The sequence below is a fragment of the Lissotriton helveticus genome, chromosome 4_1 (genome assembly GCF_964261635.1).
Source record: "Lissotriton helveticus chromosome 4_1, aLisHel1.1, whole genome shotgun sequence".
In the NCBI taxonomy this organism is placed as follows: domain Eukaryota; kingdom Metazoa; phylum Chordata; class Amphibia; order Caudata; family Salamandridae; genus Lissotriton; species Lissotriton helveticus.
In genome coordinates, this window is record NC_136063.1 from 659,578,489 (window position 1) to 659,650,577 (window position 72,089).

Sequence of the window (72,089 nt, forward strand, 5' to 3'; positions counted from 1 at the left end):
TTAAAACCTGCAGTATTCCACGAGATGATCTTCAACTCTCTGTTAAAAATTTGAATGCGGTTTGGGGCAGCGAGCAGATTTACTCGCTAAAACTCCAGGTAACCAACTCCATTTAGACTGATCATCCTTCACAGTTTGTTTAAGGGGAGGATTTTTATATGACACTCGCCTTTCATTCCTGGACACACATATTTTTAAGTCCTCTGATCTAGACCTAGACCAATCCGACGACATCAAGCCCGTATTGGAGGGAGATGACAAATTGGAAGAAACACATTGATTTCGATTTTCTCCAAAGTACTGTATTTATTAAATTGGCTTTAGAGTGAGAAACCTTGGGTGGTTGCATGGGAATGCCCATGCACCACCCTTGGTGCATGGGCAAAGTAATTCGATGCAGCACTATGCACTGCTTTGCATTACTTTTACGTTATTTCCAGGGCTAAACAAGTTAATTGCTGAAAAGTAAATTAGGAAAAAAGATTTTGCTCCGATTTGCGTCACTTTTGAGATGCAAACACAGCGCAAAATATTATTAAATCTCCTCCGAAGAGTCCTAGGGGAGCACGCTAAAAACAACAACTATTTCTGGTGGTCTGTTCTAGAAACTGGCATATGTCCAGTTTTGACATGTTGAAAAAGCAAAAGTTACATTAGACGTTGCGTCTAATGGAGAGATTGATTAGTGATGCCTGGTGCCCGGCCCCAATATGCAATACATGCAAGACTACTGATCACATAGCATGGTTGCATACCATTCCCTGGGTCCCCTAGGCACAGCTGCACATTATGGCCAGTGGGTAACAGGATCAGGATACTGGGCAAAGGACATGGTCTGGGGACATTCACTGTGCTCGGTGCCCACTAGGTGTAACTATGTCATGCTATTAGTTTATGCTTAGGCAATGGTATTTTGATAACATGGCATTTTTAAATCGAAAACCCTCAAATTCTGCAGTGCCATGGTACCACGCTTACCATCATTTGTGAAATTAAAAGTTTCTTATTCTTTTAATCATAATTAGAAAGTCCTTTCAGCAATGGTTATGAAAATCCATGTTTCAAAGGAATGATGTCATACATGTGAGTTATTTATTTTTCACAATTCGCAGAAATTTCGTTATCTTTGTCAACATACCCACCAGCATGACGGCTAGGAAGCAGAAATCTATAAGAAAGAGTACAGCGGTATGATGTAGTAGCGTTTTCAATATGCATTTTTCTATTTAAAGAACATGTAATATGAAAGGTATACATTAGATAAAATGTCATGAACTTATGGGTTATATTTACAAACCACTCTGCCTCATGGTTGGTTATCATGTTCCCAGGCAACTCTCATGGTTTTTGACGCATTCCCATAGTGACAAGACCTTGTAAACCTTGGAATGCCCCGATAAGATGGGCCTCCCCAGGAGAGGCGTAACAAGGAGAAATATCTTTATTTCTTTAATTTTTCTTCATTTCTTTCTGCAGCACACACAGAAAGAAGAACAAGCCTCTCAGGTTTGCTTCTGTGCAGGGGCAAAAACAATCCTGCCTACAACACAGGCACCTTTGCACCATGGTGAAAGTGTGCCTACGTTGGTGCTAGGCTGCCAAAACGGCGCCAGCAGAAGGGAAAAGTACAGGAGTGCACCACAATGGATGAATACGGCACATTCCAGCTCTTTACCTGTGACGCAGGGCAACACAGCAAGGTGACTCTGCATTGCCTTGCATCACAAAAGTCATAAATATGCCCCTAGATGTGTGCAAATTATAATTGTTGCACACCTAGCTTTAAATCACTTCTGTCCTATTCCCTGAAACCATAAGTTTTGTGGGACATCTGGCAAAAAGGAATTGCATTCCCAGCTGTCGCTCGGCGCTGCAAATCCTGAGGGACAGAAGGGAAATACAATGGCCCCCGCCCAACAAGCTGGACAATTCTATCTCCCAGATGTCGTGCCCTGGGACGCTGGCATCAGGGAAAGAGAAGTAAGTGGCTACTTGGAGCTGGTAAAAATGGCTTGCGCACAAGTTCCTGTCTCCTGTGCAACAGCAGAAACATTTCTACTACTACACAGAACCCCCTTTTTTGATGCTTTTAGATTTCTATAAATAAAACTGGAAGCTCAACAACAAAGTTGGGGAAGTTTAAAAATACATTTTTAAAAAATAAATGAAAATGCTACGATTCTCAACGTTCCCATCCATTTATACAGCCATAATACAATACATTATTAATTCTCAATATTTACATATAGACACATAGATATTACAGAGGCTTAACAGTGCAGTCGTTTATACTTTCTTTGGGGAATTCAAAGACCATTTTTGCCCAAACTTTTCAAATTCAAAATTAAAGTTCACCACATTTCAAAAGGTTCCTGGTGTGCAGATGTGGTTACATGTGGAAACTCTAGGAAACACTGATCAAGTATTTTATAATTTAAAAGAAGATTTTTAAAGTCAGTTTTAAGAACCATTCTACTGACGTTTTCTTGTTCAGATCACCTTAAAGCACGCACCTTTCCTAAATGCTACACATTTTACAAGAATACATATAAACTACTTGGACCATGACTACTTCAATCAATGGAACAAAACGCAGCCTCCATTTACGAAAGAACGCTTTAAACGTGCTCAAGACTTATACTGTGAATGTGCAGAGACGGAAAAACATTCTCACTTAGTGAGTATATGAAAAACATGATGTGGGCAGTATTCCAATCAGCCATTACCAATGCAAGTCTGCACATTTGGTTACTGTAAAGTCAAAATGAAACCCATAAGTTATCAGAAGTAAATGTAAAGTGAGGGTCAAACTCTTAATGGTAATGTGGACATGTAGTCTCTACAGAGGTTCCAGTTCAAGATGCATATAGTCAATTCTGATATCAAGTTAAGCAAGCACTGACAAAACCAATAAGTCGGTGTAGTAAGGTAATCCAGACGTAGCAGGTTGTAGAAAAGGTATTTATTCAAGTAAATGTAACAAACAGGTGAGGGCCAAGGAAGCGATGTCTCCTCCTCAGCAGCTCAGCCTACAACAGTCAAGAACCCTAGAACACAAGTCCACTCTACACTCTACATTCTTAACTCGCGGTATAAAGAGAATGCATATTAAAGGAATATACAACATAACACATCCCCCCCCCCACACAATGAAAAGAAAAGAAGTAGAACATGGAAAAAAAAAGGAAAATAAAAGGAAAGGAAAAACAAGAAAGGAAAAGAAAACACAATGCCAAACAGTAAAATCCTTAAGCAGGAACAACATGTTATTTTGCCACATATAATTTCGCTCTTGTGGACCTGCCCTTAAATAGAAATGTAAGCCACCTAAAGCCAATCATTCCAATTCTGTTGCCTGTAAAGCTGATTGGGCAAACATCTGATGGGTACAATTGCTCACCAATCTTCTTTACAAATTTCTTCCTCCAAACCTCTTCATTTATAATTGTATATGGGGAACCAGAATCCGCATACACACTTATCACCACTCCACCAAGAGATATCTCACAAATTGGTTTTCCTTTAAGGGAATCCTCTGAAATATTAATCACATAGTTCCCACGAACACTCTTTATGCAACATTCGTCCTCATCATCTACTTCTTCCATACTCTCCCCTTCATCTTCATACACATATTTCACGTTACTGCGTCTGCGACACATCTTACTAAAGTGACCTAAAAGTCCACAAATACCACACTTTTTCTTTAACGCTGGACATAGTCTACTAAATGCTAGATGCTCTTTACTGTCACATCTATAGCATCTCCTATCTTCCGTGTTCTTGTTTTGAACTCTTGTAGGCTGACCAGTCCATCTCCCTTGTTGTTGCTGTTGACGAAAATTTCTATTGGGGGCCTGAATCTTACAAACAGTTCCCGACGTCTTGGACACATCTTTTTCGGTTTCTTTCACCACAGTGGCACACCTTCCCGACATTTCAGATTTTCTCATGATAGCTACCACATCGTCAAGAGGTGCATCTCCATTGACCCAAAGACGATCTTGCAAACCTGAGTTGTTGTTATGCATCACAAGTTGATCACGTATTAAGTCATCATGTAAATTATCAAATTTACAATCAATGGCAAGTTTTTTAAGATCATCCATCCACTCATCTACAGTTTCCTCCTTAGTTTGCCTCCTTTGAAAAAATTTGTGTCTTATGACCCCGATACATACTTTGGGAGCAAAGTATTTATCCATGTTTTTGATGGCATTCTCAAATTCATCGAGATCAGAGTCGTCAGTTTTACTCATTCTTGAAAATGTTTTTAAACCTATGGGTCCTAGGGAATGTAGAAGTAGTCTCTTTTTCTGTTCAGGTTTCATTTTTTTGGTTTCATCCACAGCTTCCAAATAGTTGATAAAATACTCTTTCCATTCTAACCATTTTATGCTTGGCTGGGTACCTTTGACCCAAAATGGTTCAGGAGGACTAATGGAAAAATGTTGTTGTGCCATATTCGTGTCCTTATTAACAGTAGTAACAACGGAATCACCTTCTTCCATGCACCAGAAGGTAAAATACAACCTTCACTCGACCTTCTCACCTGTATAATGTCACAATATCAAAACATATATATATATATATTTTTTTAAATATGTAAAATTCACCTTACTGTAATGTCCGGAATGTACCTCTGTAGATTCTGCCTTCTTTTTTTTTTTTTTTTAAAGAAAACGTGGCCTCTTTACGATGTGTCAAAACTTCTCCTCGAAATGCCGATCTATAATGCGAGTAGTAAACAAAGCTAGCTAAAATGGCCGCCACGTTGGGGTCACGCTGCGTGACCTGCGTCTGACGTCAGTTCCTGATAGAGGACGCGCTGATGAATGACGCGCGGGGTTCCTCCGAAATCAGCGCAAGCAGTGGAATGGCGAGCGCAGTTGAAAGATGCCGGTAGGATGATTACTAACGGCTGTTCGTAGAGGCCTTGATTAAACTAAGGTCGCATTATGTAAGTTGAAACGCAGTCGGCAAGCGGTGGTAATAATAAAAAAAATAACGTAACTCACAGAAGGCTTTTTGCTCCGGTCCGCTTTTCTTCCTCTCTCTTTCTCTTTTTTTTTTTTGTTTTTAAATGAGAATTTCCTTCGACATATTTTTCTTGAAAAAATAAGTCTTGTGAGAACGCTTTTAACGCCAGTTTCCCTCGTCGCCAATTTGTAGTAAGGTAATCCAGACGTAGCAGGTTGTAGAAAAGGTATTTATTCAAGTAAATGTAACAAACAGGTGAGGGCCAAGGAAGCGATGTCTCCTCCTCAGCAGCTCAGCCTACAACAGTCAAGAACCCTAGAACACAAGTCCACTCTACACTCTACATTCTTAACTCGCGGTATAAAGAGAATGCATATTAAAGGAATATACAACATAACAGTCGGCTTGGTATGGCCCATGCACAAACACAGCTTTTACACAGACACGTACATGCAAAAAGGTACACATAGCAACATACATAAAGACATCTATGCACACCCACCATGACACCTACAGCCACCCACACACAAACTAGATGAAAAATAGGCACCCATAAAAACAGACCAAAAAGCACCCATATCCATAGACTCTCTGACTTCCAGTTTCCACACAGAGACCAAGAGACGTATGTTATTGTATGTTGTATGTCCTTATGCTCAAGTACCACATGAAAATATTATGGGGCCAATTCACATCACCCGTCGCGGAAGGACTCATACTTGTGGTGGGGGTTCCACTTTGGGTACCAGCAGGACGGAGGCCCCACCATGACTGCATGACCTCCGCCACGACTGCGGAGGCCCTCTGTGAATCAGGACCTCCCTGTGGGAGGAAGAGAAAGGATCCTAATAAATTGAAGGATTTTGGTCAACATGGATTGGCAGTTGGTAGCAGCTTTTAAAAGTCCTTTTGAATTGGAGAAAGGAGGAGAAGGCGAAAAAGTGCAAAAGAGGAAAGATCGTACAGGGAGGGTGACAGGTATAACTCAAGGGAGGGCAAACCCCGTGGAGAATAATGGCTGACGGACAGGCATGACAGACTATTAGAAGGAGAGACCAAAGCAAGCCAGAAACCACTGGGCCAATATCCAAGGATTAGACGGGCATGCAGAACAAGTTGTATGTGGGTAACAACACCTCGTTTTTTACAATTTAGTTACAGTCATCGAAGATTTGAACTGTCCTAAAATTATTATTTTTCTCCATTCAGCAACAAGCAATATTACCATGAAATGGCATCTCCTGCCTTCCTTCACTCTGCTTGCTTGCCTGGCATGATGCAGCATGATTTTTGAAGAGGCTCGAAACATGACTGCAATTAAATAATTAACAAACCCAGGCCTTTTTCAGCCCCGGCGGGTTACAGCGCTTCCTTGAGGCGATGTACAACATGGTTTTAGAGATACCTGCTCTGCCTGCCACTGCCTAACCCTCGGTTTCCATTCAACATTCTGGCGGTGGGATATAGTCCCCTACACCGCCACTATAAAATCTGGGGGATAGATCTCCCCTGCGCCTCACCGTTCCTATGCCCATGCTCCCCATGTGTTAGCAGTGAGAGATCGCACGAGCGAAGATCAGAAAGATGCGTATGTTAGCAGATAAAGGTGTTAAGATACCTGGCGGATGGATACAGTGAGAGTCAAAACCACTTCTTACTGAGATGTGCAACGAGAGCCAAGAAGCAACTGATCTCGCAAGGGGAGGGACAAGTCATTGAACAAACACAACAGTAATTATTAAACACACTTTTAACACATTAAAGAGCTGCTCTTGTTTGCTTGGGCTCCTCTTTGATAAAAGAATCTATAGATGGCCCCTTTCTTCTTCGAATGATCTCTCCCACCAGATACTGTTAATGAACAGCCACTCCGGTTAGGCGTAGGTTCCCTGCAGCTCTTTCTCACGTCGCCCAAAATGTTTATTCATTTTATTCATATCAAATAAGCAAACTCTAGTTTTTTTTTTTTAGTCCTGTAAATGTTGGTATTATCCGTCAATGAATTTCTGAAAGTATTTCTCTTTTTCCCCAGAAAAACAGGGATAGGCTCAAAAGACAACTGGAATTGCTAATTTATATCTTGCATTATCATTTTCAACTTAATTTTGAATAAAGTTTTACTGGTCTTTAAACGCAAATGCAATGGAATGAAGGCCAGGTCAGGACTTATCAATTAAACCCAGCACTGGCAGAAATGTTTAATCCATCCCCACTCTGCAGAGTGCCATGACTAGAATGTGGCTAAGGGGGCAACCTAGGGTCGTGGCAGCCATTCTGCTCTGAAAGCCTCCCCATGGCCTAGCGCTCACTAGACATGCCAGAGTGGTGGATTGGGCAGTCCGGCTCTACTGGTAGTATGTTCCATCCCTATCAAGGCTCGCTCAGCCTATCATCCTATGTGGGATCATAAAACTATCCTCTGTGTTTCAAACACATTTATAGTTTACACAGTCACGGGGTATATTTACTAATGCTTTATTTGAAATTTACTTGCCAGCACAAAACTTGCTTAGTGCTGGAAAGTCTCCTGAAGGTAACGTAAAGCAGCACCTAGCACTGTTTTGCATTACTTTAAGGAAAGAGGGCGTTCCATGGGTGGGAAATAGGTGCTCCCTTGCAACCACCCATGGTTTTTGATGCAAAACTCCATCTACTAAAAGAAGTAGACAGGGTTTTTCATCACACAAATAAGGTTGTTTTAGAATTGACGTTATCAAGGAGAAAAGCTTTAAACTCTTCATTCTTTTTCGACTTTGCATGTGTGGTACACTACCACTTACAAAGTAGGAAAAGTTAAATGTCAGTCAAAGCATAGTATTTTAGACTGGGAGGGCACCCTTCCAGTACAAGCCTTTGTTAGAATGTATGCAGACACTCTTGCTCTCTGTGCATATCTTGCTTGCCTGCCCTCTCCGGCAACGCAGTGCAGCACTGCACATTTGATTACTGTGCAACATTGCAAAACATTTTAGTGAATATACTCCATAGATTTCTACGAATGAAGCATAGGATGACGACACATACACGCTTACCAAGTTTGAATGTCGAATGAATACATTTTCAGATCTTTTCATTGACACTGAGCAAATCTGAAGATATCTTAAAGTGCAAGATTAAACTTCTGCCTCTACTTTTCAACACATTTGTGCTTCATAAACAAAAACAAAAATGTCCTCAGTTCCTGAAAAAGAAGCTCAGTCACTTATTAACGAGTGAATGTAAAAGTGCCGGCTTCATTGGCCTTGTTGTGTCATTATACCTCAGGAGACTGCAACAGCTCTTGAATCGGCATGTGGAGGAACCCCTTCATGGAGAATGGCACAAGGTTCAAGCCTCATCCTTGCACAGTCGTGAGAGTCACTCATTCTTCAGCCTTGTGAGGTACAAGCACAGCTTATTTTATATCCTAACCAAGAATAGCTGACTTAACTGAAGCATAGGGTCATAGAAACATCGCCTGAGTATGATTGTGAGGATCTAGTATAAAAGCGGGGATCTAGAACCAGAAAGGGGCTATGTCAGTGATGCTAATAGTAGTGTGAGTTTTCCACCAGAATTAACCTTCCAGCAGCAAAGTGATAGTAAAAGGTAATATCCTGTCTCCCCATTGTTGCAATGGCACCATCTCAGCCGAATGAGCCATATTGCCAGGTGCTCTCCCCATGACACAAACTCATCGCCCAGCTCAATGCTCACTCCAGTTGATTTCCCTAAAAAGAAGTGTCACTGTCGGTGAAGACCATAGATTCCCACCTGTGGGTGGGGTGAGGGGGGTTGTGCCTACGAATCACTGCCATGGTAAATACCAATAGCAAAGAGGTCCCAATCAATCAATCAATCAATCAACAAAATTTGTAAAGCGCGCTACTTACCCGCTAGGGTATCAAGGCGCTGGGAGGCGGAGGAGACACTACTGCTCGAACAGCCAGGTCTTGAGTTGCTTCCTGAAGGAGAGATGGTCCTGGGTCAGCCGAAGGTGGGTGTGGAGGGAGTTCCATGTCTTGGCCGCCAGGTAGGAGAAGGATCTTCCTCCGGCGGTGGTTCTGTGGACCGATGCAAGGGCGAGCCTGGCGGATCGAAGCTGGCGGGTGGGTGTGTAGAATGTGAGGCGGCTGTTGAGGTATTTGGGGCCCGTGTCGTGGCGAGCCTTGTGTGCGTGGGTGAGGAGCCTGAACGTGATCCTCTTGCTGATGGGGAGCCAGTGCAGGTCTCTCAGATGGGCAGAGATGTGGTCGTGGCGGGGGATGTCCGGGATGAGTCGTGCAGAAGCGTTCTATATGCGCTGGAGTCTTTTCTGGAGTTTGGCTGTGGTTCCCGCGTAGAGGGTGTTCCCGTAGTCCAGTCGGCTGGTGACGAGGGCCTGGGTGACCGTCTTCCTGGTTTCGGTGGGATCCACCGGAAGATCTCACGGAGCATGCGCAGATTGTTGAAACAGGATGACGAGACGGCGTTGACTTGTTTGGTCATTGTGAGCGAGGAGTCCAGGATGAAGCCCAGGTTGCGTGCATGGTCCGTTGGCTTGGGGGCGGAGCCCAGGGCCGGGGGCCACCAGGAGTCGTCCCAGGCAGAGGGGGAAGGTCCCAGGATGAGGACTTCCATCTTGTCTGACTTCAGTTTCAGACGGCTGAGCTTCATCCATTCCGCGACGTCTTTCATTCCTTCCTGGAGGCTGGTTCTGGCGGTGGTGGGGTCGTTGGTGAGGGAGAGTATCAGCTGGGTGTCGTCAGCATAGGAGATGATGTTGAGGTTGTGTTGGCGTGCGATGGCTGCAAGGGGGCTCATGTTGAAGAGGGTGGGGCTGAGCGAGGATCCTTGCGGAACGCCGCAGATGACTTTGGTGGCCGCGGAACGGAACGGGGGGAGGGGGAATCTCTGGGTTCTTCTGGCGAGGAACAAGATGATCCACTCCAAGGCCGTTCCTTGGATTCCGGTGTTGCTGAGGCGCTGTACTAGGGTGCGATGGCATACGGTGTCGAAGGCTGCAGAGAGGTCTAGGAGGATGAGGACGGCTGTTTCCCCTTTGTCGAGCAGGGACCTGATGTCGTCGGTAGCTGCGATGAGGGTGGTCTCGGTGCTGTGCTTTGCTCAGAAGCCGGACTGCTAGGGGTCGAGGGATCCGTTTGTCTCGAGGAAGGCGGAGAGTTGTTTGTTGACTGTCTTCTCGATGACTTTGGCAGGAAAAGGGAGGAGCGAGATGGGGCGGAAGTTCTTGAGGTCCGTGGGGTCCGCGGTGGGTTTCTTCAGTAGGGCGCTGAGCTCGGCATGTTTCCAGCTCTCCGGGAAGGTGGCAGATGCGAAGGAGCAGTTAATGATGTCCCGGAGATGGGGTGCGATGATGGTGTCTGCTTTGTTGAAGATGTGGTGTGGACAGGGGTCAGTTGGGGAGCCGGAGTGGATGGTGTTCATCATGCGGGTGGTGTCTTCGGTGCTGACCGGGGTCCAGGTGCAGAGGGTGGTGGTGGGGGGCGCTGGTTCGGTGGTTGGGTGCGTGGACTGTGCGCCGAAGCTGTTGTGTATGTCGGCGATCTTGCGGTGAAAGAACGAGGCGAGTGAGTCGCAGAGATCTTGCGAGGGTGTGATGGAGTTAGTGAGCTGGTCGGTGGTGATATTGCTCCAGCTTCTGCGGGGAACCTGTTGCGGGTGGTGGTGAGTCGTGGTTCTTTCGAAGTTGAAGTGGACGCAGCTGTGGTCTGTCCAGTGTAGTCCGGTGGCGTGGCTGAAGGAGATGTGCTTGCTGGAGGAGAAGATGGGGTCTAACGTGTGGCCGGCGTAGTGGGTGGGGGTGTTCACCAGTTGCTTGAGTCCGAGGTTGGCGAGGTTGTCCAGTAGGGCTGCGGTGTTGTTGTCATTGTTGCTCTCCAGGTGGAAGTTGAGGTCCCCTAGGAGGATGTAGTCTGAGGAGGTTAGGGCGTGCTGGCTGATGAAGTCTGCGATGGCTTTGCTGAATTGGGTGCGTGGTCCCGGGGGTCTGTAGATGAGAGTACCCCTGAGGGTGGTCTTGGGGTCGATGTGTATCTGGAAGTGAAGGTGCTCGGCGGCGGTGAGGGTGTCGTCGGAGTTGGTCGTGATGCGGATGGTGTTTCTGTGGATGATGGCGATGCCTCCTCCGGTTTGGTTGATGCGGTCCCTCCGGGTGATCTTGTAGTCATCCGGGATGGCTATGGCGATGTCGGGGGCTGAGGAGGCGTTCATCCATGTTTCTGTGAGGAAGGCGACATCTGGTGAGGTTGTGTCGAGGAGGTTCCAGAGTTTGACAGCGTGTCTGTGGACGGAGCGGGTGTTGAGCAGGATGCACTTGAGATGATTGTTGCTGGTGTCTGGCTTGGCGGGTGCGGTGCAGGTTCGGAGGCAGGTGGATCTGCAGGTTTGACAGGTGAAGGGTCCGTGGGTGCGTTTTGGGATAGCTCGGTAGCAGGCGGGGTTCCGGCCGGCGTTGAGTGCGTGGATGGTGGCGGCGTCGTAGGTCCGTTGGGTGGGCTGGCATCGTCGAGGGCCAGGGGTCCTGGCGCTGGGCGTGGTCCAGGCGCGGATGGGTGCAGACAGGCTTGCCTTTGGCGCGTCCGCTGCGCGGTCGCTGCGGGGTCTCCATAAGAGGGAGGGGGAGGAGGGGTCAGCTGGGAGGTGGGAGGGCAGGCGAGCCAATGGGCACGGGGGCGGGGCCGCAGGGGGGTCAGTAGCAGGAAAAACGGGGGAGCAGCGGAGCGGGATGAGGGGTTACAGGGGCTACAGGCACACGGGGCGGTACAGAAAGAAAAGGCGGGGAGCAGGCACAGGCACACTGGCAAGGCGGGTGGATGAGGCAGCAGCAGGCGGCAGGCAGGAGGGTCGAGGTCGCAGGCAGGCAGAGGTCGGTGGCAGGCTGAGGAGGCGCTGCAGCGGTGGAGAAGCGACCTACCCGGAGGGTCAAGGGTCGCTGTCTCTGTCGCGCAGCGGCCCCCTTTAACTGGGGTCAGCTGGGAGGCGGGAGGGCAGGCGAGCCAATGGGCACGGGGGGGCGGGGCTGCAGGGGGGTCAGCAATGGGAAAAACGGGGGAGCAGCGGAGCGGGGTGAGGGGTTACAGGGGCTACAGGCAGACGGGGGCAAGGCGGGTGGATGAGGCAGCAGCAGGCGGCAGGCAGGAGGGTCAAGGTCGCAGGCAGAGGTCGTGGCAGGCTGAGGAGGCACTGCAGCAGTGGAGAAGCGACAGACAATAAGGATGGATGACTATCTGTAGTCTGTCTTCATCTAAAATGTCTTCTCAGCGGCAGAACACAACACCCTTTCTTGATGGAGTGTTATATTCTGCAAATGTGTCAGCAATTCATGACTCCAATCCCAATGTCTAATGATGGGACACTATGGATGTAGGTTTTTCAAGACGAAAATCTGATTTTAGGAAACTTGTGCTGGTGAAACGGTCCCAGGATGCTTGTTTCTGGTCCAGGGAAGATCTAGTTTGGCTGTTCGGGCTGGACTATTCCCATGAGAAACAGGGTCAAGACTGATTTGCAAATGGCTGGGTCTGAACTGGGGTGGGAAAATGAGCTAAAGAATGATGATGTATTCAACCCAGATCCGTGACAAGTTTCAGCACTCCGTCCATCATATCCTTGTGTTTGCTAGGTACTGGCGAAAATCACTATTCATATTGGCAGTAGCATTTGTTATAATTAAAGCTCTAATATGACTTGCCATACAAATGTATTTATGTAGCATTTTGGCACAGAATGGCATCGTTATTTGCAAACGTAGAAAACTGTTAAGTAATGACTCAAGCACTAGATGAAAGTTACTCATTTCTTCCTCATTAGGAGGAGCCTGTTAATTCTGAAGGACCAGAATATGCAATTCAGCTCATGAGAATTATAAGTTCAGCAGGAAAATCACTTTTAAGTGGTATTCCACTCGAAGATATCACCTGATAAAAGCAGGCCAAGTCTCCTAGTGGAATAACGGGGATAAACATGTGGGAATCAGAACCATATAATCCTCTTTACGTGGAATTATTGCTAACTCTAAAAATGGTAATTCTGGAGCAGGAAAATTGCAAGGATTATTCCGGGCGACGCCTAATAAGGGCCTTAATGAGCATAGTCAGAAAAGGTGGCCATCTTCAATCGGTTGGGTGAGATACTGCCAAGTATTGGCTGGAGAAGATTTAGTCAGGTAGAGGATGTCTACATGCTGGCAGCTGGCACTTCACGCCAGTGTTACCTGTTTTACCCACCTCCTTTTGAGTATGCATCAGGAAATGTCTACGTCTGCCTGACATGGTATGAGTATCTAGCTGGCTTTAAAAGCCATCACGTGCCCCAGCAGCTTTGAGACACCACTGGCATAGCTAATAGCCATCCCTCATCGTGAAAAACAATATGCCTTAACATAAAGAATAGATGAATTGATTATAATTTTTAAAAATTCAGTGTCAGGTAGGGTGGTCAATGTAGTTTTCAGCCTTCAAATGATACAGAACCACAACCTTGTCAGTAACACAGTGATACTGTCTGCCTGTGTTATCTGTCTCCGTGCATCATTCCTTGGTCTGAGGCGGAAGAGTCAATGATCAGCATTATTGGGATTTGTGTATGCGATTAGGCTCTTTACCAAAGCAGGTGTCTCCTGACTCAGTTCTACTCTGCAAGTCTGAGGCACAGTTGAGTGCAAGAGACTGTCTGTCATGCACGTCCTACATTTTGCAGCTCTAGAGCTCCTCAGCTTTGGCCTGGCAGTGTCCAATGTCTGGAGTATCAGCCTTGTGTCCACAGGGCTCAGGCTAAGAAACAGCCATCAAACTGCCAGTCCATTTCTTTTTCCACAACCAATGGGGCCAAGTCACAAACTGCATCTTGCTGTCCATTTACTAGTATTAAAATAATACTACTAATTTATACATGTACGGAGGTCTATATCTTCTCCTCTCCTGTCTTTTATGTCTGGAGATCTCTGCTACGTGTGCGTAAATCTCTGCACATGTAGGTATACGTGGTAGTAGTAAATCTGGAAGTGGGTCGAAAATAGGAAATATTTATGTTGAAAGGGGAGGGGTTTATGGAGGAACAAGCGCGTGTTAAAGGAGCGGTTTAGAGATGCACATGCACCCAACAACAAGAGGGAGAGACCATTCCTATTCACAAACTGCACCTTTTTCATTACTACAGCCAAAAAGGACCAAAAAACAGTTGTAAAAGTGCTCCAGCTCTAAGCTGGAGTAAGTTCAGCACCCCTGTTAATGTAACACCCTCCCATAGAAAATAATCGAGGCAGGGGATTAAAATAAACTCCCATAGAAACTAATGGTAGGTTAAACTAACTTATTGTAAATTAAAAAAATATGAATAGATTACATTTAATGTTAAAAATGGAAACATAACAGTATGTAGATATTGTTCCATTATAATACATGTTAATCTTTTTTCGCATTTAAACATTAATGTAACTTTAACTGACAAACAATATATTTAAAATACATGAATTCTATACATAACTACATAATAGAAATATGTAGATATTTTAAACTTTAGGTGGGATTTGTTTTATTTAAATTTTAAGAAAATGTATATTTAATATATAAAAAAGAAATTAAAAATGAACTTCATAATATTTGTTTTACATTTGAAATACCTATTTAAAATTAATTTACATTGTTAATATATATTAAAGTAGTTCAACAAATATTTTTAAATTGTAATAAACCTTTAAACTTTTACATATACTTTACCATAGGGAGATCTCTGCCCTGGTGAAGAAGACCTTCTCCTACGTGTAAAACGTTACAAGTGGTAACTTTAAATTCGTATATGTGGGTCTACCCCCTGAATTTAGAGGATGGGAACATGTAAGCTTAAAAATTTGAGTAACTTTACACTTGTAAATAGTGAATAGCAAAAAGTAGTAAAGCTACCCAGAAATGTAAGAGTAGACTTACACGTGTGGATTTCCTCATCTGTAAGTTTATCCCTGAGAATAGCCCTCAGTGCCTGACGCAGCCTTCTATCAGTGCAGTAACTGTTATATGCAACATTGCTGCTGATAGGAGCTCCAGACCATTGTACAGCTACTTCTTTTTTTGTAATGGTTCTGATATGTAAGGCTCTACATGTTCTTTGTGAAGAAGTTTGCATTTTTGCTGCCATTGAAGTAACTGTTTTGTTTGATGAAAGTTTACCCTGCTGCTGCCTGTCACCGTCTGTGAGAGAATATCGCACTGCAAAGGTCTTACCGGTACCCGTTTTCTATATGTTTGCTTGCATCCCTATATGTTGATAAAGTGAGTAGTCTGCACTCCTACCTCCTCCCTGCTTCCTCAATTTGCTCCCCATCACACAATGCATACTGCTTTATTTTCGTTAATATTTTTGTGTCAGTGATGATGTTGAGGGAACTAGTCTTACTTATGTTCATGTACTACCCATGTAATACCTGATCTGTATACCTGTGTAGTGAGAGAATGTACTGATTGTATCTGTGCTGTACCTGTTCTTTGTTTATAAGGGGGGGAGGTTGATTCAAGTTTTCCTTCTTTCACCATGTGCCCTGCTTACCTTCTGCACACCTTTTATCCCTGCATGCACTTTTCATATGCACTCATCCATACACTCCTCCTTATTCCATGTCCCCCTTACACTTTGCACTCCACTTTTCACCCTGAAAATTCCTTTGCCTTCTCTGCCCCCTTTTTTCCAGCTCTCTATTTTGCTCTGAACTTGCTCTTGTATGTTTGCTGTGTCATTTGGGCTCTCAGTTGCACAAGCTGCTCTCACACTTACCCTGTACTCTCTAGCGCTCCCTTACCTCCCAATTAAAGTGCTCTCTCCTCATTGCCCCAGAAATGCTCAGTGCCCTGCTTACTCCTTGCACTCCCCTGTACTCTCTCATCTTGCCTTTATTTTCCTTCTTCCACCGTGACCACCCTTGAGCCAGCTGTGCTTCTCCTTTTTTTACTTGTTCTGTTCCCCTATGCCTCCAGTGCTGCCCCATTGCCCCCTGTACCTTCTCCCTTTGTTGCTCCCCAACCTCGCACCATAACACTCTCCCTTTGATCCCTGCACTGACTGCATTGTTCTTCCCATCTCCTCCCCGCTACACATCTGGCCATCCACAGCGCGCCCCCTGTGTCACACCCACACCCTGCTTCTGTCATACATTAACCCCTGCCCTACTGCCTCTTTTAAACTGCTGTGTCCTTCCTGCACCCTGCACTGTTCTACCCCTTTATTCTTTGCTGCTCCATACCTGCTTATTGAACAGCTCTACCTTGATGTCTCCACTTCTGCCATTTTGGGCTGGCACTATTCCCCTTCCAGTCCCTATTGCCCACTGCCCAAGTCCCCACTTTCCTCTGCCCTGCCTCCTCCATACTCCCAACACTGCTCCTCCTTACACCGGGCCCTACTTTCCACCTTTATTTATAGGTTTTATATAGCACTAGCTTCTTAAAACTTGTAGTAAAGTTCCGTATTTCAATGAATTGATTATAAACATTTTAATGTATTTTTACTGGTTAAAATCAATCATTTTCGATTTGTATATGTGTATTATACTCATGACGTTTGTTTTCTAACTGCTTTTAACTTGTTTGCTTTTATGATTTGTATTTCTAAATCGAATAAAGCATGATTGAATTTGAATTTATAGCACTAGCTAGACCCGAAGGTATGTTGCCGTCATCACTTGCACTCTGTACTGCTCCTCATTTCACAATTATTGCCCTCCTTTGCAACCATCACAGTTCACCACTGCCTGCTGTGCTGTGCACTTGCTCATTGTACTGCACTCATTGCCTCTAGTGCTTGTCCTCGATTTCACTCTGTACTACTGCTCCACTTTGTACTGGTGCTAGCTCCTTACTCCTTGTACTGCTCCAATTTGCATCCTCTGCTGCTCCCCCTTTTTGCCTACACACACTCACTAGCTCTTGTAATGCTCCTCACCTCGTTCCTATGCCCCTCCCTCATTTCACACTTTCCAATTGTTCACTGCGCTGCTCCCTCTTGCCCTGTTCTGCATCCTCATATCCTTTGTGCTGCATCTCCTTCCCCCAGCAGCCAGTGCCCTTGTGTTTATACTCCTTGCTTTTTGTGTCTTCCCTGAATGACTCCAACTTTAATCCGTGCCCTGCACCCCTTGTCTCCTACTCTGTTTTCTTACCTGCACCATGCTCCTTTGTGCTGTCTGTACCAACGTTTCTCCATGTTAATTTACCCACTGTGCCCACTGACTTCCCCTTCCCTTAACCTCCCTGCTTCCTACCCTGCTCCCCCTTTCCTCCTGCTATATGCTCCTATACCCTATGTCCTGCACCATCTTGTCACTTGCCACACTTTCCCTTTACTTGAAAAACAGCTGCCTCTTGTCCTCTTCACTGTTCCTTCTATGCCACTGCCCTAGTCCCTCCCTGCCGTTTGCTATTCCCGCCTTAGTCATGCCCTACTCTCCAGTTACCCATGCCATACTCAAACCTTTCTCTCCCCCTCCTATTCCTTTGCTCATTGCCATACTCCCCTTTGCACCATTTGCCATTAATTTCTGATATGCTACACCACTGCCCTGCTCCTACATTCCAAACTTCCTTCTCAGCTTAAGCTCTGCCCTGCTCCCATTTTGCCACATCATAATCCCCTCTTGCTCTCTGCACTTCTCTTTCCCTTACCCATTTCACTTATCCCCATTACACGTGCACCACTCTCCCTTGCACCCTACATTGCTTCCCTTTTAACATTTTGAAGTCCTCACTGCCTCCCCCTAGTGTTCCTTGGTGCTTCCTTCTTTGTTGCACCTAGTGAAGAACCTCCTTCATACCAAAAATGCCCCCTTGCACACTGTGCATAAGTCTGATACCGCTACGCATGTGCTCCCTCTTCGGTGTATTACAGATGCTCATAAGTATATTCTCAAAATGATTGTCATTCCCAATGCTTGTTGTTCATTGTTGCCTCTCCAGAGCCCACCTAACCCTTGCCAGCTATATTTTCCACCCTTCATTTGCCTGTACCTGCTGCCTTGTGTCCCTTCATGTCAGAATTTCTGCACTTTTGTTTTTTGGGGTGTACCTTTTCAGGTAAAACCTTCTGCCTACTCGGGCCCCTATGTTTTCCCCCTCCTCTTCCTTCTCTTCTCTTTACTTCCCTTCCATATATGGGCTGATTTACTGAATTTTCAGTCAACACTGCTCAGCAAACAAAGTTTCTGTACTGCGTTGCATTAAAGGGAGAGAGCAGAATTTCATCATTGCCATTCATATATGGAGGTGTTTACAGGGGCTGTTCCTTCTCAAGAGCAGAGGAGCATCTCCCTGCCTGCTGCGAGTGCAGCAGGTAAACACACATTAGTAAAATGGTAATAAATACTATTTTATTATAAATTGTCCCGGGATCATGCTGATAGTGTGAGGGCAGGGGGCAGGGCTGAGTGATTCCTGCAATTTCACTATTAACGCAACCCTGCCACTGCGCATCTCAGATTGGCCAGCTATCTACAGCCGGCCAATCTGACATGCGCACTTCAGAGCCAGAAATCCCAACACTGTAAAACAGCCACAGGGAATTGCAGGCACAGCCCTCCAGCCTAAAAATGAGCGCTGGGATAGCCTGCCCAAACCACACCCGGAGTTGCCTGCTGCAGAGGAAGTGTACTAAAAATACAAATGTGAAGAGTTCCGTCATCTTGCCTCAATTTCACATGATACGGGCCAGCAAGTGCAATATATATGGTGAATTTTTTGGCCATTGCTCCCGACCATATTGTAATGCTGTCAGCTGCCACTGGCTGTTTACCTATCTGCCTGTAGTGCCACACTTTAGGCTGCCATGAACCAATTCACATACTGTTGCACCATAGTAAAAGGGTGTTTCTATTCTGTCAAACATAGGTTTTGTACAGTACAGCATACATCCAAAGTTGACAAATATAGAGACCTTTCAAAGTTGCTCCACTGTTACACCTGCCACAAGTAGGCGTCATTTTTTTGGCACAAATCAATGTCTACAAAAGTTTGTAGATAGAGATTTGCATCGCTTTAAAAATAATTGGAATTGCAGACTAAATTAATTTGTGTATGATTTGCTGAAAATTCTCTGACTTACTTTGTATGTAGGAATCGCATAATACAGATAACTGTCAAAAATATTTTTTTCTTTGTAGCATTTATGGCAAGGCTCTTTAATTCATGCCTTGCATTTCATTAAGTTAATAGTGTAAAACGCAAAAGACTTCCAAATACTCGTTATTAAAATGCAATAGACTCAATGGAACCATACCTACCACAGCAGCACATTTCACAACAATGCTGTAGCAAAATGTAAGTACTCCCGAGAACCAGAAGAACTTTGTACTGTCTCTCCACTTCCCTCAACATCAAGGGCTTTCAACATAACGCACCAGCCTCACCAATGTCAGCTCATGGGCTCTGAGTCCTACCCTGCACCACTCTTTGAAACCCCTAAGACTTAGCCTCCTAGCCTCTCCAACAGATCCCAAATCAGCACACTTTTGTGCTAGGGTGTGTCACCTGAGAAATTCTTTCACTCTGCATGCAGCACTGCAACAAACCCAGTCATCTCCTATCATATCCCCAGTGCAGAACGCTCCAGTCAAAATCAGTCCTTACAAGAAAATGGTACATGTCATCAACCATACAGTACAAAAGCTGGTCATGGACGTACACAACCTGTGAAAAGATTGTCCTGTTTTTGGACTAAAGACAGCAAAAATTGATGACAAATCACCCACGGGAACAGTTCAAAATTGACTTTGTGAACAGGGTGGAAGAGATAGGGTGGGATGGAAAGACCACAAACGTTAGCTAAATCTTGTAAGAATCTCCCCAACCTACTTTTCTAATTCTTTCAGTGAACTGTCACCCAATACACAACCAAACTAACAGCTTTTTCTTCACCTCAGTGTTTTACTGCCCTTGGGATACAACTCCTAATTCCAGGACAGAGTCCCTGAACTCTCTTCATAATGATTCTGCAGATAAGAAAATGCTGGTTGTAGGTACTTTCAACCTGTAGGCTGCCAGCCCAAATTTAAAGCAGGCAACAGATTGGCATATGAAAAAATATTCTGTACACAAATATCATGTGACATGAAGATTATGTCAAAAATATTGATGACCAAAGTATTGTGTTTTTATCCTTACAATAGAAATTAAAAAAATATGGTGCAAAAAAATATTGTCGATGAAAATGTTGCCCCAGAAATTGTAAGAACGTTGTTTTTGAGAGGGCCTTTGAGACTCTTACATTTAATCAGTTGATATGGGTATACTGACACAATGTACCACCTTAAGTAATATCATTGTGTTACAAATGTATTATCTGTGCTTAACATGTACATCACATACTTTATGCTGAGCCAGGTATTGGGGTTTACATGAGTAAATGACGCTGTAAATAATTTCAAAGATAGCGTTCATGAAACAGAACATGACCAGCTCTTTTCAATGTTAGTCCTTTTCACTTTTCACTATTGTGGAAGGCTTTGTAAACCGTGTATATGTTGTCACTTCCTGACCCGTGAGCAAGTCAATTACCATCTGAACGTGTTGGGTGTTTGTGCCGCAGTATAAAGAAGACATTCACAGCACTCACCACCCTTCAAAGTGCTTGTATTTTTGCTTTCTGTGGAATATAGAGGGATGCTTCGGAGTCATATACCTTTAACAATATAACAATATTAACTAAGCACTGTTTAAATACATTTAATTTTACATAGTAACTGCAAAATAAAGTTACAATTAGCAGTCATATATACAACCAACAAAAGTATAACCTTATTTAAACAATAAAATAAACATAATAAAATAGTTTTATTTAATTTTTTACATTAAATATACAAGGGATTCCCCTATATATCTAGCATATAATAATAGCAATATTTTAACAATTAAAAACATTACAAATATAAAACTAACAAAACAAGTATACAAATATTATCTAAAGTAATATATTCAATATAAAAAAGAATAATAACATCAAATAATTTAAATATTTCAAAAATCTTGAGGGAGGTGGGTGAGAAAGGGTGGCATGTAACTTTCTGTCAAACTTACTGTAATGACTGTATTGTTGTTATGCTTATGTCAATGTGAGATGAGACGTGAAAAGTTTATCATGCTTCAGTCTGTAACCGTTTTATTTGCCCTGTCATCAATAAACAGAATTAAAAAAAATCAAAATAGTAAAAACAAAATACAAATAAACAACAATATGAATCCACTCTAAATACCATTAGGGAAACTGTTGAACTTATTAAGGGTTAGATTTACTATTCCCATTCCTATCTAAGTAACAGTAGGGAGAACACTGGACTTCACAAAGGTTATATTTACTAGTCCCGCCCAATGTATGCAAAAGCAGGGAAAGTATTAGACTTCAGAGGGATTAAATGTACCATTGCCAGTCCAGTCTAATCAACAGTAGGGAAAGTGTTGGCTTTGGAGAGGTTAGATTTACCACTCTAACTCCTGACTAAGCAACAGTAAGTACATTTTTGGACATCCAAGGGGTTAGATTTGGTATTCACACTCTAATCTAAGCAACAGTGAGGAAAGTGGTGGATATCAAAGGGGTTAGATTTACTACTTCCATTCCCGACGCATGCTACTGTAGTGAAAGTGTTACATTCCAACTCATGTTCATACCGGAATCTAACAATTGGCAGAATAACAGGGAAAGAGCTGAACGAGGTCGGCTTGTCTCCCAATGAAATGGATGCAAAAAGGCAGACTTCACCAAAGAAAGCAATACACGAGCAGGAACTCGTAGTCCCAGAAGGCTTTTCCTTAATGCACCATAGCAAGCCCACCAGGGGCGGAAAAAGCATTAATAAGGACTGATTGCTCCTGCACTTAATCCCCGCCTCTTTTGCACAACAGCCTGTGAACAAGAAGCAAGTTAGCTTCGAAACGCGTCAGGCATTTGCAATGGATTTTGAAGCATTCTGACCTGCTGAAATAAAGGACTCTTCGAAAATCAAAAGGAGCCCGACCTGTTGTGCATTCCAAGCAGCTGGCACAGTTTTTTCCTGATATATATATATATATATATATATATATATATATATATATATATATATATATATATTCACTGAAAAAAACCATAGGTTTGAGGCATGTTATAATTAGAAATTAGCATTTAAAAAACCGTAGAAATTCACTGAAAGAAACATAGGTTTCAGGCATGTTATAGTTAGTTGGACATTTCACTTGTACAAAACCATAGAATTTCCATGTTACAGTTAGTTCAGCTAGTTCAGCTAGCTATAACTCACGCCCCCGCAATACTGCTGATGACGTCACATATTACATCATTCATGACATGGTCAGTGACATCACGGATGACATCACTGATGACATCTCAAATGACATCATCCAGTGATTGTGTTTTTCTTTAAACTTTAAATATATTTCATATATAAGTGTCTGGATGAAGAATTTAGTAGTTGCCTGACTGACTGTATAAGTGATTGATTAAATGTGTCTTATTGAATGCATGGGTTAGTGACTAAATTGTCTGAATGTCTGTATCAGTGTGTCGGTTTTCTGTAAATGTTGGTCAGGTGCTACATGAGTGTCTATATGGGTTACTGATTGGTTGCCTGAGTATTTGTATGGAAGACTGAGTGTGTTTGGGCGGGTGTTATTGTTTGACTCTGTGCATACATATGTGAGTGGTTGATTCACTGGGTGTATGAGTTTAAGAGTGCATGTGAAAACAGCTGTATGGGCGTATGAGTGTGTGTATGGATGTGTTGGTGAAAGGTTGGATGTCTCAGAGGTACATGTCCAAGTAACTACATATGTAAAAGGCATTGCATGTGAGAGTTGGAGTATATAAATCACTATATGTGAGAGTCAGTGATTGTCAGAGTGGCTGTATGGAGGAGTGTATACTTGTATTAGTGATTATATAAGAGAGCAAGTATGCGTTACTATCTGTATGAATAAGTGAGGTGTGGTGTGTATATCTGTGTAGGTGAGTATGATTCATTCTTTCCATGTCTGACTACGATGAGTGCAAGTGTGAGTAGGATGAATGGTGGTGTGTCAGTGTCTGTATAGCTGTATGAGTGCATATGATAGTGTTGTATTGATCGGTGACTACATGTATGAATGGTTGTATGGGTGAATGAGTGCATGTGTCTGTAAACCTAGGAATTAGTGAGTGCATTTGAAGTAACTGGTTTTGGTGTCTCAATGGTTTTCAAAATGGAATTCTGTATTTCACAGGGGGTGTATCAAAGGTTATATTAGGGTGTGAGGAGGTGCATCAGATTGTCACATAGATGATGTCATCAGTGATGTCATCAGTAATGTCATTTGAGATGTCATCAGTGATGTCACTGACCATGAATGATGTAATATGTGACGTCATCAGCAGTGCATTGCGGGGGCGCGAGCTATAGTTAGCGGTACTAACTATAACAGGGGAATTTCTGTAGTTTTGTACAAGTGAAATGTCCAACTAACTATAACATGTCTGAAACCTTTGGTTTTTTCAGTGAATTTCAATGGTTTTTTAAATGCTAATTTCTAACTATAACGTGCCTGAAACATGTGGTTTTGTCAGTGAAATTCAAACGTTTTTTAAATGCTAATTTCTATTTATAACGTGTCCGAAACCTATGTTTTTTTCAGTGAATTTCAATGTTTTTTTAATGCTAACTTCTAATTATTATGTTCATTTAACCTATAGTTTTTTCCGACACCTAAGAAGGACACAACATCCACTCCCACAACCCTCAGGACCTACCCCTGTACCACCCCTCTCCCTACTACCACCAAGGCAGTGCAGAACAGGACAGCAAACCCTCAAAAAACGGCATGGTCCCTCAGCCATATAATAGCTCAATGTTGTGAAATGTGGCAATCGTTTTTTCAGTAAAATAGTATTTTTTTTTAAATACTTATTTCTAACTTTAATGTTCCTGAGACCTATTTTTTGGTGAATTTCAAAGGTTATTTAAATACTAATTTCTAATTATAAAGTGGAAAAAACCTATGTTTTTCTCAATAATTTTGGGGAAAAATTATATTTTGTAACTTTAATATCCTAAAAATAGTTTTTGTAATTTTTTTATTTATTATTTAAACTATATAATGTCTTCTTGTTTTTAAAATATTAAACAACTACATACAGTATGAAAAGGAGCCCAACCCACAGCTACACTTCAAGACCAACACATGTCATAGACCTACTGATCAAGCAGCTCCAACACCCAAGAACGGCACAACACCCACCACAACCCCCAGGACCCCCCTCCCTCTACCATGGAGGCAGCGCAGAATAAGACAGCGAACTTTCTGAAAACAGCATGACCCCTCATCCACACAATAGCTCAATATTGGGACAGGTGTGAACAAACTATACGTGAAGGAAAGCAATTCACCCATTAATAACATTGCACACAATGCAAAGTGCAGAGGTGATGTGCTGAACACATCTCAGTATGCACACCTCACACCTCTCCTTGTGCACAAATACTACTGGTGCTTGTAGTGTTGTGGACAGTGGACCCAACCATGTTACGTCAAACACTAGGGAAGATCTCAGTCTTGTAGCTGTGTCGTCCCCCACTGTAAGCATAAGCGTAACCGGAGTGTGCTGGTCGGACTTATGCCACTTCAGCGTAAGAGTGTGAATAAAAAGGTCGGAGCTCTGGGCGTGGTTCACTTGTGGGAAAGCCATAGCGTCTGCCAGGGCTGCGCCCCTCACCCTACCATGAGGCGGCCGTCGTGACCGCCAGCCTCCTCAGCCGATCGCTGGCTTCCGCCGCACAGGCCCCCAGCGGCACAGCACAGCGGACTTATGTCTGTACAAACTACTGCCTTCGATAAACACTGCGGACTGCAAGGCTCACATTTCACATCGAGTAGCAATTGCAGATGATGCAGTCCAGCAGGCAACAGACATTGCTCAAGTCAAGAACACGTGGCTGGGGCCCTTCCTCACCGCTGCCTCCGGCATACACTGCGGTGAGTAGGGCTCACAATTCAGATCGAGTCGCTATTCAAGATGATGCAGTCCAGTAGGCAACAGACATTGCTTAAGTCAACACGCCGTGCCGGTGTACTCTTCATCACCGCTGCCTCCAGCCTACACTGCAGTGAGTAGGGCTCACAATACAGATCGAGTTGCGTTTGCAAATGACGCCGTCCAGTAAGCAACAGACATTGCTCAAGTCAATGCCACAGGCCTGTGGGTCCTTCCTCACAGCTACCTCCTGCCTCCACTGTGGTGAGTAGGGCTTACAATTCAGATTGAGTCGTGATTGCATCATGACGCAGTCCAGTAGGCACAAGACATTGTTACCAGTACGGCTTGCCCAGACGACGCATCATCAGCACAGTAGATCCCACACATGCAACTGTGTCCTGAGTCCTGAATGGCAGTGACCCCAAGTCCGTGGCACTGACCACAGCATTAGGCTTCCTTCGATCACTGAGGCATATTATCACTTGAAAATCGAATAGAGGCAGAACTCAATAGACAAAAGACATTGCTCTGAGTGCGCCCCACCCGGACCACGCATCATCGCAGGGTACGTACACGCTTTGCGCCAAAGGTACTACTAACTCACTGCACCATAAGTCATCGCCACGTGGCCGTATTGAAGCAGAATTCAATAGACAAAAGACATTGCTCTGAATGCGCCCCTCCTGGACCACGCATCATCACAGGGTATATACACGCTATGCGCCAAAGGTACTACTAACTTTGTGCACCATAAGTCATCGCAAGGAAGAGTGAACAGTTTTATGTCAGCAATGAGGCATCTTATCACTTGAAAATCACCCAAAAATACTTATAATATAAAAAGGAAAGAACAATCAAAGTACATTAATGATTGCAATGCGGTGATTTAGAAGATGTGTAATGCAAATATGGACATACAATATATTGCAGATAACTGAATTGCTGTTTCTCTCTATGTCACGTCATATATTACCAAGTCTGAGAATACAGAATTGTAAGAAATGTGGGAAAAAATGTCACAGGAGAAGACACTTAGCAAAAAATTGTACAGCTTCAGCTTAAAGATGCTTTCACATTGAGAAATAAGATCCTACGAATGTTCGCGTCGATAGACATCTGCAAGTTTATATTCAAAGTCAAGAGGAATCATCTGGATGAGTCTAGGTCTTGCTGCAGCACGAAATGGAGTTTCAATATAAATGATATAAAACAACTTTGTGATGATATAGACTTACGTTTCTTTGGTAGTCAAGAGAAGTGTACAGAAAATACAAGTTTGATAAGTGTAGGAAAATGTACAGGAGTTGCGGGTGAAAATTCCTACTAAGTATAACGTCCCTCAAATCTAAACAATATCCTTTTAGAATCCTTACTTTAAGAACTTGTTTTATATCACGTGGTGCCACTGAACCTGAACTACGCAAGCCGGTGGAGCCATCAACCTATGCATGTTGCTGTGGGCCCTTGATCACCGCTACCTCTGGTCTACACTGCGTTCAGCAGGGCACACAATTCAGATACAGTCCCGATTAGAGATGAAGCAGTCCAGTAGGCAAGAGACATTGCTCCCAGTGCGGCCCATCCACATAAAGCATCATCACAGGCTCACACAGTCTCAATGCTTCTGGTGCCATTAACTGTGCACTAAGCATGGGCCAAAAATCTGTTACGCTCGTGAAATTTGCGGATTTTCGGCAATTTCGCGATCCGCGAATCTCGCGAAATTGCCAAAAATCTGCACATTCGTGAGTGGGCGGATTTTTTTTTTTATGCCCAACTCACTCAAGGGACCCCTGCGCCCTTCGGTGCGATAGCATAGTAACACACACATGGTCACTGGAGACAACTCTTCTGGCACTTTACGCAGCTGTAATGTAGGAAAAGCACTATACATTTACCCAACGAGGTAGCACTTACTGATTAGCCACTGTAGACAGTGAGAAACAGTCTTTTTGGGCAAATCCGTGAGTTTGCAAATTTTTTCGCAAACTCGCTGATTTTTTTTGCCGATTTCGCTGGAAATTACCTCAACTCAAAGCCACGTGGCTGACCGCTACCTCTGCCCTACACTGCAGTCCACAGGGCTCACAATTAAAATGAAGTCTTGATTCTTGAATTACAGAGTCCAGTAGGCAAGTAAATATCACAGGCCTACAACCTACATAATATCCTTTTAGTATCCTTGTTCAAGAACTTTTTTTATATCAGTTATAGCTTTAGTACAATCACCAAATTCATCTTCAAGTGCAAACGAACAGTCAACACAAGTCTACACTGCGGGCAGCAGAGTTCGCAATTCGAATTTTGGACAGTGCTGCCACTAACCCTCTTCAAAACAAGCCAATCACACATGTGTTACAGTATCCTGAGTCCTGAATGGCAGTGACCCCAAGTCCGTGGCAGCGACCACAGCACCAGACTCCCTCCGATCAGTGAGGCATATTTCCATATGCTAGACTGGCGACACATGATGCCGCTAACCCTAAACAACACAAGCCGATCACACATGTGTAACTGTGTCCTGAGTCCTGAATGGCAGTGACCCCAAGTCCATGGCAGCGGCCACATCACTAGACTCCCTTCGATCAGTGAGGCATATTTTCACATGCAAGTCCGGCGACACGTGATGCCACTAACCCTGTACAACACAAGCCGATCCTACATGTGTTACTGTGTCCTTAGTCCTGAATAGCAGTGACCTCAAGTCCGTGGCAGCGACCACAGCACCAGATTCCCTTCAGTTTTTTTTGTTGTTGTAAAATGTTTTATATGTAAATCTATACATGAGTAAGATACTTGTTTGTCCTACCGCACAGGGACACGATGGTGTTAAATTTTGGGGCAGTTATCGCGGGAAAAATGGTGATATCTGCACTTTGCACCAGCTTCTGAATAGTGTGTTAGATTTATCTCAACTTTAGTTGCATTAAAGTGCTGATAATGAGAGCAGAGTAGACGTTCCTGTGAAAAAAGACACAACGTGCACCTTTACGATTTATTCTAAATACAAAAATCCTATATTTGATTTACAGTGGTAGTGGGTGCATTTACAGTGTACACACATAATCAATGAAGATTAGTCTCGTTAGCACAAGAGATTTTACACCTGCTTTCTGCTGGTGTTAAGCAGGACGACTACCTCTGACATGAAAGGAAACACAGCCAAGAGCCACACCGGAACACCCACAGGTGCCATAGAGTCAATGAGCATGATACACAGATACCCATGAGGGCCACAACACTTATCACAACAACCCCAGGACTGCAAACGTCCCCCGAACCCGCATATGAGCAAGTGTGTCCATGTGGTCATTGTGTTAGCACAATGGGCACTGGCACTGCAACATCGCAGTGTGCTGTCTTCAGCAGACGTTACCATGTCACCTCAGTGTTGGCAGTGAGCCTGGACATGTAGCTACACACAGGTCAGCGCACGGGTGTGCCTATCCAGCAAGGGAAACGAGGTATCGCGGATATGTCCATATGCAGGAAGTACGGTAAGTGTGTCTCTGTGTTCTGGTGTAGCCGCCACAAGGGCCGCAGCAGTCGATGTTGTAAAGTGGCATGCACCACCTCCAAACGGCAGGGTCACGGTGTGGTTGGAATGCCGCAGAACATGAGCGTATAAATAGGCATTACAATGGTGTGCCGTAGCAGTGCACGGGATACAACTGCGTACCGCACAAAAGTGTTATGGCTCGTGGGAGGGAGAAGCAGCTGTTTGGCAACGTAACACACAGTAAACCCACCCATGTGCCACATTCTGGGCATCTCATCCATGATGATCAGGGTCGCAGACATCCCACAACACCCACAACCGACCTTTGTACACATCCTGTATAAATGCAGCTAGAGAAGTTTCTGTAAGGATGAAAGGTTCTTTGTCTGAGCTATCCTGCGAGCATTTGTGTCCTGTGTTTGATTGTGCGAATGTTTGTGTTTGGACAATATCGTGTTGGATGTTGGTGTACTCTGCTTCCTATGTGTGTGTGCTGCATTGTGTATGAGATGTCCCTTCATGTGAGGTTTTGTTCACCCTTCTCCCTTTCAGGCAGTGTGGTTTACACTTCTATGCTTGTTCAGTGGTGTGATGTTGGCGGGTTATATGACTTGTGCTCCTTGTTGGTGTGTTTCATTTTGGCCATGGTTTGTCTGTAGTTGTGCTGTACTTAATTGTGGCATGTGGGCAGTTGAACACTCCAGCCTGGAATTCAGTTTCCTTCTTGCCTCTGGTACCCTCTGAATTCATGTTGAGCCTTCTTACCTGAACAGATGGTAAGGTAGCTCAAGGGTTGAGCTCCTGCTCTTAAGAAATGTGCGTAAAGTGCAGGTTATATGCACTAACCTGGATGGTCTAATTAACTTTTCAGCTTTCTGAGGCTAATTAAACAAGTACAGTTTGGTTGGGGGCAAGAATATTGATTTAACGGTGGGCTACATTTATGTCCTCAGCGGACTAATAGTCCATGTCATTTATTGACACAGAAAACAGAAAGGAGGCCATATCCACTTTTCATTTATTTGAGGGGGTGCCTGGATTAGAAGGGATTGAGGAGAGGAGGGCATAACACAGATGATGAAAGTGATTGTTAAACAAAAGACACCTGTCTGTTCGGGGGACTCTGGGGTCTGAGGTGCAGGAAATTCATGCTGACTCCATGACTGCTGGGTTCCGTGGTATAGGGACACTGTACAAAGCCAAAGTGTCCTTGTGTTACTTCTTCCTCATGGCATTAAGACATTGCGCTTGTGTTTTTTTCTGTAACATCAAGGTCTTGTTCAGGAGGGGCCCAGCCCTGAGATGATTTCAAAATAAAAAGAAGGAGCACCAAGAAATCAACAGTACACACTCGGCACACAGAACCGTTACCCTATTAAAATTATTACTTTAAGCTATTATCTTGCCTTTAAAATTACCCCTAGCTGCAAAAACACGAGGACCTGATGAGGAAAGGTAAATTTCAATACATGTTCATTTCAAATGCACTCCAGACACAGCCTTTGTGTAATGATGCCCTTACAGCAGGTCTGTCTCCAGCCTGGAACACCCACAACAGAGCCACAAAGAGATGTGAGGGCCCAGAACTGAACTGTAATTAAGGAAGAAAAATGCTTTGTTGTACCTAAAGGGTCCCCTTCAACCTGCAGCTCCACCCCCACTTACCGACCCAAACAGCTACTCATACACCCACTAACAGACCCATACAACCACTTTCACGCTCACTCACAGACTCACATAACCACTTTTACACCCAGTAACTGACCTATATAGCCACTCCACACCCACGCCCAAAGCTTACAACTTACAGTTAGAAAATAAAATTAAAAAAATAGAAATTTACTGAAAAACAAAGGATACAGGACGATTAAAATTATGAAATGCAATTAAAAAAATAGACAAAAGTTACAGGGACATTATATTTAGGCTCAGATTTCACTCTTACAAAACCAGTGAATTTCAGCAATTAACTACAACATATTCCCCTGCAATGCACTGTTTATGGCCTCACATATTACATCACTCATGACATGGTCAGTGACATCTCAAATTATATCACTGATGATATCACAGATGACACCATCCACAGAACAACTCACAGACCCACTCACACCTCCATAGAACCTCTCATACACCCACTCCTGCTTACCCACAACCACTCACATACCCATTCACAGACCGATGTAAGTATTCACACACCCACTCACTGATCCATAGAGCTACTCACACTTACACTCACTCATAAAACCACTTACACAATTACTAACAATCACTTACTCACCCATACAGCCACTCATTCACCCACCCACTCACCAATGCCGCGACTTACACATCCAGTCATACAGACATATTGGTACTTACACGTCCACTCATTCACCCATATAGCCACTGACTCTGAGTCAGTCACCTATACAGCCATTCACTCACCCATACAGTTACTCACACATAAACCCACATGCTCATAAATATACCAACACATGAACTCAACATGATGCAGTCCCTGATACAAGTACAAACTCACACATACAGTCACTCACATGCCAGTTCACTTACCCATACGTGACTTATGCACCCACTCACTCACCCATATAGCCACTCGCACACCCATCACTCACCTATACAGCCTCTCACATACCTACTCACTCACCCATTTATCACTGACACACCCACTCACTCACCCATACAGCCACTCACACATGGACTCAAGCACCAAACAGCCACTACTCACCCATACAACCACTCAGACACCTACTCACACATAGATGCACACAGTCACACACCCACTCACATAATATGTGTTAACAAATAGAATCACTCATTAGTAGTACACAAAGTATACTAAAACTTTTGTAGTATCTTATAATATATCTTTAATACTCACTGGCTGATGTCATCAGTGATGTCAACAGTGATGTCATTTGAGATGTCATCAGTGATGTTAATGTCCATGTCACTGTTGATGTAATATGTGAGTTCATAAGTAGTGCATTGTGGGGTTGTAAGTTATAGGTAACTCAGATAACTATAACTGCTGAATTTCAGTTTTTGTAAGCGTGAAATCTGGGCCTAACTATAACGTCCCTGTAACTTTCGTGTATATATATATATATATATATATATATATATATATATATATATATATATATATTCATATATATTCACAAAGCTCCAAAGTTGCCCGCAGGCAAGGCAGCACACTCCAGCAGCTTGTCACGAGCATATTCCTAGCAGCAATGGTAAGGGGAAAAGCTACACTCTGTCCTTCTGTGATTACAGTCCTCGTGTCGCATAATGAAGCCTGACACGTTTCTGGGCTAATGCCCTCATCAGAGGCTCGACAGGAGATTCGTGGAGTGGACACGCTCACCTTATGTTTTTAACCGCCCTCAAATGAGCTGCTTTCAGGTGAATAACCGCGAAGGCTTATGGGCCATGCAGTGCGTGTCTACCATGATAATTTAACTGTATTAGGTGTCCTGGATGGACTCCGAGGGGCGGGTGAGCCATCAATCCCCTGCTGCTGGTCCGCTTGGGTCTCGGGAGTCTCCGAGACTCGTGGCCCCCTACGACAGGGGGTGGTGGACGCCTTCACGGCCGGGCCGCCGTTTACATTTTGAAAGCTCCAAAGTTGCCCGCAGGCAAGGCAGCACACTCCAGCAGCTTGTCATGAGCATATTCCTCGCAGCAATTGTAAGGGTAAAAGCTACACTCCGTCCTTCTGTGATTACAGTCCTCGTGTCGCATAATGAAGCCTGACGCGTTTCTGGGCTAATGCCCTCATCAGAGGCTCGACAGGAGATGCCCCTAGAGTTGACAATCACGTCACCCCAGTCCTTTTGTATGCGGATGACAAAGTCCTGTCATGCAGAACAGCAACTGGGCTCCAACACCTAATAGAACATTTTACTCTCTTTATGAATGAAAAGGATTTCAAACTTAACTTTAAAAAAACCTTTACAATGAAATGCGGAAAAGGGAGACCAAAAAGTAGAAATCACCATGTTGAAGGTGTGCCAATTGCCAAAACAATATCTTTTTCGTACTTGGGCCATCGGAAGGACATTGGAGAGCACATATTGAGCTCTGTAATTGAAAGTTATACGATCAATTGAAGCCATCTTCAGATTCTCCCAAAAACATGGGTAACATTGTCCTGTACATGATCCTGTATAAGAGTAAGTGCCTTACAGGAACTTGCTACGGTGCAGCACTTTGAGGATAGCTATTCATACAGTATTAGAGACCCAGGAAAATATATTTTTAAGAAGGCTTTTAGCTGTTCCCAATTCAACCCCTGCATATGTAGTCCATAATGAACTGTCAGACTCCTATATTAGTGCCTATATTAGTACAACAGCTCTTATTGTTTGGTATGGGATCTGGAGCAAGGATGGTACTAAATTTACCCAGGAAATCATAATTGACTGCCTTGCCCTTGATTATTGTTAAAAGATCCCTTGGTTGCAGTATAGCCATGAACTTTGAAATGAGTGTGAGGTGAATGTTGATTTTAAAGACCCGATGAACATACAACACTGCAGTAAAAGGGAACTATAATTGGGACTTGCAGGAACAAGGAAAACCCCAAGAGATAGAGCAGCAGGTGATCAAGTCATATTGTGAAGGACCTTTTGATTTGGGCACACAACAATACTTACTTACTGAGGGTAACAAACTTACATGACAGGTTTTATCTTACAAGGTTGCATTTGGGTACTCTTCATTATCTGATTGCATTTCCCACCATGGGCAAATAGAACTGAAAGCTTCCGAATTGTCCTTGCGATGGAAAGTCACTGCAGTCGACATTTCACTTTATCATCTTTTGTAATTTCTATAGAGATATTAGAAAGAGTGTTTTACAATCTTTATTTATTGGCAGTAAATTGTATTTTTATAAACCTGCTTTTAATTGCATCCGTAGTCTAGAAAATGAAAAAGTTTGCAATTCAGTAGTTGTCTTTATACAAATGGTGATCAAAAGCAGAAAAGGTAATTCACACCTGAGGCCCTAATGTATGAAATAATATAGGTTTTAGTAGAGACCGATGCACTCTGTAATAAATTATCTACAGGCTAATCACATATATTTTAAAACACTAGTTATATACTAATATTTGCAAATCATATCAGTAATTCTCACTGATCTTCTTCAAGACTCCTATAAGATATTGGACTGTAATTTATCATGAGTATTGTATAATGAAATATTATGCATATCAAATTATGATTTATGAATTGCTTTTTAAGATAACCTTCTTTTATGTATATTGTATATGTGTATGTATATGTGTAATGGAATTGACTATTTAACTTAATCACATGATAATTGTTTTTAAAATGCTTTTATGGTTGTATTTTTAAAACGAAAAAAGCTGAATTTGATTTGAATTGAGTGCAAGTACGAGAGTCTGTGTGCTTGAGAGACGACAACTGTAATGATTGTTTAGGTGAATGACTGGATGCATGAATGACTATATGGGTGAGTGAGTGTGTGTGAGCGGCTGTATCATGAGTAGGTGGGTATACAAGTTCCTGTATGGGTGAGTGAAAGGGTGCGTGACTGCCTATATGGTTGGCTGAGTGAGTGTGTTAGTACCTGTACGAGGGGCTAGATGTACGTATGAATGACTGCATGGGTGAGTGCGTGTGTGTGTGAGTGTCTATATGAGTGAGTGAAAGGCTGTATCAGTAGCTATATTGGTGAATCAGAGGTGGATGACTGTTTGTATGGATGAATGAGTGAATATGTGTGTTGTATGGTGTGAGAGTGTATATCAGTGTCTGTATGGTTGAGTTGCTGTATATGCTATATGAGCAAGAGGCTGCATGAGTGACTCTATGAGTGAGTGAGTTGGTACATGACTGCATGAGTTAGTGAGTGTGCTAGCAGCTCTATGGGTACATGAGTATCTGTGTGAGTGGATGTATGTATGAGTGAGTGGCTGCATAATGCAATATGCATGAGTGAGAGGGTGCATGAGTGTCTATGGGTGAGTGAGTAGGTGTTTCATGGCTGTATGAGTGAGTAAGTGGGTGTGTTAGTGATTGTGTGAGCGAGTGTCAGGTTGTATGAATGCATGTATGGGTGAGTAAGCGGGTGCATGGGTGACTACATGGGTGAGTGAGAGGGTACATGAGTGGCTACATGGGTATGTGAGTGGGTATGTAAGTGTATGAGTGGGTCTGTGAGTGGGTGCATGATCCTCTGAATGGGTGAGTGACAAGGTGCATGATTGTCTGAGTGGGTTTGTGAGTGGCTTCATGAGTTTTTGAGTAGGTCTTTGAGTGTATATGTGTGTGTGGATATCTCTATGGGTGAGTGAGTGGGTGTGTGTGGTTCTATAGGTGAGTGATATGGTACATGGCTAGCTGTATGGGTGAGTGAGTGGATATTTGAGTATCTATATGGATGACTGAGTAGCTGTGTGACTGGCTGTATGAGTGAGTGAGTGTGTGAGTGGTTGTATGAGTGAGTGAGATGGTGTATGAGTGACTGTATGGGTGAGTGAGTGCATGAGTGGTTGTATGGGTGAGTGAGTGGGTGTGTAAATGGTTGCATGGGTGAGTGAGTGGCTTTGTAAGTGGCTGTATAGGAGTGAGTGTGTATCTGAGTGGCTTTATGAGTGAGCAAAAGGGTGTATGAATGACTGTATGGGTGAGTGGCTGTATGAGTGGTTGTGTGGGTGAGTCTGTGCTTGTGTCAGTGACTGTATAGGTGAATGAGTGCATGTCTTAGTATTTGTATAAGTAAGTGAGTGGGTATCTGAGTATCTGAATGGATGACTGAGTGGGTGAGTGAGTGACTGTATGAGTGAGTGGGAATGTGCATGACTGGCTACATGGGTGGGTGACCTAATGTCTGAGTGTATGTATGGGTGAGTGAGTAGGTGTCTGAGTATCTCTATGGGTGAGTGACTGGGTATGTGAGAAGTTGCTGGGTGAGTGAGAGGGTGCATGGCTAGCTTTATAAGTATGTGAGTGGGTGTGTGAGTATCTGTATAGGTGACTGGGTAGCTGTGTGAGTTTATGTATGAATAAGTGATTGGATGCATGAGTGAATGTATGGGTGAGTGAGTGGTGCATGAGTGGCTATAAGGGTAAGTAAGTGCCTGCAGAGTTAGCTACATCTTCGTGGCCATTTGTTGCGGAGCCGCGGTGCTGGTGTACTTCATCTTGGAGGCTTTTCTACGACCGCTGCTCTGGGCTGTGCTCTGCGGCACCTTCCTGCACCCTTTCCAGCGCTCGCTGGCGCGCGGGGGGCGTCGCTGGCTGGGTGGCTTGCGGGAGGCACGTGCCCCTGTGCTGCTGGCTGCACTCCTTGCGCCGTTCAGTTTCGCCAACGCCACGCTGGAAGCAGCAGGTGAACAGGTTAGACGAAGGTTGCGTGTGCTGCTGCCCTTGGCGGCAGGGGCGCCATTGCTCTATCTGCTTTACTACACAGCCACCTTCCTGGGCGTACGGACTCTTTTAGCGAACACGGCGGCGCTCATATGCTATGCACTTGAATACTTCAACACACTCTGGGTGTGGTCATTAGTGGTTGGCTACGTGTTGGCTGTATCCTTCAAGTGGAATGCAAACACTGAGCGATACCTAAGAGCTATCTCCATCCCTGTCTAGATAATTCAGCTGTTCCATTTGGGACGTACTTACTTTGGCTGCTGGCAGAAACGCCGATCTGGGGGCATTGCTGCATCGCGGGACTGCGACGACCACAGTGCTTTGCGGCTGAGTGACCTGCCGCACCTGTGCTCTCTTCCTGCCTTCTCCCACTGGTGCTTACTAAACGACTCGCGGCCCCCGCTTCACGGGAGCCGCTCGCAGTTGGGACATAGCGCCAGCTGAAACCCTTGCTTCTTCCCCCTCCAGGACGTACTTACTTTGGCTGCTGGGAGAAACGCTGATCTGGGGGCATTGCTGCATCGCGGGACTGCGACGACCACAGTGCTTTGCGGCTGAGTGACCTGCCGCACCTGTGCTCTCTTCCCGCCTCCTCCCACTGGTGCTTACTAAACGACTCGCGGCCCCCGCTTCACGGGAGCCGCACGCAGTTGGGACATAGCGCCAGCTGAAACCCTTGCTTCTTCCCCCTCCAGGACATACTTACTTTGGCTGCTGGGAGAAACGCCGATCTGGGGGCATTGCTGCATCGCGGGACTGCGACGACCACAGTGCTTTGCGGCTGAGTGACCTGCCGCACCTGTGCTCTCTTCCTGGCCTCCTCCTATTAAAGCACTCAATCATCTGCGCACACGGAACGCGCGCGGGCGGGCACAGGGCGAAGCTTGGGCCAAGGGCGGGCCCGTTCTAGCACGTTACAGACCGTGCAGGACCGGACCGGGCCTACCCCCTTGGCCCTGATCTGTACGAGGGATACCTATTCGATCCGGCACCGAGGACTGTTGTGACTGCGAACTATGGCGGGACGAGAGACATGGAGTAAGGCCACTGCTTCGAGTGCTATGATTGCAGGTGCATTGGACAGTTTTTTGATTAGAGCGAACTCTGTTCTTTCTAATGAGCTTGCTGTGGTTGAGAATCGTCATTCCCAAGGCATTGACAGTCTCAGGAGATCTTCTTTAGGTCTAATAGCCAGTGCTAAAACGCCAAAAAGGGAGGGGGGACCTCCCACAGCCCTACTGGACAGCATTGATCAGACTATTTTGGCTGTCCTGCAAGATCTTGGGAACAGCCCAGGAGTGGCTAGGGCACCTTTACCGACTACCTGAGGTGGTAGTACTATCATCTACTGTTGCTACTACTAACACAGGGATACTAGTGGGCGGGCTGGATCCTGCATGTAGACAGTCACAGGGAGCGAGGGAAGGGGCTGTCCCAAAGAGGAAACGCGGTGCACAGGTGAGGGGCGGGAAAAAGGCGAAACTTGACAAGGGACCTGAAGTAAACCACCTCACGGACCAAGCCGAAAACAGGGAAGCCCCCCTTAATTACTGTTGACACAAATGTACCCCCCCAGGACTCTGTGATAACTCAGCCCACTGTATTTAGATTTGGGGATACGGCGCAGGCAGGGACAGATAACCTGATCCTTGCCAGGGGCTCTACCCTGAAATATTTGCCTAATCCTCTAGTGGATAGATTAAATTCTATTGAGCACAGACTCCTAACTATTGAAATGGCCACCGGGGAGATGATGAACCATCTTAAATCAGTCCCAACCGTGCAGCAGGGCCATGATGTTGGTGGTGGGGGGGTACCTCTAGTTTCCGTGCCTGCCCCTACCACAAACGCGGCCCCAGCAATCAATCCTGTGATGGCCCAGGGGCGCCCAGTGCTAATCCCCCTAGAAGTATTGGCATGGGTCGCGAGAAGGCAGAGCGCCCCAATGCAGATGGGTTACTGCAAACACAACAATGATGGACAGAATGTGGATCAATGTCACACATTCACCCCAGTCAAAAGATCTGGGCCCAAATCCATCGTTTTTCCACTCCACACCACCCTGGGTTAGACAATGGCGATATGCAAATCAGCGCTGACCCTGTGCCCCATGGGAACAGTCCAGTCCGAACTACAAAAGCCATGTCCTTCCCAGAACGGAAACAAGCATCCGAGGACCGGCCCGGTTTCGAGGTAACACCTCTCATCAGCCCGGCTAGCTTGCTTCCAGTGGTGTGGAGTGCCTGGGACTCACGTCTGAGCATCCCCAGTACACTTAGAGCGGTTACTGCAAACACAACAATGATGGACAGAATGTGGATCAATGTCACACATTCACCCCAGTCAAAAGATCTGGGCCCAAATCCATCGTTTTTCCACTCCACACCACCCTGGGTTAGACAATGGCGATATGCAAATCAGCGCTGACCCTGTGCCCCATGGGAACAGTCCAGTCCGAACTACAAAAGCCATGTCCTTCCCAGAACGGAAACAAGCATCCGAGGACCGGCCCGGTTTCGAGGTAACACCTCTCATCAGCCCGGCTAGCTTGCTTCCAGTGGTGTGGAGTGCCTGGGACTCACGTCTGAGCATCCCCAGTACACTTAGAGCGGTTACTGCAAACACAACAATGATGGACAGAATGTGGATCAATGTCACACATTCACCCCAGTCAAAAGATCTGGGCCCAAATCCATCGTTTTTCCACTCCACATCACCCTGGGTTAGACAATGGCGATATGCAAATCAGCGCTGACCCTGTGCCCCATGGGAACAGTCCAGTCCGAACTACAAAAGCCATGTCCTTCCCAGAACGGAAACAAGCATCCGAGGACCGGCCCGGTTTCGAGGTAACACCTCTCATCAGCCCGGCTAGCTTGCTTCCAGTGGTGTGGAGTGCCTGGGACTCACGTCTGAGCATCCCCAGTACACTTAGAGCGGTTACTGCAAACACAACAATGATGGACAGAATGTGGATCAATGTCACACATTCACCCTAGTCAAAAGATCTGGGCCCAAATCCATCGTTTTTCCACTCCACACCACCCTGGGTTAGACAATGGCGATATGCAAATCAGCGCTGACCCTGCGCCCCATGGGAACAGTCCAGTCCGAACTACAAAAGCCATGTCCTTCCCAGAACGGAAACAAGCATCCGAGGACCGGCCCGGTTTCGAGGTAACACCTCTCATCAGCCCGGCTAGCTTGCTTCCAGTGGTGTGGAGTGCCTGGGACTCACGTCTGAGCATCCCCAGTACACTTAGAGCGGTTACTGCAAACACAACAATGATGGACAGAATGTGGATCAATGTCACACATTCACCCCAGTCAAAAGATCTGGGCCCAAATCCATCGTTGATTCCGGTCTGGGAAAAACATGGCTTGGTAGTTCGGACTAGACTGTTCCCATGAGGCACAGGGTCAGAGCTGATTTGCATATAGCCAGTGTCTAACTCAGGGTGGTGTGGAGTGCAAAAAAACAATGGATTTAGGCCCAGATCCTTGTACTGGGGTGAATGTATGACATTGTTCTACATTCTGTCCATCAACTGTGTTTTTTGCAATTTTCACCCCGAGTGGGCTGGGTATGCTCAGACGTGAGTCCCAGGCTCTCCACACCACTGGAGTCAAGCTATCCAGGCTGATGAAGGCTGATAGCCAGAAACCGGTCCTTGGATGCTTGATTCCGGTCTGGGAAAAACATGGCTTGGTAGTTCGGACTGGACTGTTCCCATGAGGCACAGGGTCAGAGCTGATTTGCATATAGCCAGTGTCTAACCCAGGGTGGTGTGGAGTGCAAAAAAACGATGGATTTAGGCCCAGATCCTTGTACTGGGGTGAATGTATGACATTGTTCTACATTCTGTCCATCAACTGTGTTTTTTCCAATGCAGATGGGGGCCATGTAAGATGGAGTAAGGTAGTCAACCTACCCCCGGAAGCGGCTCCTTTAGAAGTCGTACTAACTGGCGTCTCTGAGCTCAGTGGCTCCACCCCAGAATCATTCTCATCCCTAAAAAACTAAGGTGGTCAGCTGGTTGAACATTTATAGACCGGCCCCACCGCATCAGGCAACCAAAATTGTTATGGTCAGAAGGGTTCCATGGGTGGGTCCAACAGCCAAACACATAAATGGGGACTGTGTCCTGGTCAATTTTAGGAACACGGGTATAGTCTCACACATTTGTAATTGGGTGGGTGACACAGCCGGTACTATAATCCAGACCCGCCCATTGTCCTTCTTTTACCCACCCCCAAGCAATCCAGTTCCAGGGTGCTGCGAAGAAGGGTGGACAAGGGTGGGTGCTAGGAGTTTCATTGGAGGGCCTAGGCATAATCCCTATACTACCCCCATGTACGCCAACTTCCTCCACGTCAACAGGTTCAGCTCTCTGGACCAGGTTGATTGACTCAAAACTGAAAAAAGATCGGGCGGACGAGATGGTTTAGCAAGTTACACAAACCTTCAGCCCATCCTGGTAGAAGGGAGTGGGTTGAACACTGTTCTGGGGGAATTGCAGGTGGAATCGGGCGGGCTTGCGTATGTACCACCTGAAAGGGGGAATGGTATCCCTAATACAGCGCTTAAGCAAAATGGGGTGAGGGACCACCCTATGCCAACCACTCAGGTAATTGCTGGTAAAACATCTCTTAAAATCTTGTCATGGAACATTGCAGGGCTACACAATAAATTGGCTTGTCCAGAGTGGGGTACCTTCATTGACTCAAATGATGTATGTTTCTTCCAGGAAACTTGGGCAAGAAATGAGCAACTCAGGAGCGGTTTTGTGTCCTTCTCTATACCCGCAAAGTGGGGGGGAAAGGGAAGGCCATTGGGGGGGCTAACTATCTGGGTGAAAACTCATCTGGGGTGTAGTGCCAGGATTTTGGAGACCACATCGGAGGATGTACAAAGCATCCTACTGGCATGGCCTGACGCCTCCAAACTCATTCTGGTCAATGTTTACTCTAGACCAGTCAGCCTCACAGCGGAGTCTAAAACCATTGAGGAACTCTCTGCGTTCCTAACTAGGATTCCCCAGGGGGCCACCCTAGTGATAGGTGGTGACCTTAACTCCCATTTTGAGCCATTGATTGATTTGATGGATGGTGCTATTTCAGAAGAGGACAATTATTGGAAAATACCCCCGGTGGTGGGTCCTCCGCCTAAGTCATGGGCACCGCTGGCAGTACAAATTCTAGCCTTGACCCTAAACCACTCAATAAGGGCATGCAATGGCTGTGCAGTTTCAGACACACCCGCAAACTATACCTATAATAAACCGGGCCAAGAGGCTCGATTGGACTATATATTCGTCGAGGCCTGCGCTTGGCACAAAGTCATTGATTTTAAGGTGGAAGCCAGGGTCGACAGTGACCACAATCCTCTGATCCTAGATTTCCTCTCCCCTGGTTGCTCTAAAGATAGTCCCAAGGGAAGGAGTGGATCAGACAACCGGGCACTCCTCTCCAGCAACAGACGAAGAATCAGATGGGACAAAGCAGTAACCCGCCCTGAGTTAGTGGCTGACATATATGCACAAGTAGCCACAGCACTGGAAGCTGTTGTTGCCTTGACCCCTGAGTTCACCTCTGTTTCAGTATTTGCTAAGCTTGGTGCTGTGCATCAGGAACTGATTACCAGTGTAGCTGAGACCCTGAATCCTGTGGGAAATGGGAAAATACCAGGCAAAAAACTTACCTGGTTTAACCCGGCCTGTAGAAGGGCAAAATCAGAGCTCCTCAAAGCACTGAAACAAAGCCATAATAGTGCTCTGATCAAAGAAAAAAGGGCTGCGTACAAGAAGCTAATACACAACGCAAAAGCAGAATGGGAGGTGGACCATTGGGCCAATCTAACGTCGAGCCTGGCAGGAAGAGATGCCCGGAACTTTTGGCAAATTGTAAATACTGGGTCGGCAGAACTAGTTGAGGCTGTGGCCCCTAATGTTGCCGCCGAGGTGTGGGAGGAGCATTTCCGCACCCTTTACCGGGCGGACGTCCCCTTGGGCGCTTTGAACTCGTCGACACTATCTCCCAACATCCAGAGCGGAATAACAGAGCACGAGTTCACTGTGGGGGAGGTAGAGACAGCTATTCTTAAGCTTCCCTCAAGCAAAGCTCCGGGCCTAGATAAATTACCAGGCGACCTTCTAAAGCATGAACCTGATGTATGGGCCCCTTATTTGACGGCTATTTTTAATGCTATATGGGGAGGTATGGAGGTACCGAGTACTTGGCTGGGGGCAGAGATTGTGCCTATTTTCAAGAAGGGCTCACCTCTGCTCCCAGCCAACTACAGGCCAATTATCCTCATCGAAGTGCCCCAAAAGCTTTTTGCACGACTGATCCTAAATTGTCTTTTAGACTGGATCGAGGAGCATTCTATCCTGAGCCCCTTCCAGGCAGGATTCAGGAAGAATGTCTCCACCACGGATCAGATCTTCCGTCTATACATGCTTTATTGGAAAATTGTCAAGATCGGGGGTGGGTCACATTACACTGTTTTCGTAGACTTACATGCGGCATTTGATCTGGTCCCACGTCAGAAGCTGTGGACTGTACTCAGGGAGCTTGGTATTCCACCTCCACTCCTGAATATGTTAATCCGACTCCACGCCCAGAACTATGCACAGGTCAGGTGTGGTAGCAACGGTTCACTGACAGCTTGATTCCCCGTTGGCAGGGGGGTAAAAGGCAGGGGTGCGCCCTGGCACCTACCCTGTTTTGCCTCTACGTCAACAGGGTAATCGCACATTTGGATGCGGTACAAGATAGTGACTCTCCAAAGCTTGCAGGGTCCCGGATTGCAGCGATCATGTTCGGGGATGACACCTTACTACTCTCTAAAACATCTATGGGTATTCAACATGTCTTGGATGGGTTTGTCTCCTTTTGTAAAGAGTGGGGTTTGGAAATAAACACCGTAAAAACCAAATATATGATCTTTAACCTCCCCACAATAACACGCCCAAACCCTGTGATAGATGGAGTCAGGTTAGAAAGGGTCCACACCTTTGACTATCTAGGGCTTACCCTCAATGAATCATTTACTTGGGTCCAGCATCAATTGAAATTGCATCTTAAGATGACCCAGATAGTTGGGGGTATTCTGAAACTTTTGAGTAAATCATCGTATAAGCCGATTGGTCCCCCACTCGAAATTTACAAACTGCGGGCGCGTGGGGCAGTGTCCTATGGGGTTACAAGAGCAGCTCAGCAATCACTGTTGCGGAGAACAGATTTTTAAGGCAGCTGGCAGCCCTGCCCCTGAGTACCCCACTAGTGCCGCTAAGACTTGATCTTGGCCTTAGACCTATTGAGGAAGAACTGGCCCTGAGACCTCTAACTTTTTGGAGGAGACTCTGGGTTACCCCAGAGCTGATCGAATATAGGCAAGAGCTAATCGAAGTACTGGGCTTGCCTAATGTGGGTAGGCTTCCCTGGTTTAAGCATGTCAGAAAGGAATTTGAGAAGCTTGGACTTGCTTCAATGTGGTCTGACCCGGAGCATACCTGTGCTGGAATTTCACGAAAACAACTGGTTCAGCTGTTCCGGGAAAACCGTATGGCTCTTTTATCATCAAGCACTCAACCGGGCACTTTTTTATTGATCAAGGACTCCTATTACTTGGAGCAAGTCCTGGATGATATTAGCCCTGCTGTTTCGAGGAAGCTCTTTCTCCAATGGCAGCATGGTTCGCTACCCATCAGATCATTTACGTCTGATTGGTGCGCACTATCGCCGAAGAACTGCCCAGGGTGTACCGCAGTTTTAGAAAATGAGGTCCATGTTGTTTTCTTTTGTCCCGCTTACTTAAAGCCGAGACGGAGGTGGATCATCCCAATATGTAAAAACCTGGGGATAAGCCACTGCCTCCATGCGTTCAGAATTTTAAAGACGGATCTTTCACCGGCTGTGGTCTTCGCTGTTACAAAGTTCATAGCAGCGATGTGGAATATTAGAAGGGCACTTGTGGCTAGTTTATAAATCAGGACAAATGAGGCACATTATAGAATCCTATTAGGGCTGGCAATATAACTCAGCAGGGTAGGAGGGACAACTGTTATGTATTGGAAATAGCCACTGCTATGGATTGGTCTTTTACTACTTGCTCTTAAACATTTCATTGTACTATTTTAACTGTTTTATTGTTGTGCTCTTTTATGACAATTTTTTTGTCGAAATAAAGATTGATGATGATGTTAGCTATATGGATGAGTGAGTTGGTGTATTAGTGTCTGTATGGGCGAGTGAGTTGTTGTATCACTATCCATATGGGTGAGTGAAATGGTGCATGAGTACCTGTATGGGTGACTGAGTGGTTGCTAAGTGTGAATGGGTTTATCAGTGGCTTATCAGTGAGTAACTCTGTGGGTGAGTGAGTAGCTGTGTGAGCGGATGTATGTGTGATAGAGTGGCTTTGTGACTGCTATATGGATGTGTGAGATTGGATGTGTGAGATGGTGCATTGGTAAATGTATGGGTGAGTGACTGGGTGTTGAGTGGCTAAATGGATGAGTAATTGGGTGTGTTAGTGGTTCTATAAGTGAGTGACAGGTTGCATGAGTGAATGTATGGATAACAAGTGGGTGGATGAGTGCTTATATGAGTGAGAGGGTGGTTGAGTGGCTGCATGAGTGACTATATGCGTGAGTGAGAAGATGGATATGTGATTGTATTGATGAACGAGTGAGTGTTTGAGTAACTCAATGGGTGAGTGAGTGGCTGGGTGACTGGAGGTATGAGTGAGGTAATGGATGTATGAGAGGCTATATGAGTGACTAAAAGGGTACATGAGTGCCTATATGACTGAGTGAGAGGATACAGGAGTGCCTGTATTGGTGACTCAGTGGCTGTGTTATTGCCTTTATGAGTGAGTGACTGGGTGTATGAGTGGGTGTATGGACAAGTGAGTGGATATCTGAGTACCTGTATGGGTAAGTTAGAATTAGTTGTTCAGTGCTCATAAAAGTGGCAATCAATTGTATGGGAGTTTTTCAGCATCCCTACCTGGTAAAAGAAAATGTTGGGAAGGGAAATTGATTGCTCTTTATATATGAAGTCCCTCTGCATGACTATGTCAAAAAAATATGCCTGTAGCACTGGATGTATCTTGATGCATCTATACACATATCAGTCCAAAACCCATTGTAAAAGAATAAGAGTACAAATATTTGTTAGAATCTGATTTCCCAAATTTTAGAAACATAGCAGTATGCATTGTTCATGCTGTAACAGTATATCACAATATAGTACATTTTATTTTCCCTTTTTACTGTTGTCAGCTTTCATACTTTTACACCATAAATTATGTCCTATAAACCCTCCCTATTTTCCAAACATGAAACACCTGTTAGAAGACATAGAACATAATTATAAAAGACGGTATCATTTACAATTGTTACATTTCCTCAACGGAGTAGGGAGGGGAGAAAGAACAATAGATGAAGATGAATCAGAGCAATATTGTTAGACCGGACAGCCCTAGGATGGTCTTCCCCCCAACCTTTTGCCTTCCTCCTATACTTTTGTGACCTTCTTTTTGCTGTTTTCATGACTTTGTGTACTTTACCACTGCTGACCAGTGCTAAAGTGCTTGTGCTCTTTCCCCTAAACATGGTAAAATTGGCTCATCCCTTAATGGCATATTTAATTTACTTATAAGTCTCTAGTAAAGTGTACTACATGTGCCCAGGGCCTGTAAAATAAATGTTACTAGTGAGCCTGCAGCAAATGTTGTGCCACCCACTTAAGTAGCCCTCTAACCATGGCTCAGGCCAGTCATTGCAGAGCCCTTTCTATACATGTCACCCCTAAGGTAGGCCCTGGACAACCCAGAGGGCTGGGTGCAATGTATTTAAAAGTTGGACATGTGCTTTTGAGTTTTACATGTCCTGGTAGTGAAAAACTCTTGAATTGGTTTTTAAATACTGCAAGTCATATCTCTCACATAGGATAACATTGGGATTACCTTATTTCATTTTCTGAGTGTAATTCCCAAGTCTGAAGAGATAGACTCTTGAAGTTTGGTGTTTCTGAAATCACAATTTAAGATCTAAACTGATGGTGAAGTCGGATTTGAAATTGCAATTCTGAAATTTTAATTTTTAGAAATTTGGCATTTGTTTTACTTTAGCCATTTGGTGCCTGATGCTTGCTTCTGATACATGTCTGGGGAGGGTTACAGCTGGGCTTTGTGTTTCCCCCCAGACCATCAAACACAATGGGAGCTTAGGCATGACTTGAAGGACCATCCTGGCAGGATGGGAGGGAGGAACTGTACCCAACCTCACTTACACCTGAATAGGCTGTGTTTGTCCCCACACAAAGGGCTATAACCCCCTGTAGTGAGCCTGGAGCCATGGCAGGAAGAGGGAACCTCTGTGCACTTCAATGGCATGTCTTTGAAGTCTCTCCCACTTCAAGGTCACAACTGGGTATACGTACTAGACCGCTGACACCACCACTTCAGTACACTTCTGGACCTGTGAAGACTCTGCCAGGATGAAGGGTTGCTGTGCTGCTGAAGGACTACCACTCTGCTGGACTACTGCTTTGTTTGACATCTGCCTTGCTGTGCTGCCCTGCTGTCTGCTGTTCCCTTGCCTGGGTGAGAAGGACTGGACCTGCATCACTTGAATCTAGAGTGACTTCATGGGCTGTCTGGTCCTCTGATCTGAAGTCTCAGGAACATAAAAGACTTCCAATCACCCTGCTTCTGCATCTGCACTCTGCCATCTGCCAAGTCATACCACCTCAATTCTGGACCCTTGGAAGTGGGCCTATGGTCCTTACTCCAGCAAAACCCATGCATTTTCTGTCAAACCGGTGCATCACTGCAGTTGCATTGCTCAAGAACCGGCGCATCACACCTGCTGCATGGATCAGAACTGGCACATCGATCCTGTGGTGTGGATCAGAGCCGGCATATCGCTTCTGTTACGTGGACCCAACCCAACACATAGCCTCTGCTGCGTGGATCAGCCACGACACATCACCTTCAGAACCACCACTGTGCGACACTCTTCCTAGCACAAGGTCTTTGCATCCTCTCATCGAAACCCATGCATCACTGCTGCTGCATGGATCAGGACTGGTGCATCGCCACCACTGAGTGGATCCACACTGACACATAGCTTCTGCTGCACCCCACAACTTTGACATTGACACAGCCAAGATTAAGGCACTTGTGTTCAGCGGGCATCACTGAGTCCCTGTAAATGGCCCATGCTCCATTACAGTCAGCCTGAATTTTTGTGCATTTTTCAAAGTCTGCACATATTACCATCAACTAGAAGTTGATGGTAATTGGCATTTCCTAAATGCATAGATCTCATTTAGGAAAGGCTTCTTGCATCTGCATTAGGGAATCGCAAATTGCAATTCCCTATTTACATTCGAAATTTAGGGAATTGCAAAAAATTGCGATTACCTAATTGTGAATTGCCCAAAAGTTACCTGCTTCAAAAAAGGCCGTTTTGTGATCGCAAACGGATTATTTTTGCAAATCGCACTGTTTGAGATAACAAAATGGCTTGATGCATGTACCCCTATATTTCTAATCGGCTGTGGAATTTTTGGGTGTTGTGTTTCCACTGTTTTACTGTTTAAAGTGTTACACAAATGCTTTCACATTGCCTCTAACTTAAGCCTGACTGCTCTGTTCCAAGCTACCAGAGTGTGAGCACATGTTAATGTAGGAGTTGCCTGCTTCTTACCCTGACTAGGATTGTGGTTGCTACCTGACTTGGGCTCAACAGCCCAATTTCTAATAAATATTAACAGTTTTTTAACTAAGAGTGCTTTATCATTGGTTGATGCAAGTTGATGAGTGAGTTGAGCCTGGTAGGAACCCATCTGAAAGATTAGTCATTAACCTATATTACTGATAAAAAGTAGGATCCAGGTTATCAAAACACTCACAAAACGGAGCACAGCACCCAAAGTTGCTATGCTACATTGTGTGAAAGAGAGAAAGCAGGAAAACTCCATATCTGCAAATATATGGCACTCTCTTCCTCTCTCCCTAGCACTGGCACACAATTTGGCTGCTGAGCACCATCACACACCTTAGCACATAGTGCAAAGATGTCTGCATGGCTCTAGCATTCAGGTGCCCTTCCATTACAAATTACTATGCCTAGACAAGCTTTACTCCTTTTTCCACTTCTGGTATGTGCAGCTCACATACAAAGTGGGAAAGTTAGGAGAAATAAAAGCATTTCCTTTTTTTAAAGCCTGTTTTCAAGTAGCGCTATTTTTTGACACAAAACCCTGTTTACTGTTGTTAGTAGATATGGTTTTGCATCAAAAGCTGTGCATGGTTGCATGAGAACATCTATGTAGCACCTATGGAATGCCACCTTGTGATGTTTTGCATTACTTTCAGGCAACTTTCCAGCACAGAATTTGTTTTGCGCTAGAAAGTAGATCCCACAAAACCATTTTGCACAGGTTTGTGTCACTTTTGTGAAGCAAAGCCAGCGTAAAATGTATGTTAAACTGTCCCCAAGTGTAGATTTGCTGTATCCTACTATTTAAATGCAAGGAAGGTTTGAAAGGAGTGTGAAATGGAAGTAAGAGATGTCCTAATTCAAAAAGAAGTGTATTTTTGGAGATTCGGATTTAAAGGTACATATCAAAATGCTATTTTGAAACAGTTAGTTAAAAGAAGGAATTAAAAAAGTAAAACTAAGTTCTGTAAAAATGCTTGCCTTCCTCACATTAATGTGTAGCTGTACGCTAGAAAAAAGTGGCGGTATACCACGGTCTCTGCTATTGGTTGAACGTAGGCAGCTCGGCTATTCATCCCAATATTGACAAATGTACTTATCTTTAGAGTATCACTTAGAGCATTCACGTGTATGCTACTTCTTTATTTATACTTTCATTTCCTACAGCCTCTGTTAGTTCTGTTAAACTGGTATTTTAATATAGAACAGTCTGGTGTGAGGATCTGGGTAAAGTAATTACTGCTATTCATCACAGAATGCAGTTCAAATATTTTTAAGAGTGGAATAGTTTTATTGTGTGATAAAGCCTATCATTTCAATATATAGTGAACATGTAACATATGACATGTTTCCTTAATCTATTTATTATGGATGTGTAAATGGATTTGTGTTTGAAACATTACTTTAAATGAAATGGATGTGTCTATTATAGTTGGTTCATCATTGATAACCCTGGGAGTGATATCTAGTGGCTTGACTTTCCATCTCTCAAACCAAAAGGCCAAATTGCATCCTGGATGTGTAGATATGTAATGCCAGATCAGTGCCATGGATGTCATTAGTGGAGTAGGTGAAATAGACCCTGGTGTAAAGAGCTTTACTTATGGCTATTGTTTAAAACCCCACAAGAGGGCGGTAGGTTCATTGTCCTTTCATTACATAAACATTGTCTGCTTCCGATGGTTTTGCTATCAGCAAGAATGATAGTGATGCAGCAGTGGTCTTGTCGACAACTTTTCTTGAGCTCCATATACTTCAAAAAGTGAATGTGAGAAATTAGGTTGTTGATTGACTGAGGTGTGAGCCCTGGTCAAGCAACAACCACAATCCGTTGCAGGCTGAACTACAAATAGACATTAAATTAGCTTGTGCTTAACCCTAGGTTGATTTGCACAAAAAGCAGTCAAGCTTAGCTTAGAGGCATTGTATAAAGTATTTATACAGCACACAAACAGCAATAAAGTGAAAGCACAGCACAAGAGTAAATTTGAATACATTATTTAACACCAAAATGACAAAAATCCAATCTGTGGAACTGGAGTTCTGAGTTGTAAAGATTTTTTAGTAAAACCTAGAACTTAAAATATCAAAGTGCCAACTGCAGACATCTAGACGCACAAGACTGGATCAAAGATGGAAATATAGCTGATCGCGATAGAATGGAGTTCGGATACACTAAGTGGATTGGGCTTGGTCAGCGCTTACCTTCAGAGTTAGAAGTATTTCTGAGAAGGTAAAGTTCAGAAGGGCAAAGCTGCAGGAGGTGACTGGTTGGATTCCTTTCCGACCAACCCATTTTGATGGGGTCGGTCGGAAGGGAATCAAAATCGGATTTCTGAATGGCTGCCATTCAGAAAGCCTACAGTAATCCCTTGGGTGGCTCTTTCAAGCTGAAGTATTACGATGGCAGAATCCCAAAGCCTTTCTGCGCCAGCCTTTCTGACACAGACAGGCTTTGGGAATCTGTCTTTGGGGGCCCCCAGCAGAACCCCATGAGTGCAAGGCCGCCGAATGGCAGCCTAGGGGGCACCTATGGTGCTCCCATGTTGATCCCTGGCCTTGAGGTGCCTGCCATCGGGTGCAGGGATGAACTGCACCCCTGCTCTTTACAATGAGAGCATGCATTCCGTTCCGAATGCATGCTCCTATTGTAAAGTATAGGATTCCGACTGAAAAGAGTTGGGTCACATTTGCTGGGCTGGAACTGACAACAGGAGGTCGTTCAGTTCCAGTTCCCAACTGATATCAGACAGACTCCGATCCATCTGACATCAGAATCAGCCCCTTAGTCTCTGAAATGGAAGTCAAAACTCTTCAACGGTATAAAGCAGAGGTCTGTAGCCAAAGACAGTTCCACAATGCTGGACACCCCTTTAGTGAAGGACAGCTGAATATGATTTGCTGCTGCGGAGAAGAATATAGTGGGAGAAGCTGTGAAGTCAATTAAACCACCTCCAGGAATCACTCCGGCTAGGTTCAGGTGGGGTTCCAAGGTGAAGGAAGCCTTTTGTGTCCCTGAGGCCCAGATCAGAAGGCCAGCAAACTAGACCCTTTAGAGTCAGTCTGTTGGCCCTGGCTTCAGGTTGCTAGCTCAGTTCTAGATATCCAGGCATGAGGGCAGCAGGGCAACAGGACAGAAAGGCAGCAATTTAGCATGGCAGCAGCAGGTCAGCAGTCTAGCAGTTTGGCAGTCCTTTCAGCAGCACAGCAGTCATTCAGTATCCTCAGGTGTATCCTCAGGTGTAGAAATGTACTGAAGAGTTGATGTCTGAGGTCCTCTTTTTATACCCTGGTGCCTTCCTTTGGGAAGGTGGGAGACGTTTCTAGACAATGGCTTTGAAGTGCATGGAATTTCATGACTCCCCTGCTCTGGCTCCAAGCTGGTTGCAATGAAGGCAGTGCGCTCCTTATTCAGTTGAAAGTAGGGATGTGTTCAGCTCCCCCATCCTTCCAGGGGAAGAATTCACAAAGTCTAACTGCCACTTACACCCAGGCATGTAACTCAAGTCAGGCTGCAGGCACACAAGGGCTAAGAGCAGAAAAATGCCAACTTTCTAAAAGTGGCAATTTCAAAATTGTACTAAAAAATGTGACTTTGCCATTAAATAAGGTTTTTCATTAGAATTTCAAAAACACCAAGCATGACAGAGCTGGTTTGCTCCCCAATGGAAGTTACAGCTTATTAAACATATTACACAATCCCCAGTGCTATCCTATGGGAGGGTTAGGCCTCACAGGAGTGAAAAACAAATATAGAAGTTTTTCACGACTAGGACATGTATAACTTAAATGTAAACGTCCAACCTTTTAATCACACAACTCCCTGTCCTATGGGCTACCTAGGGCCTACATTAAGTATGACTTTGTATGTATAAAAAAGAGAGTTTAACGCTTGGCAAGGGTTTTTTAATGCCAAGTTGACATGGCAGATTAAAACCATATACAGGCTGTATTGGCAGACCTGGGTGATGGTTTAAGGTGCAACATAAGTGGGTGGCACAATAAGGGCTGCAGGTCCCGTGGTAGCAATACATTTATAGACCCTGTGTATATAGTATACCACTCTACAACAAACTTATATCTGACTAACTTAACATAAGATGTGACTGCTGACATCCCTGCCTCTTACCTATATTGGGATCGCTGACATAACATGTTGCATACAATATTGAAACACAAAAATATCAGAAAGTAATTATCCATAACAAAAATATTGACTTCTTGTACTTAACATGTAAAACCACAACTATCAAGAACAAATATTGTTAGAAATATACATTTTTACTTATACCGAAAACACAAATATCTAAAACAAAAATATTGTTACCCATAAATAAACATATATTATGTCACAAATATCAATTCACACAATATTGATTGCAATATTATCACCAAAATAAATAAATTCTACTGCATATATTAAAAAAAAACTTTTTACATAACACAATTATTTGGAATAAGCCCAAAACATTGTATATACATGTTTAAAGTAAATATAAATATATTACAACACTACAATATTACCATTCATCCCAATAAACAAAAATCATCACAATACAAACTCTAAAAAATTTTACATTAAAACCTAAATTAGCATTTATGACAAAAGGACATAACTGATAAAAGAAATTCTAACTACAACTAAACCAAACAATAAAATAAAAGTATAAACAACATTAACCAATGAATTGAGACAAACAGAAAAATGATAAACTCTGCAAGACGAGGAAACTCTGCCAGATTCTCTGACCAGACAATTAAAGAAGAAATATATACATTTGAACAACTATGTAACCAAATAAGTAAAACTTACATTTAAACTAAACTGTACTTATTAATAAATGTACAAATGTAAAATAGCAAATAATCCAAAGTATATTTCTTTACATAGACTTCTTAAAAGAAAAAAGTGCAACTTAAAAAAACGAAAAAACACAACCATCGCAAACCAACAAAATGATATAAGACGTAAATAGACATAAATTAATAAAAAGCCATATACTCACCCAATTAGTGAATAGAAATAAACCTCACAACCTCAACCTCTAAAAACTACCAGAAATGAATATTTAAAATGAACTGGCATTTTATTTTTCATACAACAGAAAGGAAAGGGCTTGCTTCACATTAGAACACCCCAATTGAAAGACTACAAAACTGTCTGAATCATCTAAACAGAAAATGCATGTAAGTATACAAAATATATATAGCTGCATAATTTTACATCTAAATAACTAATGTACAAACTTTAAAATTTTGTATATATTCATTTGATTACACTACTTTCAGGTACAATGAGAGACTTCACAAAATGTATAACCTTGCAGAAAGGAAAGCAGTTGCTAAATCACCTGGGCTACACCTACAGCCAAGACAGTGTATCAACAGAAATTATAAATTGCAAATGTACCAAATGTTAATCTAATGTATGCCATGGGAGGGAAACTACAAAAGATAATGTTGTAATTTGTGAAAAAGAGCACAGCTATCCACCAAATATAAGAGAAATAGAAATAAGGGAGGATAAAAGAGAGGCAAGCACTAGCTCCCAGGAACCCACAACAGAATTCCTTAAAGATATACTGCCTAAACTCTGCGAACAGATCACAGGCCAACTGCTACCCATACCCACTTCAAAACGTTTAATTGCATGAACTAAAACAGCCATCAGCGATACTCCTCCTGCCTCTAGATGATACAAAGACATTGAAATGCCTAAACATCTAGTATTTACACATAATGAGGATTCTTTCCTTTAACATGACAACCTAAACAATGAGAAATAAATCTTACTATTCTCTAAAGCAAATATTTTACTAAAACTGAGCCACTGTCAAACCTGAATGATGGATGGACCTTCAAAATGCATCCCAAACCATTACCTCAGATATACACCATACAAGGTGAACATCAAAACACAAATATCACTTTTACATATGCCCTACTACCAAATGAACAACGCAGCACTTACTTCAGTTGCTTAAACCACATTAAACATAAAACTAATAACTACTACCCGCAAAAAATAATCATGGACTTAGAGCATGCCATGATTTAAACCATTTTAAAGATTTACCCCTAAAGGGCCATACAAGACTTTTACTATAATTTCAATCAAAGCATATGGTGACACCACCAACAATCTGCACTAAGTGTTGAATATGCTATAAACAGCGAATTTGCCATTGAAATTTAAAAACACATGATTTGCACTAGCCTATGTCTCTGTAACAGAGGTAGCTAACTACTAAAACTTACTAATCGAAAGCCCTTTCTACCAACAAAATGAAGACAAACTAAGCCCCCTAATGGATTATTTTGAAGACGTATGGGTTGGCAGAGTACATCGCTCTGGATACAGACGCCAACCTAAATTCCAAGTACCATGGTGGAATGTCTATGGCAGCACCTTGGCACAGGGAGCCAAAACAAACAATGTAGTGGAAGGATAGCACAATGCCTTCCAATCCACACTAGGCAGAACCTAATGTACACTCTATGAATGTATAGAAGCATTACAAAAAGAGAAAAGCTACCAACAATTATGAATGGAGCAATCTGTTAGGCAAATTGGCTCTAAACATAGTAAACAAGCAAAAAGAATGTATGACATGCTACAATTTAAAGTCATACCCTTCATAAGTAACAAATGAGTAGATCACTTAGAAATAATAGCCAAAAGCATTTTATAAATAAAGAGTAACTTACCTAAGTCCCCAAAATCTAAACCAGCATGGCAAATCATTTTCTTTATAAATGATAAATATATTATGTTATTGCATCAGGCTAAAAGTTAAAAAATAAAAAATAAAATAAAAACATTCTGTATCTGCAGATCTTCCTCAATGTCAACATAGTCGACAATAGTAATCCTCCAAATATTGGAAAAATATTGTTAAAAAGCCCCAGAAAAATGCAAAAATAATACAAATCCAATATGGATCCCTCAAGCAATCCAAAGTATCTAGGAACCATCAAAAACCCCGAAAAAGTATTTAAAAAAAGAAACTTTGCTGGAAACCCAAAAAACGGAAATCAAAGGTATAGTTTTATTATAAACCAAAATTGATTTCCTTTAAAAGAAACGGAAACTCAAAATGCCCATAAGGCACGCTCGTAGATAAAAACTTAAATAAGAAAACCAACCCACAAAACACATTACATTCGCAAAAATCATTACACATCACGCTTAATCATCAATATATAGCTAACATAAAACAATTAAGCATAACAACACATTACTAAAATAGTATACAAGAACCCAAAAGTACAAATTAGTGAACAATACTACTAGTAATACATCTAAATATACAATAAACCCACAAACAACACTAATAATATCATCTAGACCTACCAATTAATCCCCCCTACCCTCAAAACCTTTAAAAAAAAACTTAAAAAAGACGTACTTGTTCCGACAAACAGCAGCCACTTACCGCAACCTGGTTCGGGGAAAATGACGAAAAACAACACACTTAGGGGGCTATTACGATGGTGGGCAGACAAAGTCCCCGCCACAGTAACGGTGAACGGCACCGACCGCCAGAGGTGCGGCGGTCCTGCTGTGGCCATTAGGATGCGACCGCCACCCTTGCAGTCGCATCCCGCATATCTAACATTGTGGCGGGCGGTGCTCTGTGCAGCGCCCGCCACAGTGCTAAATATGCCAGTTGTGTATTGGCATGCACAATGTGCACAATGTGACAGGCACCGCAAATGTTAATATGATGTTGAGAATATGTACATAAATAATTTAAGAAATGTTAAACAATAGAAAATAAAAGTAGAATATTTACAACATACAATAGCATTTAAATATAATTAAAAAAATGTATTCAATAATAGAAAATCCGTATAAAATGTTTTATTTATTCAATTATATATATACTTGTTTGTTTTAATGTTGAAATAAATGTTTAAAAATGTGAAAATATGCACTAATAAAACTTTGAAAATATAAATAAAATAAGAAAAATGTGTTACATGTCTTTATTGTATAAACAAATGTAATTAATGATATTATTGCTCACAAACATACAACTATTTGTGAAATAACACAAACTTTCTACTGCATACAAATAAAATTAAAACAAAGGATTTCAAATTAAAAAATGAAATAATAACACTCCATAGAATCTATTTTTAAAACCGTATTGGACACTAAGGGCCCGATTATGAGTTTCAGCAGTGCGGGGGGTGGATGGTACTCCACCACTGCATCCCTGCACCACTGAGACTTACCACTGCCCGCAAGATTACAAGTTATTAGTAGTCTGGTGATCAGGCACTGTGGCGTTCCCTGGCCTGTGCCTCTTTCAAAGGCCAAGGTGCCTTTGAAAAAGGCATCGCGATGGAGGTTCCTGCATGCAGGAACTCTTGTGCATGCACACAGGGGGGCACATGTTATGTCCCCCTGTGGGTATGCACAAATCGAAAAGGCATAGGAGGCGCTCCAGGGTTGACATGAAGTAGAAATATGCATGTCAAAGCTGGGAGAGTGGAAACTCATAATAAGCTTAGTAGGACCACGGCGGTCCTGCCAAGTATTTTGCGGCCTTTGAACGCCATGCCACCTCCAGGGAATGGCGGTTCCCTGGCATTGGCGACAGTCCCACTCCATAGAATCTATTTTTAAAACCGTGTTGGACACTAAGGGCCCGATTATGAGTTTCAGCAGTGCGGGGGGTGGATGGTACTCCACCACTGCATCCCTGCACCACTGAGACTTACCACTGCCCGCAAGATTACAAGTTATTAGTAGTCTGGTGATCAGGCACTGTGGCGTTCCCTGGCCTGTGCCTCTTTCAAAGGCCAAGGTGCCTTTGAAAAAGGCATCGCGATGGAGGTTCCTGCATGCAGGAACTCTTGTGCATGCACACAGGGGGGCACATGTTATGTCCCCCTGTGGGTATGCACAAATCGAAAAGGCATAGGAGGCGCTCCAGGGTTGACATGAAGTAGAAATATGCATGTCAAAGCTGGGAGAGTGGAAACTCATAATACGCTTAGTAGGACCACGGCGGTCCTGCCAAGTATTTTGCGGCCTTTGAACGCCATGCCACCTCCAGGGAATGGCGGTTCCCTGGCATTGGCGACAGTCCCAGGGCTGTCCGACCGCCCAACTTGTAATGGGGCGGTGGGACCCCTGGTGCCACGACACCACGCGCCTGGCAGTCCTCAGACCCCCACACTTGAAATCTGGCCTTAGAAGTGTAACATTTACTATTCCCACTACAATCTAAACCAGTTTGAAGAAAGTGTGTAACATTAAAGGGGTGAAAAATGCTATTCCCACTCCAATCTAAACCAATTTGGAGAAAGTGTTGGGCCATATAGGGGTGACATATACTATTCCCACTTCCATCTAAACCAATTTGGAGAAAGTGTTGTACATTAAAAGGATATCATTTACAATTCCCACTCCAACCTATACCTATTAAAGGGAGGTGTTGGATACTAAAAGGATAACATTTACTATTCTGACTCCAACCTATACCAATTTGAGGATGGTGTTGGACACTAAAAGGGTACCATTTACTATGCCCACTCCAATCTTTACCCATTTGAAGAAGGTTTTGGACATTAAAGAGGTGAATAAATACTATTCCAACTCCCATCTAAACCAATTTGAGGACAGTTTTGGCCTCTAAAGAGATGCCATTTCTGTAGTATTCCTTGTTAGTATAACATTCCATGACAGAATTGTTATTGTACATTCTCAATATAACATTCTCTATGTGGTCATCTAATCAGATGTAACTGATGTTATGCTGAAGGTGGTTGTCTAAGCTGTCTCTGTGAATAAACTCTTCTACCCATCACTTGGATTCCTGAAGACGATTATTACATAAATTTGGCGACGATCGGGATCTTCAACCCAATTATCCAGTGAAAACCTGCATACTAATGAAAATTCACTTTGAAGAAGTTTTAGAAAACAGACAGCGTTCGCCTGCACAACTCAATTCAACCAGGTATTTAAAACTTTTTGTTAGTGTGTACGAAGATTGCACCAGCGGCTGTTTATATTATTAAGTGCTTTGATCGCACCAGCGGGAGTTAAACCTTATTTATACTTTAAGCAAGGCCCCCTCTGACTGGGAAACCGTTTTAATCAATCTCAAACTGTCAGCACTACTCGCGTAATGTAAACTTACATCTCCGACAGTAAAAGACCTTTTTCCCCGCTTTATTCTACCTTGCGCAATGTAGCGTTGTTCAAATCTATAAATTACCGAACACGCGCCATTAAATTGCACCACAGCGACAATCTTTAAAAAACAACAAAGAACTCACTGAACACGCGCTACGACCTGCATGCGGCCTCCTGTATTCTGCTGACGCCGACCTGCAATACAGAAACACGACCCTTCCATGTGACGTCACCACGCATCGCGTCTCCACGCATGCGTCTCAGCAACCATTTTAACCATTGAAATACCATCGTTTCCATAACAACGAAGCAACGATCGGACTCACAACCAATTTCAACTAAAACCAACCATTAAATCTCCTCGTTTTCACTGCAAAATACTCCATTCACTTCAACAATTACAATTTAAGCATTTATTCGACGTTCTAAAAAAAAAAAAAAAAAAGAAAACAGAAGAAAACAGAACACTGAAAGACTTGACTGTGGACACTTCAAGTACCATCTTCACTACTGACGACGGTGACTACTTTTATTATTTTGCTTACATGTCTCCTTCAATTTAATATAAGTGAATGATTTAAGGTCCATAATGTCTAACAATATTGCCTCCCCAGCTCATTTTTTACCTACTGCAGGAGATCCAAAAGTAGAATGGGATCTTTGGTACCCCACATTTTTAGCTTACGTCGATGTCATTGAAGAAGATGGATGTTCTCCTAAAAGAAAGTTAGCTTTGTTAAAAAACTGTTTAGGTGGTGCAGGACTCAAAGAGTTAAAAAGTTTACCTCCTATTGAAAATGTTGGTTCAGGTGACTTAAATATATTTGAAATAGTCATAAAACAACTAAGCACTAGATTTGGAAGAAAGATCAACGTCGTAATGGAAAGATTCAAATTTTACTCCAGAATACAAAAAGATGATGAATCAATAGAAAACTACGTAGCTGCTTTACGCACCTTAGCAGAGTCCTGTGCGTTTGAAACTATAAATTTTGAACAAGTACTTAGAGACCAAATAATGATGCGCACAAAAAGTAAGAAAATTCAAGAACGTTTGTGGATGGGTACTGATTCTTCCCTCAGTGCTGTTTTAAATATCGCTAAGGGCATTGAACAGTCAGAACTGTTTGTAAATGAAATCAGAAACCAAGATGTCAAAAATAAGGTAATTATTCCTGAAGTCTCACTAGTAAAAAGTTTCAGTAATTTTAAAAAAACACCCATCCCATTTAAAAAGGAATATTCAGGGAAAGAGAATAGATTTCCTATCAGAAAATCTCAAATTATCTGTTATAGATGCGGTGCCAACGACCATGTAGGCAACTATAGAGGATGTCCTGCGTGGAACAAAATCTGTGTCAAATGTAAAAAATCTGGCCATTTTAGCAAAATGTGTAAGTCTCCTCAGAAAGTAAACTTCTTATCTTACGAAGAGTATGAGGATACTGAACAACCTTCCGAAATTAACACTTTGTTATGCGTAGGTGATTCCAAATGCGAAGGGTTTCCTTCTGACATTATTACTATTAATGGTATAGAGATTCCTATGTTAATAGATTCCTGTGCCTGGTACACTCTAATTGGCAAAAATGTCTTTGATCGTTATTGGCATTCTACCGAGTTATTACCACCCGATGTGCATCCCGGTGGATACACAGGTAAGAAAATTGATATTGAAGGTTATATGTGGGCTGACATCAAGTTCAAAGACAGAACCATTAAAGGGAAAGTTTATGTTTCTTCTAAGGGTGCATCCCTATTATGTTGGCCTCATCAACATGATCTTGGCATCAAGCTGGATCCGAACGCTTCTCCCCCTGTTTATGTTGTTCCTCCTGACAATGACTTCATTATCCAATTGAAGCAGAAATTCTCATCCATCTTTTCTGACAATTTGGGGACCTTTACAAACTTCAAACACCGTATTATTCTAAAAGATTCAGCTATTCCCATCCGGCATAGAGTAAGAAAGGTACCTTTAGCCTACCGTGAAAAATTGAAGGGAATTTTAGCAAATCTAGTTGACAAGAAAATCATAGAACCAGTAGAATCGTCTCCATGGGTTTCGCCAGTAGTTTTGTCACTCAAAAGTAATGGCGAACTCCGCTTGTGTGTTGACCTTCGAAGTTTAAATAATGAAATTTGGATCGATAGACATCCTTTGCCCCATATCCATGAACTCATTTCTACTTTGTCAGGTGCCTCAGTGTTTTCTACACTTGATCTTACTAGTGCGTACCATCAAGTATTGCTCCATGAAGAATCAAAGTTCTTAACAACATTTATTACCCCGGAAGTCATGTTTCAATATTGCCGTATGCCGTTCGGCTTAGCCAGTGCAGCTTCCGTCTTCCAAAGACTAATAAAGCATGTATTAGAAGGTTGTTTGGGTGCTATCGCCTTTCAAGACGATATTCTTATTTATGGAAAGAATTACGAAGAGCATGATGCCAATTTAGAAAAAGTGTTAAAATGTGTTCAAGAAAAAGGTTTAAAGTTAAAATTGTCAAAATGCAGATTCAGACAAAGCAAAGTCGAATACCTGGGTCACGAAATATCTTTAGAAGGTTTAAAACCTAAATTTAACCATATACAGAGCATTTTAAAAGCACCAGCACCGTTAAACAAGGAACAACTAGTGTCATTCCTAAGCTTAACGGAATTTTATAGCAAATTTGTTCAAAATTATGCCTCGAAAGTACACCCGTTGAGATCCCTGTTGAAGAAAGACACAAAGTTTACTTGGTGCAATGAACAACAACTTGCTTTTGATTTGATGAAACAAGAAGTAGCTAATGCTCCGTTCCTTAAACCTTTTGACCTGGGTAAAGAATGCATAGTATGTGTGGATGCAAGCAATGTCTGTTTGGGTGCAGTTTTAATCCAGAATAACAAAGGAGATGAATATGTAGTCTCATATGCTTCAAGAACACTGCGTGGAGCTGAATATAACTATTCCACTATAGAAAAAGAACTCTTAGCATGCACCTGGGCCTGTGAGCATTATAGACAATTTATTTGGGGCACTAGGTTCCGCCTAAGAACTGACCATAAACCCTTAATAAATATGTTAGCAGCTGGGGGCGGTAGAACTTTAACTGCACGTTTAGCCCGTCTAGCAGCAAAACTACAAGAGTTCCAATGCGTTGTTGAGTACATCCCTGGTCGTCTCAATGTACACGCTGATTGTATGTCAAGGTTACCATTAATCAATTCAGTAAGTCCAGGACAAAGTGATTCTGATATTGTGTTCAATATTGACGATGTTAATGAATGTGACACCTCTGGCTCATCTCAAGGTATATCTGAAACAGTTTGGAGAGAAGCAATGTCTAATGACACATGTTTATCCGGTGTAGTAGATTATTTACAACATGGTTGGCCCCAAGAAAGGTATCTTTCAGGTGATGTTCTCTCATTCTTTAAAATCAAAGATGAACTCATGTTTGACCAAGGTTTCATACTCAGAGGTGATAAGATCATTCCTCCTTCCACTTTGAGAGAAAGAATTGTTTCCATGGCACATGAAGGTCATATGGGAATGTCCAGTACCAAAAGACGCATCCGTGAATTTTACTGGTGGCCAGGAATTGATAGAATGGTAGATAAATGGGTAAGTTCTTGTTCTCCCTGTGCCAAAAGTGACAAGACTGTAAAGCCTTTATCTACGAATATGTCCCCAATCGAATTTGTAACTTCTCCCTGGAAAAAACTCGGCATTGATATTATAGGACCTTTATCTTTGTCTTCTAATAAGGAAGTATATGCATTAGTCTTGATTGACTACTTTTCTAAATGGCCTGAAATTAAGGTTGTGGATAAGGTTAATTCCACACAAGTTATTCAGTTTCTAGATGAGATTTTTTGTAAGGAAGGAATACCAGCTGAAATAGTATCTGACAATGGTCCACAATTTATCAGTAGAGAATTTAAATCATTTCTTGATAGATGTGGAATTGTGCACAAAAGAGTATCCAACTATAACCCTCAAGCCAATGGTCAAACAGAACGCTTCAATAGGGTTATCAAGGAATCCATCCAACTGGCCATTAAGAGTAACCTTGATTGGAGAAAATCTCTACGTGCTACACTGTTATCTTATCGAACTTCACCTAATTCAGTCACTGGTTTGTCTCCTTTTGAGATGCTTAGAGGAAGAAAACCTGGTTCTAAGCTTCTTCCTTGGTGGTTAAAAACTAAACTCCCGTTTGAATCTTCTTTTAATTGTAATGAAGTTAAGGATAGAGTTTGGAAATACCAGGAGAAGATGAAAAACAAATTTTTGTCTTTGAATAATCAGAGTAATAGAATCAAAGTTGGTGATTTTGTGCGAATCAAATTTGGAAGATCAGTAGGGAATAAATGGAACAAATGGTCAGATCCTTGCAAAGTAATTGAAATTTTCTCTAAAGCAATTCGTGTTGAAGGAGGAAAGGTATGGAATTTTAGAAGAGTGTCTTTATGCAGAAACCAAGTTTTGAATGATGATAATTCATGTCCACCTATTATGCTGAAGGTGGTTGTCTAAGCTGTCTCTGTGAATAAACTCTTCTACCCATCACTTGGATTCCTGAAGATGATTATTACAATTTCCTAATTCAACTCCAATGTAAACCAATTTGAGGAAGGGGCTGGATAATAAAAGTGTAATTTAACATTCCCACTCACATCTAACCATATTGGGACAAGGTGTTGCACACTAAAGGTGTAACATTTACTATACCCACTCCAAACTAAGGCTATTTGAAGAAAGTGTTGGATGCTAAAGAGGTGAAATGTACTATTTCCACTGCAATCTAAAACATTTTAAATAAGGTAATACAAATTAAACATTTCATATACACTACCAATACTCCATACTCCCATACAATTTTTTTAACTATAAAATAAACTGAAATGTCATCTAAAAACACACTAACCAAAACTACGAACATATATATTGCTATTTAAACTTTAACATATCTTTTTTATTACTTTTGGTAATGAAAATAATTTTCGAATGGTAATCAATGGACTTGCTCCAAAGTCCATTTAAACAAAATGAATCTCAAGCAACAGGTGGGACCTAAAAAAACCTGTCCTTTATGTGGCAAACATGACCCTAGCTGCATATTCACTGGTTTTCCCACTTTTCTTCTTTTTATTCAAAGTATACTTTGGAGTATCATTTTCATACATTGTGGGGTCGATTCCGATCCGGTAAAAATCGCTCCAAATAGCCGTTCGGAGCGTTTTTCTCGTACGAATCGTACCCTGCAACGTCCGCCGTACGTACGACGAAGTACGATTCATACCAGGAGCCAGACTCCGTACGAATCGTACAGAGACCGTACAACTCGAATCCCTGTACGAGTCACCGTCGAAACCGGCTGTACGCGACATCCGTATGGTTCGCGGCTGGTTTATATGACCCAGCAAGTACAATACGTGTCGGGTACGACCCTTTTTCTACGGGAGCTGAAAACAGCCGTAAAAGCAGAGTTCGCAATGAAACAGGTACGGAACCGCCCCCCGGGTACGGTGCATACCCCCCATGATCGCAGGGGTACGCACTGTACCCCATGTACGCTGGGTGTACGGTGCGTACCCCCCATGATCGCTGGGGTACACACCGTACCCTATGTGCGCTGGGTGTACGGTGCGTACCCCTGCGATCATGGGGGTTACGCACCGTACCCCATGTGCGCTGGGTGTACGGTGCAAACCCCTGCGATCATGTACGCACCGTGCGGTGTGTATGTGATTGTGCGCTTTTCCATACGAATCGCCCTTACCTGGCGTGGACCGTACGGACCGCGTCCTGATACCCCGGTCCGGATCGTACTCGTCGGGTCGTACGGCGTGTGTACGAGTCGTACGGAGAGGGCTCCGGATACGAATCGTACGGAGCGGTTTTTTTACCGGATCCGAATGCTACTCAATAAGCTGACCACCTCCTTTTTCTTGGGTCGTGTTGATCTTATATTTTCTACACTCTTCGAGGACACGCTACAGGTCTGTTTTGTTGTACTTTACATCATGGATTATACTCATTAGTCATTATGGGATGGAAGGCTCTAGATGTTCTTCCATTGAATAAGTTATGAAATGCCAAAGATGTGCTGCATGGCCTTTATTTTGACAACAACTTCATATAGTAGTCACCAGGTCAGGAGGCAGTAAGGCAGGCACAGAACTATCCAGCATTATGTGAGAAAGGATTAGTCCCAGTTTACCGGATAAAACTGGGTTCTGGATTTTTACAGGATCCAGTCAAGGAGGGTGGTCTTTGGACATTGGACTGTGCAATAACCAGCAGCAAAAAAATGCAAATCAACCTTGCTAAACCATCATTGTAAGTGAAACCTATAAAAACGTTTATTCAGTAACCAGATCTGCAATGCAGCTGGAAACCTCAGAAATTCTTTTCAATGGAGTTCAGTAGATGTTTATTACCTTCTCAAACTCTACCTAGTCCCAATCCTTACAAACTGAGGCCCATCCTATAAAGTGACTCAGCCAAAAAATGCTCCCCTCCTCCTTTCAGAAGCTTGTTAGACCCTCGAGTTTATGGCCCCCAAAAGAATCCTATGTCCCAGCTCACAGTCTCCTCTTTGTATCTGCGCTCTGGAGACTTCATAGGAACCAGAGTAGTTCCATGTCTTTGTCCTGGACTTTTCTTTAAAACATTTTTTATTTAAGAGCTAGGCCTTTGACTTTTTTAATTTTATCTGGATCAATTTGTGAATGTACTGCTATGATTTATGCTAATTATGTATAGACTTGATACTTACATTCCCAACCTCTAACTCATGCTCACAACCTTGATCGCTGTTGCCTGCGGACAACAGACTGGAAGCCAAAACGTAAGATCCTGTATGGGACCGTGTAGGATTCTTTAAGAAGAAGTGCGTGTTTATTTTTTGCAAGGTCAGGGGTGTCCTTAGGGAACCTGGGCCCAACACATTTTGAAAGCACAGGGACAAGGAAGGTTAATCAGAGCAATGAAGGTTCCGGAATTGTAAACAGCACAAAGGCCTTTATGACAGTAACTGGGTCGAGCAGGATCTGTTCGTAAGTTATCCAATGAACTTTCCACCACATTTCAAGGGGCGTAGCACAGGCCACTGCAGCCCCTGTGGTGCAAAGTGGTCTCCAACCCTCCAGGGGCCCCCAGACTTTCAGGGATAACCCATTCAACCCAAGGCCTATGGATATCTTTGGTGCATGCATGGGCTTTAAGTGGGCCGGGTCTGAGCACTGGCAGTCTTTTAAAGGCGGCCTCGAAACGGGTCTCTATCGGGCTCTGTTTTGCAGCAGGCACATCGATGTGCGCCTGCTCACACTGCTCACTTCTCACTACTTAGAGCATGACGTCATGCCAGGTGAACGTTGTAGGGGAAGGGAAATACTTTCAAGAGAGTCATTTTCTCTCTGGATTTCCCTTTTCTTTTTGAGACTCAGGAGCAGCAACATTGTCGTGGTGTCAAGTCAAGTCTAGTCAAATCTTTTTGTAGAGCGCACTTATCACGTTAGGTCTCAAGGCGCTTTAGGTGGAAGCTTTTTCAATATTATACACATACCATAGTTGCTGCATATTTATCTTAAGCAACTAACAACCATTGACACAGCCAATAGCCCTGACTTGTAGGGATGACGTTACTTGTATCATATATCTGGACGCAATGACAGAAACAGCAAAATACAAGTCGGGCGGCACACTATGAGAAGCACAGATTTTTGGCTTACGTGTTTGTAAGCCACGCCCTTAATTACATTGGCCACGCCCCTTTAAGAGACCCCCAGTTTTTTTTAACCCACTTAAAGCCCTGGATACATGGGGCATTCGGGGAGCCCTCGTCAGAATCTGCAGGGGGCTCGTCATTTTGCGTTCCACCACTTCAGAGGTGTGTATATTTACCTGGACAACCCGGCCCGTGTGTGCGTCTTTTGCAGGGCCCTCCCCACCGCTAGTGATTGAGGACTGGATGACAGGCAGATGCACGCAGCCAAAAACATTTTAACTGATAGGCTAGAACCACGAGAGCAGTGGCCACCCATAAATAAAATAAATACCTGAAACGTCTACTGCTGGCGCGCTGCATAGTAGCAGCATGCAAGTAAAAAGCTGCCAGGCCAAGCAAGTGTACCAAGACTGGAACACCGTATTCCCAGGTGGGCAGGATGACATTTTCTTCTAGTTAACTGCCTTCACTTTGTGGACCGCATAAATTCCACGCGGTGTAATTAATGTCAATAGAAATAATTAAATTACAGGCTTTCAAACAAAAGGGGAATCAATCTTACGTCAACGTTTGCAGTGAGTTAGTAGGTCGTCGTGACCTGCCTTCATCATAGCTACAAGCTGTATGTACTGTGTGGGCCCGACTCGCGGCTCCCAGCCGCTTCGGTGGCTTTCATGAAATAAAGCAATACTTTATGAAATATGAAATAAATCTATATGGAAAAAACAATGCTTACTATTCGTCTTTCGTTACTTACAGTTGGTACCCGATAGTGCCATTTATCCAACAATATTCCTTACAACGATACACATTTTAACTTTAAACAAATATTTGTTCTATTGAAATACCTTGCAGTTTGTCCTCAGACAGATATATGTGTGACATCAGAGGCTTTGAGGTCAGAGAGATAAAATGACAGGTGATGTCACTCCTGCGAGGCCTTGGATTTTGGCAAAACGAAGCCCGTGTTGAGGTTGAGTTAAAACATTTGAGGACAAACAAAATTAGCAGAATCGTTTTGACTTCGCCTCCAGATAGAAACAGTACTTTCTTGCTTATCAAACTCAGATATTAGATCGCTAGGTGATACACGCCGTTCCTGGGCTATCAGATCAGGGAAAATTACACATACTTCAGGAAAACTACATATAGGTCAATCCTATAGTATCCAGCCTCGGATTTTATAGGATTGACCAGAGAGGATACCATTTAAAGCTTGATGGCTTGTGCTTAAAACTCATGCAAGGTTTTTATCGCCTAGAATGACACATTTTGAAAACAGACTAGGACATAACATATTTACTTGAACCCAGACTAATTTCAAAAGGCAGAATACTACAATATAAAAAACATATTTTAGCATTTTTAAAAACAACAAGGTGCCTGGGACTCAAGTATTTCTCAATTGCTCTGCATTTCCCCACCGTTTAGCACAGTATATCTAAACACATATTTATTCGTTCATGAATTTGTTTGCTTTTTTATTATTATAATTTTATGCTGCACTGTCACGTCAACTTTATCAACATCAACTGGTCTCAGACTATTACAAATTATCTTGTATCATACATTTTGTTTATAAGTGACATTTGGGGCCATCTTACAAATGTACTGCAGTATGCAATGGCAGCACAAAAAATATCTCAAAGTGCAGTGAAATGGATGTCAGTTTCATCCATTTCACTGCACTTTGGGATCCTTTTTCTGCTGCCATTGCATACTGCAGTACATTTGTAAGATGGCCCCAATAAGAGGGAATCCTTTCTAGTTGTAGGAAGTTTCACTGCCACAAGTGTCATATTTTAAAACCACACCACATAGCTGACGGTACCTGTGGTCTAACCCCTTGCAGAGTCTTGTTATGGGTAGTCATATGAAATTCGGGCACTCCTGAGTTGCGTAAAACCATTAGCCTGACTAAATCTCCAAGATATATTCAGTCAAAATAAAAAAGGCATTAGGAAAAATAAGTCCCCTAGGGGCAAATGTACAAGAAAATGCCAGAGTATGGTGTAACACTAAATTTGGCAACGTCAGACTCTGACATTCTCAAAACGCAGGGATGCGCCTTATTTACAAAAATACGGTGCACCCCTGTGTTTTCCCAAGTGCTAAATAGGCTGCCAAGTGCTAGTGCAGTCACCCTGCCGCCATGTTTCAAGGGTATTATTTACAACAAGGGGTGGTGATGGACAGAGTCTCTGAATTAAGCAGAGTACTCTCACCCAGTCAAGAGATCAGGGCTAGATCCAACACCTTTTTGAAATTATGTTTCAAGGGTGCCTGCACTGCAGGGGCCATTGTTTATGTGCAGAAAGGGACACCTTTCTGCATATAAAAAATCAATAATGTTGATTTGCTCTTTTTATGTTTGTTCTGCAGCACACAGAGAAAGCAAAAATCAAGGATCACCAGTCTAAGACCAGGTATTCCCGGGCCTTAGTTTTTGGCACTGCCCCAGCCTTGTAAATTTGGACCAGCATCAACAGGCACTGGGTGTTGCGGTGGAACGCACAATTCAAAACCCATTGCACATCACTTTGCCTCAGAGGACTCTGGCAGAAAGGGGCACATTTACAAGGTGTCGGTAAGCCACATTAAGTGGATTAGCATCCCTTTGTAAACACAGGGAATGCCGTTATGCCAGCGGAGTGCCAGAAAAAGTGATGCTCGGTGGCAACATGGGATTGAAAATATGCCCACTAGTTTCCAGGGAGAGCTTGGACTTCTTGACCGTGATTTGCAAAAACACTGTTTATTACACACCTTTAAAGGGAAGAGAGCAGTGCCGTAGAGAAGAGGTTGAGGTCGAGATAGGGAGAGGTTAATAGGATGAAGGGAAGAAGTCAAAGAGGGGGAATGATAGAGTTGCAAGACAAATTGACAGTAGATACTCAAGCCTGGAACTTACCATCTGGATGAGACAGTATTGTCTGAACAGAGATATAACCTCATCTATCCGAAAAAGGTAAATACATAAGACCAGTTAAATCAAAGTGTTTATGCCATTCTCAATTTAGTTCAACCCCAAATTCCTGCATTCACTGGCGAATCTGGATGTAAAGTCGATACAGACAATTGTTATCTGATTGACTATGTCCAAATCTTTTTGAATATTGACTTTCTTGAGCACTTTGCCGACCGCATTCCTGAAATAGCTAAAAAGAATGGACTATGGCTATGTTGTAGAGTCTGCTCTAAGCTAGAAAAGAGGAAGGATAGTCGTGTTTACTCTCTCCAGTGCCCATCTCAGCCAGCCCTGTGTTTTCGTATTTGCTTTATGTTGTACAATATATAAGTGAAGTATTGGGAAATAACTGAGGTGGAAGTGCAGTAACATAAACCTTTCAGTGGATGTGCATGGACACCTACATGGGCCACTACTTCACAAGGCGAGCAGCTGTAGAATTTTTTTCCTCTACTTGAAGAAATTATGGACTTGCTTATGGCCTGTTTAACACTTTTATCTGCCATCAGAACGTGGAAGGTATTCTGTTCACGAAATTACAGGTATATTATAGTCCCCACTGTGCACATAATAGTAGACCGAACATAAGCCACATTGTCACTGAGCATGCAAGGAGCACAGTCCTTGAACTAAGTGGGCATCTACTTAATACTTTCTGGTTTTGCCACTCAAGGTGCTCCATGACAACCCTGAGTGACAAAACCAGAAAGTTTTAACTAGATTTTGAGGTGCTTTTTATGGACTTCCGACAGTCTTCCCCAGCACATTAGCCATAGTTTCAAAGGTAGAAATGCTCACTTAGTTCGAGGACTGTGTTCCTTGCATGGCAGTCTCAGACACCCCCAACTTGCATTCATAAACTGGAAGGAATTCGATTTAGCCCAGTAAGTGCACTGAAGATGCATAAAAGAATTTCTTTCGAGTTTCAAGTAGCTAGCAACAGAAGGAGTTAGTAAAGGTTCACTGTTCAAGTATACAAAACTTTGAAGGGGCAGAGACATGAACAGATAGGAAAAGCTTAGGCTAGGTGTGCTTTCACCAGTGATATCGCATAGGTAGAAGGCAGATAGTCAAGGTAATACACAGATACACTTGCCTTTACTTCATCTTCACCAACAGAGTCAACCCCATCGGTGCCATACCCACACAATACTGAATGACTCCCTCACTCAACTAAGCAAATGACTCCAAACCTTACTGAATGTAGCAGGCAGACTCCTCCCTCAACCTCTCACCATGCACACACCTTGCACCTCAAACAGCTTCACCTGCTCCCAGTCCACAGCTCTATTCATACTCCTGACACACACATTCAAAGCTTTAGACAGCACTGGCCCAGCATACCTCTAAACCGCCTCAGATTTCAGAAACCTTTCAGACAACTTTTCTGAACAAGACTCGTACTGGTATACTTCCCATGCATATGCAGCATCAGAACAGGGAAAAATAATTTACTCGGAAAGGGCGGAATGGCCCATCTGCATATCTGGGCCATTTCTAAAATTATTGCATTCCGCAAGAATCTGAACCTTTTTTTCTTTAACTGGGTGAATCCATGGATCAGCTCTGACTGCTCCTGTATCAACTACAAGATACCCCCCACTCACTTTACAAATGCACAATCCAATATATATGCTGCATGTATAGGTGAAGTGTCCTGCTTGCCATGTTCAGCCTTAGTCAGAACTTAATAAATGTTCAGTTTGCCATATGACAAGTGCATTACAGTCACAGTACTTCACATAATAGTGGACGAGACATAAGCCATGTTCTCACTCACTACCCTGTGTGTCAAAAACATTCTTAGCAGTTTAGGATGTGGTCTTTAGGGACCTTAAGCAGTCTTCCCAAGCATGTTTGCCTTAGTTTCAAAGATAGATATGCTCAATCAGTTCAAGGAATGTGGGCCACAGAAGGCATTCTTTGACACCCACAACTTGCATCCACAAAATGGAAGGAGTGTGATTTACCACAGTGAGAGCGCTAAAGGTGCATAAAATAGCCACCTTTCTGAGTCACTTGTAAAGGTTCATTAGGCATGCGTTTAGCTATTCTCAGAATGTTGCCAGAGGTGGGTACTTGACAGGTAGTGAAAACATAATTGAGAGATTTGGGGGAATGCTGGGTGAAAGGACGTTTATGGCTCCCCACAGATTCCAGAACTTTTCATCATGGAATTGTGAGGAGAATGTGTTTTTGTAGCCAAAGTTTGAGGTTTACAAGGGATTCTGCCTTAAAAAACCTTGTGTGAGCCATGCACATCACCCCATCCTAGATTCCAATGGGTGTCTAGTTTTAAAAAATGTGCACGTTCACTAGTTTTCTCCTGGTGCTAGCTGAGCAAGGACCCAAAATCCACAGCTACTAATTTTTCAAAAAAAGGGCTTGTTCTGAGTGGAAAAATGTGATGCATCCTCGTTCTGTTTGGGGCGATACGCAGTTGTGTACACTAGGCCTACCCGCACAAGACAGGGACAATTATTATCAGGAGGCTTGGGAATGTTGGATGGAGGGAAGTTTGTGGTTCCCCTGCACTTTCCAGAACTTTCTAACACAGAAATGTGAGGAAAATATGTTTTTCTTGTGAATGTTTGAGGTTTGCAATGGATTCTGGGTGAAAAAAACAGATGAGAGTCATGCAAGTCACCCCACCATGGGTTCCCCAGGTGTCTATTTTCTAAAAAGGTGCAAATTGCTCAGATTCCCTTGGTGCTGACCGAGCTAGTGCCCAAAATCCACAGATATTAACATTGGTAATAGAGGATCAGTTTTCAGTGGAAAATTGTGATGCATCCATGTTGTAGCTTGGCCCGTTTCCAGACGTGGGCACTAAGCCTCCCCCACAAGTGAGGTACCATTTTTAGTGGCAGACATAATGGAGTATAGCATAGTAGAGCATTTCTAATTATAATTGGGTTTTGCTGCATTTATACATTTCATTTAAAAAATAAAAAATGATTGTAGATGTTTCAAAATTTAGCTCCAAACCCCAGTACCCCACCTGCCCACTCCCTGCCACCCACAGAACTGATTTACAAGAAATACATAGAAAATAAGGACAATAATCCACACAACGCAGTGAATTCTTATTTTTATAGATTAAAAAATAAGCAGAAAAAGCATCTATCAAATCTATTAATCATCTAGCAGCCAATTTAAAGTGCAAACAGTGCCGAAAGTGCATAAGGTACACTAATTACAAGATTGAAATCCACACACACCTACTACTGGTTTTCACAACCGATAATAGAGGAAAAGACAGGGTAATCCCTAAAGTGCTTGAACAGTTTTAAATATTCGGCTGTTCAACCTATTTGGTTAAATATTTCCAGATTACTCCCTTTTTCCTGATCCAATGGCCCTTTCGAATATATATGGCCTTCTCCAGGTTGTATATCACTAATAGCAGGACCAGCCAATGTTGAAACGAAGGGGGGGACTAAATCCAGCCAGGCTAAATCAATACACAATCTATACACAGCCAGTGCAATGCTTAACAAGGCCCCTCCATCATCTAGCTTCAAATTAGTTATACCAATTAAAATTAACGGGGGTTAAATTAATATTCAAATGTAATTTGATTCTTAAAAACTCATTGGTTTCCTTAATAATTGCCCAAGCGCATTGCCAGTGGCAAACATGTGGATCAAGTATGCCTTGTGAGGAGCAC

The 72,089-nt window shown here is 43.3% G+C and overlaps 1 pseudogene; it reads left to right on the forward strand.

The window, feature by feature from the left end:
* The first annotated feature begins 4,831 nt into the window (after positions 1 to 4,831).
* LOC144828048 (transmembrane protein 245 pseudogene) lies at positions 4,832 to 36,283 on the forward strand (annotated as a pseudogene).
* The last annotated feature ends 35,806 nt before the right edge of the window (positions 36,284 to 72,089 follow it).